General features: G+C 36.6%; 9 protein-coding genes and 1 long non-coding RNA gene across 19 annotated transcripts in view; 5 read left to right on the top strand and 5 right to left on the bottom strand.

The window, feature by feature from the left end:
* LOC111777372 (pentatricopeptide repeat-containing protein At5g27270) overlaps window positions 1-705 on the bottom strand; it is a 7,425-nt gene extending 6,720 nt beyond the window's left edge. For both annotated transcript variants that reach the window (XR_002812392.1, XM_023656929.1), the window contains exon 1: window positions 51-705. Coding sequence is in view for 1 of the 2 variants with exons in the window: in XM_023656929.1 (XP_023512697.1) it covers window positions 51-596 (546 nt within the window). In the remaining variant the exon portion in view is untranslated. The remainder of the gene's footprint in view (window positions 1-50) is intronic.
* A 2,333-nt stretch (window positions 706-3,038) lies between these two features.
* LOC111777902 (tocopherol O-methyltransferase, chloroplastic) lies at window positions 3,039-5,576 on the bottom strand. The gene is made up of 5 exons (XM_023657636.1): window positions 4,925-5,576; window positions 4,204-4,308; window positions 3,915-4,118; window positions 3,308-3,410; window positions 3,039-3,214 (listed from the first exon to the last, which is right to left on the bottom strand). Exons 1-5 carry the CDS (start codon window positions 5,456-5,458, stop codon window positions 3,111-3,113), a joined length of 1,050 nt encoding a protein of 349 aa, XP_023513404.1. The 5' UTR covers window positions 5,459-5,576; the 3' UTR covers window positions 3,039-3,110.
* Window positions 5,577-21,432: 15,856 nt separating this feature from the next.
* Window positions 21,433-25,559, top strand: LOC111776948 (growth-regulating factor 3-like). Its single transcript, XM_023656369.1, has 3 exons — window positions 21,433-22,018; window positions 22,521-22,878; window positions 24,814-25,559. The coding sequence occupies exons 1-3, from the start codon at window positions 21,784-21,786 to the stop codon at window positions 25,220-25,222; spliced, it is 1,002 nt and encodes a 333-aa protein (XP_023512137.1). The 5' UTR covers window positions 21,433-21,783; the 3' UTR covers window positions 25,223-25,559.
* A 3,846-nt stretch (window positions 25,560-29,405) lies between these two features.
* On the bottom strand, window positions 29,406-30,993 carry LOC111777778 (cytochrome P450 89A2-like). The gene has a single exon (XM_023657492.1). The coding sequence runs from the start codon at window positions 30,991-30,993 to the stop codon at window positions 29,443-29,445; it is 1,551 nt and encodes a 516-aa protein (XP_023513260.1). The 3' UTR covers window positions 29,406-29,442.
* Window positions 30,994-42,024: 11,031 nt separating this feature from the next.
* Window positions 42,025-47,322, top strand: LOC111777531. Of its 2 annotated transcripts, XM_023657175.1 has the most exons (9): window positions 42,025-42,838; window positions 43,169-43,692; window positions 43,913-43,963; window positions 44,038-44,145; window positions 45,769-45,864; window positions 46,161-46,259; window positions 46,352-46,411; window positions 46,495-46,566; window positions 47,184-47,322. In XM_023657175.1, the coding sequence occupies exons 1-8, from the start codon at window positions 42,340-42,342 to the stop codon at window positions 46,558-46,560; spliced, it is 1,503 nt and encodes a 500-aa protein (XP_023512943.1). In that variant the 5' UTR covers window positions 42,025-42,339; the 3' UTR covers window positions 46,561-46,566; window positions 47,184-47,322. The 2 variants fall into 2 exon arrangements, with proteins under 2 accessions (XP_023512943.1, XP_023512942.1); XM_023657174.1 differs by lacking the exon at window positions 47,184-47,322 and having other exon boundaries at window positions 46,495-46,888.
* A 2-nt stretch (window positions 47,323-47,324) lies between these two features.
* Window positions 47,325-47,725, top strand: LOC111777532. Its single transcript, XR_002812398.1, has 2 exons — window positions 47,325-47,383; window positions 47,467-47,725. It is a non-coding gene; the product is annotated as an uncharacterized LOC111777532 (long non-coding RNA).
* A 935-nt stretch (window positions 47,726-48,660) lies between these two features.
* Window positions 48,661-52,872, top strand: LOC111777592 (probable folate-biopterin transporter 7). Its single transcript, XM_023657259.1, has 2 exons — window positions 48,661-49,087; window positions 51,671-52,872. Exons 1-2 carry the CDS (start codon window positions 48,835-48,837, stop codon window positions 52,738-52,740), a joined length of 1,323 nt encoding a protein of 440 aa, XP_023513027.1. The 5' UTR covers window positions 48,661-48,834; the 3' UTR covers window positions 52,741-52,872.
* A 1,677-nt stretch (window positions 52,873-54,549) lies between these two features.
* LOC111777593 (maltose excess protein 1-like, chloroplastic) lies at window positions 54,550-58,351 on the bottom strand. The gene is made up of 9 exons (XM_023657260.1): window positions 57,853-58,351; window positions 57,573-57,746; window positions 57,168-57,458; window positions 56,993-57,082; window positions 56,636-56,737; window positions 55,657-55,775; window positions 55,350-55,412; window positions 55,202-55,263; window positions 54,550-54,752 (listed from the first exon to the last, which is right to left on the bottom strand). The coding sequence occupies exons 1-9, from the start codon at window positions 58,096-58,098 to the stop codon at window positions 54,673-54,675; spliced, it is 1,227 nt and encodes a 408-aa protein (XP_023513028.1). The 5' UTR covers window positions 58,099-58,351; the 3' UTR covers window positions 54,550-54,672.
* A 3,708-nt stretch (window positions 58,352-62,059) lies between these two features.
* Window positions 62,060-70,211, top strand: part of LOC111777590 (septin and tuftelin-interacting protein 1 homolog 1-like) — a 9,692-nt gene continuing 1,540 nt past the window's right edge. Inside the window, exons 1-3 of one of the 7 annotated variants that reach the window (XR_002812402.1) lie at window positions 62,061-63,359; window positions 64,509-66,404; window positions 69,950-70,034. Coding sequence is in view for 5 of the 7 variants with exons in the window: in XM_023657256.1 (XP_023513024.1) it covers window positions 62,535-63,386; window positions 64,509-66,299 (2,643 nt within the window). In the remaining 2 variants the exon portion in view is untranslated. The other 6 variants (XM_023657256.1, XM_023657255.1, XM_023657253.1 and 3 more) reach the window with 6 other exon arrangements.
* Window positions 68,296-70,211, bottom strand: part of LOC111777591 (RNA polymerase sigma factor sigA-like) — a 4,283-nt gene continuing 2,367 nt past the window's right edge. For both annotated transcript variants that reach the window (XM_023657257.1, XM_023657258.1), the window contains exons 5-10: window positions 69,917-70,045; window positions 69,194-69,247; window positions 69,021-69,098; window positions 68,859-68,921; window positions 68,624-68,736; window positions 68,296-68,537 (exon numbers count right to left, since the gene is read on the bottom strand). In XM_023657257.1, coding sequence (XP_023513025.1) covers window positions 68,429-68,537; window positions 68,624-68,736; window positions 68,859-68,921; window positions 69,021-69,098; window positions 69,194-69,247; window positions 69,917-70,045 — 546 coding nt within the window. In that variant the 3' untranslated portion in view covers window positions 68,296-68,428. The remainder of the gene's footprint in view (window positions 68,538-68,623; window positions 68,737-68,858; window positions 68,922-69,020; window positions 69,099-69,193; window positions 69,248-69,916; window positions 70,046-70,211) is intronic.

Here is a 70,211-nt window from a genome sequence, read left to right as displayed (position 1 = left end):
AACATTCTAAACAAAACACAATCAAAAGGACATAATCCCTCAAAACCCACCTGCAATTTCATCCAATCAAGCACATCTCTGACCTGCCTCCACCCCTTCTGTTCCTTAAGCACTATACACATCTCCCTAAAGGTCAATTTTCCAACAAAAGAAGCCATCTCCATTCTCATATCGTACTCTCCCTCGGCTTTCTGAGATAGACTCCGCACGTGCTTAATGGCCGCCACCACATGCTTTCCATAGAGGTGGCCATTTTTATCATCCTCAAGGTACTGCACCATCTGTTCTGGAGTTCTCTTGATCCATTTGGGCGTTTGAGCTCTCGGGCCCTGATTCCGACGCAGTACACTGAGGTACTGAGCCTTGGCCTTGATGATTCGACGGGCGTTGTCGTCGGAAAGCGGTTTTTTGGCGTTTTTGGACCTGGGTTTTGGTCTTGCGGGATTGCCATCGCTGAGAGACCAAGGATCCGGCGTTACCGACGAGCGGATGATGAAAATTTGGGGTTTTCTGGACTTCAACGGGCAGCGGCTGCTGCGATTGGAAGGGGGAGGGAGGAGGATTGGACTAAGGAATGAAGTCTTGAGGGACTCCATAAGAAGTTTTCGAAGAAACTTACCACGAAATTTGCTGTTCGTTCAGAGACATCAGGAGAGGTTAATGGATAAAGCAAGGACCGTACTGATAAGTTTCAATTTGTTTCAAATTTTCAAGTTTTAGTGGTATGGAGCTAAAAGGGGTTTATCTCTCCTAAACACTCAAAAAGTTTATAAATCATCTCTTGTATTATAAATAATTCCTCGTAATGAAATTGTTCACGTTTACGATCGTCATGTTCTCTCTCGATCAAAACTGATTTTCATATGCAACCTTACAAATTGAAGTCGATGCATATGTAGAAGCTCGATCTAAAGAAATGCACAAGAACAAGAGTTGATCGCTCAAAATAATTCATGGAAGAACGACTTTGACAAGCAACTTTTTATAGATGGTTTGGTAGACCCTCGTGTCGACCAACAAAGAAGAGGAGTTAACCAAAAATGGTTGGTCGAGGCTCCTCATAATCATATTTTGGTGGATGGTGATTGAGATCAAGCTATATGGTATTTGAAATATTTTGAGTCTATACAAGATAATACATCTATGTGTCGAAGTTAGTTCGACCGTACAATGTCTAAAGTTAACTCAAATGGTTAGCACTAGATCCCTTAGAATGCTCCCTTCATGGTTCAGAAGCGGATAGGAAATAATAAGCATATGGCCAAAAAGGCTACCTTCCAAGACTCCACACCTAGAGGCTCTTCTTGCACATCGTTATGCATTCTCTCTACGCTAGCACATTTCATGGACCAAAACAAACACTATCGAGCCTGTTCGTGACAAAGAAGTGGTCATGTAATCTAATTAACCAACATAATTAAACTAAAATTCACGTGGAAACTATTTGTCTTCGTCAATAATCATATAACATATTAAAAATTTAGCCACTGTTTTGGTGGATCGAGTTTGACTTGATTCAACAATATCACAATTCTCAGTTTTGTTCTCGTCAAGATATCAATTTTCCTTGGCTACCTCACCATTTTTTTCTTCTATAGAGCTTGTTTGAGATCAAACAATGAAGTTTGATTTTCCACCATCTCTACTTCGTGAGAACAACAATGAATAATAGATCAATTCGTACCAGAGTTAAACGAGATAATAGATATTGCAAACGTCTTTTTAAACGTCGTTACTTTCTTTGGAAAATTTAAAATCTTTGAAGAAGAGGTAAGAGGTAGAAAGTCTCACTCACATACAAATCTGTTCACATGAAGTTTCAAAAACATAAATCTGGTCGGTGGACGTGTATTTGACTCGAGACAACATATTTATTGATCTTTTTGGCCAATCTTTGGCTTGTCGATCTAATTGGATCGATCATTCACTTGTTGATCATATTTGAATTGCATATTGGCTTGTTAGTCTTTTCGGATCATCCTTGACTTGTCGAAACAAAATTTTATGTTTTAGTATACATATACATATAAAAATTTCAATCCATAGAGTAAATTTTATGTTTATTTAAAAAAAAAAATAGAACTTTTCATTATCTTTTACAAATATAACATGATTTGACTTTTCTAACGTGCTTTTTGTATATCTCATTGGATGTAATATCTATCGGTGGATAAAACTTGTAAATTAAAAACTCTATGATTCGTTCTTATTAATGCCAATCATTTTCTTTGATGAGATTTTCATTTTTATTCAAAGTTTTGCTTGTTCGATCCAAATTCTCTACTATGTTCTATTCCTTTTAACTTTTCTTCTTATGTCATTCTCTTTCACTTTTGATGTAGACTTTTTTTTTTTTTNAGTCGAAAACAATCCTCAATAATAATTAACTTCGTGTTTATCTCATATTTATTAAATATGATAAATGTTTGAAGGATTGAAAAAAAAAAGATAAGATAAGAATGAAGTTCTTAGGTTCAAGGATTTAATAATTAAATTAAAATGGACAAAATTTAATAGTGGAAAATGTAATAATAGTTTCTTTATTTTAAGAAATAATTATTGATAATGACATTTAATGTAAAACAATTATTAGTCATAATTTTGAAAATAAATTCTAATACNTAATTCAAAAGGCACATAAGATTTTAGAAACATTTATAAAAAGATAAATATGATTTTCAAATAAGTAAAAAAATGAAAAACAACCACCCTACAAGACCCAAACACAACCCAACTTAAAAATAGAAAGTTAGGTTGGATTGTAAAATATGTTCGGGTTGCTCAGATTACCAATCCAACCAACTGAAAATTTTAAGTTGGTCTAAAAGATTCCTCCAATCCCGTATAAACTCCTAAACCCCATGTGTCTAAGGTCTCCAACAATCGATATTAGAAAGGAAAAGGACAAGTTGAAGTTTGACTAACACATATAAATAACTTGGACTATTATTCCGACCATAGAGAAATTTGAACCTATTTTCAGATTTAAAAAAAAAAAAAACTAACTAACTTACCATAAACACAAAAGAAAGAAAAATGGGGGGGGGGGGGGAAGAACTTGAGTGTGACAAGTTAAATTGTATTTGGTATTATTAGGTGTAGAGGAAGCTTCATTCAGGCTTGCGGCAAGTAATAATGGCAAATTTGATGAGATCTTTCTTGAATCCTTCAATCATCAATGGCATTACTAATGCCCCTTTTATTGTTTTCCACCCTGTTTTTCACCCAACAAAGTAACAATTCTGAATACCTTTTCAAGTGGTAAAAAAAATATTTACTTTTTAGTCTCGGGAAATATTTAACTTACCACTTCGCAAGAGCGATGAGAAGCCATTCCAAGTGAATGCTGACCGAATAACTGCTGGCCAAAACGGAGCAACATTCCTAGACCAGTCTGCCGTCCTTACATCCTGTTAAACACCACAACAATGCCTTTTCACATCACGCTTTTAGCTCAAAATCCCACATGGGTTTCATCAATTCATTAACTTCTACCCACCATTCTAGATATTATGGATGATTCCTTCGTATACGTGAATATCAATACTCGTGTAATGAAAGATCGAGCTTATTCGGTTGAGTCCTTTTATTGGCATTAACTATGTCTACAATAGTTAAACCCACTACAATTAGGGCCGTTATATATCGCCGTTAGCTTTACCGTTTTAAAACGTGCCTATTCAGAAGAGGTTTCTATACTCTTACAAGGAATATTTCGTTCCTTTCTCTAATTAAGGTGAGATATCACAATTCACCTCCCTTGGGGCCCAGCGTCCTCGTTGGCATACTACCCGATGTTAAGCTCTATACAATTTGTAACACCCTTATAAGGAATGCTTCGTTTCTTTCTCCAACCAATGTAGGATAACGAATGAATAGATATGATGATGCTCAAAGTAGGAGGAATATGATACCTGGAGACCGTGGGACTCGAGTAATTTGACGTAATCAGCAGTGGAGCACCAAGCAGGGAGATAGAAGCCATCACAAATCTTCTGAAGGAGTTTGTGCTCCCATGGCTGCAAGGAGTCCTCAGAAGGCCCAAGGTCTCTATGGCACCATGTCACTATAATTATGGTGGCTCCTGGGGCTGCAACTCTAACCAGTTCACTCACAAACTGCAGAGGTTGAAAGAGGTAAGGCATACAAACAAACAGACACGAACTTCAAAGTAAAAGTCAAGAGCAAAGGAGAAAAAATAACCTTGGATTTGTCAGGCATGTGCTCCCCACTCTCCATGGACCATACCAGATCAAATTCCCCATCTGAGAATGGTTGGTTCAGAGCATCTGCCACTTCAAAACACACCTACCACTCACCAAATATCCTCTTATTATTATCAACGTGTGTCAACGTTGTTCTAACATTTCAGATTCCTTCATAGATAACCGAGCCCATCATCTCTACAACTTTTACAATATCTATTTTCATTTTTTAAAATTTTCAACCATAGTTCATAACATAGTTCAATGGGTTGATCCTCACATGTTCTTGAATTCATAATTCGATGTTCATTTCATCCTCACATGTTCTTGAATTCATAATTCGATATTCATTTCATCCTTGCATGTTCTTGAGTTCATAATTCAAGAATCATTTCATAAATTATATCATCTGGTTATTCAATTAGAGGTCAAAATAGATCTTAAAATGGACCCAAAAAAAAGTACTAAACATTTTGAGAAGTAGTGGTTGTGTGGGCACTCTTTTCACAATTTCAGCAACCAAACAAGAAAAGGACTAATGCAGCAGGTATTCATTATTTTGGTTGTATTACTTGATTCGTGACTAATTTTCAAGTTTGGTATCAAAACAAAGAAAACGGTAAAACAAAAGCGTAACGGAAATTCTTCAATGAAGAAAATACAAAACAAGATAAATGGAGAAGAACAAAAAAGAACAGAGGATTCAACGACGTCCATACCTTATCACTTAATCCAGCATCAGCAGCAATCGCTTGAGCGCGTTTGGCTTGAACAGGGCTCAAAGTTATACCTCTACATTTCGCCCCAAACTTCCTCGCCAAATACCTCGAACTTCCCCCAATCCCACACCCAACATCCACCACCGCCGTCGCCGCCTCCACACCGGCAAACCGGAGCGTCTCCTCAATCATCCGGATTTGCGCGGCACGGTGATCAGAGAGAGAAACGGAAGAATCAGGATCGTAAAAACCATGGTGCATATGCTCACCCCAAACGTTCTCCCAAAGCCCCGACGATTCATCATAGAACTCAGCGATTCCCTTCTTGAGGCTATCGACATCCATATCGATCTCAACGTCCGTCGTCGTCGCGGCAGCGGCAATCAGAGGGCAGTTGCGGCGGCGACGAAAGAAAGAAGAAAAGGAACGACGGAGAGGAATCGGAGAAAGGATTGTGGCGTTGAAGCGATTTGAATGGAGGGAGGAGAGGGAATAGGAAGGCGTAAGGATTGGAGTTGCAGTGGTGAAGCTCATTGCTGCTTACAATATATAAAGAAAGGAGCAATGGCCGACGACAAGTCGTTGGGAAAGTAAAGCCGCGCAGAGATTCTGTTAGAGAAGATACAGAAAAAACCTGTGCGATTTTTTTTTTTTTTTTCCTTAAATTTCCGTGGGGTATTAATTATAATATTATATATATATATATATATATATAAATATTAAAATTTATAATTAAATATCTCCCCCATTTTTAAGAAAATTTTAATTTCTTACCCTTAATAAGTATATATATATTTTTAATAATATAATAAAAAAAAGATCTCGGTTTACCTCTGAGGTAGACGTCGAACTTATAGATATTCATATCGACAAAAATTTAAACTCTCGAGTACAATTAAATTAATTTAGTTATAACCTCGACCGAAAATTTAGTCGGATCTATACGAGATGAACAAAAGAACACAATTTCTGTATATATCTAATATCATTAACTTTTAGGAAAATATTTATCTGCAATATATTTTTACGTTAATAACTAAAATCTTATAAAATACAAATATTAAACATTCACAAGTCACGATACATCACTAACGTCAATTACAAACAAAAAATATTTTTAATCTTCGTAATAATTTTAAAATTAGAGTAGAGTTTGGTTGGATTATAACCCTATTTTCGAGTTGGTCGAGTTGACTTAACTAAAGAAATGTCAACCAACTTTAATTAAATATTATTAATTAATTTAGTATACAAATTTAATAAATATTTTAAAAACTTATATTTACTAAATAATTGAATATTAAAAATAAATGAATTTAAGTCAGTGTAGAAGACTATTGTGGTACATGTTGAACGTGCAATCTTTCATCATTAATGATAGTGAAAATTGGAGCTACCCATTATTGCAAGTTGTTGACAACTCAATTTATCTGATAAACTACTCGGAGGTCTTATAAGAGTTCTGTGGCCTACTTACTCTAGTTGCCTGACGTTTTGGCGTAGGACATTGAAATTGAAAGGCCTTCGTATTAATCGATGAACATAATGATTCATTCATCTGTATATTTATTTGTAAGAATTTAGTGTTTAGACCGTAATTCTTCCATTAAACTGTTATCATTTTAGACTATTTATGTTTTATAAAATTAAAATTTTGACGGTACGCGTGAACTCTTTCTTTAATAAAATAAATAAAAATATAGAGATTTGAATTCTCGTCTATTCATTATAAAATAGAGACAATAAAAGATTTTTTAAAGATTTCTCCACGTGAGTTTGTTCCCTAAAGATAGAAAGGTAACTATATATATATATTAAAGTGCAAAAAAATTGAAAATAAAAAAAGAAAAACATAAATTCTTGATTGTATCGGGAATCCCAAGATCTTACTAAATTATACTATTTAATTATAAACGATGAATCAATTTGATAGTTTCGATACTGTTATTTATGATATTTTAACAGCTTTTATATCATCGAGATGCAATACATCCCATTATATTTACAAGCGAAATATTTATCATTTTTATAGAATTAAATCCCGAGTTATTGTGAATAAAAAATAAAATAATATAGTAAATGTGTGATTAATTTGAATTAATTTGTTTTTTAATACATAAATAAATAAATATGGGAGTGTTTTAATTTTAAATAGCTTTTGAAATTCAAAATGATTTAATATGTGCATTATTGGCAACAATAATAGATAGTCATTATATAGTCAACATGAACTACAATATGGGTATTATAAATGCTATTGAAAAATTAATTTACTTTTTTTTTTAAATTATTTTGATTCAATTATTTAATGTCATAATTATTTTTAATTTTATTTTTTTAATTATGCTTGTATATATTTGTTTTTATTTTTTCAAAAATAGAAGTTTTAGCCTAACTAAAAAATTTAAGACTATTTTAAAGCCACCAATTTATTTCTTTATAAATTCATCAATAAGTGAAATAATATTAATAATGGTCTAAAATAATTGTACTTTTTTTATTATAATTATGAGACGAACAATTATGAGACAGTCTAAAATGTTCAAAACGAGCCAATTGACCCAATTGAAGTCAAATTAAGTTGATGAGGCCGACAATATACAAATCATGTCTTTCATGTTGCCAAAATTCATTGCCAAAATTTTTTTTTTAATTGCTCTAAATTCACCCGGAATTAGAATAAGAATCAAATTTAAGGTTAGATGACGTTTAATAATAATCATTATTGTAGTATACGATGACAACATAGAATTGAGATATCACTAATTCAATCTGGAATAAATTAATTAATACAATTTGAACACGAAATCGGTACTAAATTGATTTGTACGATAATTTTCGACCCTTATTTCAATTAATTAACTTTTTTTTTCTCGTTTTTGAATGTTATAGTTCGAGGTTGGTTTATTTGTGTTTCATATAGGAGTGATCTACAACTTTGTAGAAGAAGTCGAGAGGAGATAAGGACACGAAACCTCAAATTGAAGATGAGGAAGCCTATAATGCCTATAATGCTTGAACCAATTCGAGTTTTAGACCAGTTGGACCATTGTCATACGAGCACGCCCGTGTCTCATGGAAAGAGACGAAGTGCCGTAGCTACAAGCTATTCACAGTTTATTTCAAAATTTTCACTATTTTCGTTCAGTTTAGACTATTTATTATCTGAGTTGACTCAATTTAGGATGTTCTTAAAAATTTTGTTGTGATTTCATCCAAAAAGTATCGTAATAATTAAGAAATGTGAAGGGCCTATAGTATTTAACAAATCGTATCAGAGTGATATTGTAATGACCCGAAATTTTCTACTTAATTTAAGTTCGCTACTGTATACATATCATAAACATTGAATGCAAAAATACTTCATTTAAACATTCATACAACATAACCGTCAGCTTAAAACACAGCCAAGGACTTACGTATTTTGAAAATACATTTAAAAACGACACAACAAAAGACTAAATAAAATAAATAAACGTTTAAATTAAAAATATCCTATTCTATCCTAAGTTTAAGAAAATAATACGATTACCCTATGCATGTGCCATTGTCTTCAGTTGCTATGTTGTTGTCAGTTGTACAAGAATGTCTTGCCTTAATTTGGAATAGAGGTAGCACGTGGCTTGAGTATTTTAAGAAATACTCAATAAGTGACCCCACTATCGGGGTTAAATGCAAGAACATGCGAATGCAATGACGAGACCTATCATATCACTTTCTTTTCCTACGACACTATCCTAATGCGCAGCTTGTATGTGTACCATATACTCTACACACAACCCATACGTGCGAGTATGGGCTCACCAGTTTGCACACCGCTGGGCCCCTTTTCTTGTTGGACGAGCCTTTTCTGGTAGGTCTTTATACCAAACACCCATTAGAATTAGTAACCGTCACGGCAACATTATGTAAAACATAATGATACTTCACCTGCCTAATAATGTACGCGTTTGTACCCTCGTGATGGAATAGAGGTATCCATGAGCACACATAATGCATGAGGTCACAATATTTTTCCGTTTTCAACATTATTAAATATAACCCCGCTATCATTTCTCATTCATATCATATCATTTCTCATATTTCAGTCTTCATATCATATCATTTCTCATATCATACATAATTCTAACGGGTTATATTTCATGTCATTTACCGTGATTTCATGTCATTCATATCATGTTGTATACACACAATTTAGGACACATAACATAATGTTTCATGCTTTTAAAATAACATTTCATTATATACATATCATACCATAAACATGTATTTATCACATGTCTCGTACCATAACATATTTCATATCATATATGACAACATATATATATATATATATATATCCGTCATTCACATGTCGTATTATAATCATATCGTATCGTAAACACTTTGTGGTCATATCGTTCCTTAACTTATCGTAGTCTTAACGTTCTTATACATATCATAATCATATCGGTACATGAACGTACTTTGGTCATATTGTTACAGGAACGTATCCTAACGCTATCGTTCTATCAATCTATCATAATCTTATCCCTTTCTACCTATAACCTAATCGTTTTATCAATCTCGTATATCTATAGCACTTCGATACGTAACCTGACATTAACGTTTCATGAACATATCTTACTCCTACCATTACATTACGTTTAGTGCATCCTTCCCATATTCTATCTCAAACATATCATTGAACACATCGTATCGTAAGTATTATCATATATATATATATATATGAGAATTCAAGAGTACAAAACAGATAGTCATGTCAGTAGAATTTAAGAGTACAAAATAGAGAAGTGGTGACAAGTCATAAAAAGGAAGAGCCTCGATGGTACTTCGGTCAAGGAACGACGGGTAGAGAAGCGATCGAAGTCCTATATTTAGCTACAAAACGGACGATTATGGATATACAAGTCAAAATAGAAGCAAAGTAGATGGAGAAGGAGATGATCTCTCATTAATGAAGTGATCAATAGTGTCCATTTTATAGAAGAATGGCAGCTCTAATAGAATAACAATAGGCCCAATAGGCCCATTTACAGCGTAACCAACAAACAATTACCAGCAACAGAAAATGGGCTGTTCCTAAAATGGGCCTACAATGTTTTTTTTTTTTTTTTTNCGCTCCTAAATATCATCACATTATTAGCGTCAATTTAAACATAACTCAACTAGTTAATGTATATACGGTCAATTTTAGGCTTTTTCATTCTCAAACGTCTTCTGGTATGAAATTTTCAAAACAAAATATTTCAATGTACACCTTTTATGTGCTTTCATGCTGCATAGGTCTTTACCCTTCCATATTGGGTTAGTATGGGGGTGTATGACCGTTCACCGAAATCATGTCTACACCTACAAGGGCTAAAATGCCCCAAAATGTACTATAGGGGATATGACTAGTTGTCAACTTCTTCCTACCTGAGAGTTATATGCAGTAAGCCATTGTTTGTCTTTTTGCTTACATTCTCATATAACACCATTTCCAATTTCTCAATTCTTGCCTTCAAAACTCTCTGCCCCCGTTTTCTAAAATTTCTTCTTGAACTGGGGCTAGAGGCTCGAGCATACATCGCTTGGCCGTAGGCTTAACTCACTTGTTGCTGGAAGTGAGTGCTGTACAATCGCAAGTCCGCTGCCATCAAGTGCGATGATGACACGGAACAATGATATTAATTGTTAATATGGATAATTTTTAAATAGTAAAAATGGAGTTTTGATGTTGGTGTGGTTTTTTTGTTTGGTTTGGTTTTTCTTTACTTTCACTATAATATGTTTGACCCTAAAACACCGTTCCTACTTTCTCTCCTTCTCTCAAATAATTCCACAAACCAAATCATTAAGTTCAAAGAATCCTTACTATTTTTTTTTTCTTTAAAAACTAATTCATTTTATTCAAATGAAATTCAATGGGTTCTTCAGTCCTATCATGATCTATCTTGACTTCCATGACTTTTCCAACATTCACGGTTATTTGTGCATAAAAGCTTAACTTTACCTGAAAAATATAAGGGTAACACGTAGTTGGAGTATTTTAAGAAATATAAGGCATCCCAGTGTTAAGGTGAGTAATGCAATCAAACATATAACATGATTTGGGACCTATCCTTTAAAACCGTAACATGGGCTTAAACTCTTTCTAGTTCTGGGCAGTGTTGGATGTGTGGTACTTCTCTGTACATGACCTACGTATGCGCACATGGAACCACTAGGTGGGCTCGTATACGTACCCCTTAGGCCAGGCTTGGTCAGGCACAACGCATTATGCATTGTCGGACATCACAAAAAAGAAAAGATCTGCATGATATCATGGCGAACAAATATTGGAGGTACACGTTTGTATTAACATAAGATAAGGAGAAAGTATCCCGATGCACAAGACATACATATATGCATGAGGTCTCCATAATTACATTCCTAGCATAACATTAATATCATTCCCTTTCTCCTTTCCTCCATTACATATTACATACNTACATGACTTACGTATGCGCACATGGAACTACCAAGCGGGCTCGTATACGTACCCCTTGAGCTAGGCTTGGTCGGGCATAATGCATTATGCATTGTCGGATGCCACAGAAAAGAAAAGATCTGCATGATATCATGGCGAACAAATATTTGAAGGTACACGTCTGTGCTAACATATGATAACGAGAAAGTATTCCGATGCACAAGACATACATACATGCATGAGGTCTCCATGATTACATTCATAGCATAACATTAATATCATTCCCTTTCTGCTTTCATCCATTACATATTACATACATGCATAATGTATACATGACAATCATCCAATTATCCATCACTTTGTCGGAAGAATTTGATTATGTAAATACTGTTAAATAAAGATCGCTTTTGGGATAGTCAGATTATTTTTAGCTATTTAGTTTAACTAATTTGTTACTTTGTATTTCTCTTGTTATTTGTAAGGCTATAAAAACGAGTTTAAAACTCTAATTGTTTATGTTTCTGGCTTAATCATTCCTCTGCCAAAATCTTACAATTGGTATCAGACCCACCACTATGCTTTGTAGAGTAGCAATTTTTAAGTGATCAAATATAGAGAGTATGAGTGAAGACAAAACTTTAACGAATATCCCTCACTTCGATGGTCACTATGATCACTGGAGTGAGCTGATGGAAAATTTGCTCAGAGCAAAGGGCCTATGGAGTGTGGTAGAGATTGGTTTCTGAGTGGAAGGAACAATGCTGACTAAGGCACAAAAGGACCACCTTGGTGATGCTAGACTCAAAGATCATTCAGTAAAGCATTACCTTTTCTAGACAATTGATCGTACTGTCTTTGACCAAATCATGAATCGTTGAACATCCAAGATTGTCTGGGACTCAATGAAGCGAAAGTTTGGTGGAAACCAAAAAGTGAAGAAATCTCTTCTTAATGCATTAAAGAGAGAATTTGAGATTCTAGAGATAAAGAAGGATGAAAGTATCACAGATTATTTTGCAAGAGTGATGAAAATCTCCAACAAGATGAGAAGCAATGGAGAAGATATGTCAGACAAGAAAATTGTAGAAAAATTATGCATACCCTAACTGAAAAATTTACTTATGTTGTAGTATCCATTGAAAAATTCAAAGATACCGATAACATGTCCATTGATGAATTACTAAGTTCATTAGTGGTGCATGAACAAAGTTTTGAAGATCCAGCATTAATAGAGAAGAGCAAGTTCTAAAAGTCGAAGGTCGAACAAAAATAAGTAACAGAGGAAGAAGAGCTTGAACAAAGTAACGGTTGAATGTTATAGGTGTCATGAAACTTTGCATGGGGTTCGTTACACTATTAATAATGTGTATTGGGTACCTGAACTAAAAAATAATCTCTTGAGCATTGGACAACTACAAGAAAACGAAGTAGCAGTGTTGTTCAAAGATGGTGTATGTAGCATTTGTCATCCACAGTAAGGAAAAATGGCAGAGTCAATTATGAGTGCAAATCAGTTGTTCATTTTGGTTGGTGAACCATGTGCAACAACCAATGAAGAAAGATGCCTCCAAGTTTCAAATACGGATCAGTCAACACTTTGACACCATCGTTATGGTTATCTTGACTACAAAGGCTTGTGCACCATGAAACACAAAAATATGGTGAAAGGCTTGCAGCAAATTGTAGCTCCAAACACCACCTGTGAGGCATGTATGAAAGGCAAACAACATCGGACTCCATTTTCAAAATTGGGTAAATGGAGAGCAATTGAAAAATTGGGTCTTGTCCATGCAGATCTATGTGGTCCAGTTTCACAAGCTTCGAGTAGCTAGAAAAAGTATTTGTTATGCTTTATAGATGAACTTTCAAGGGAGATATGAAGTTATTTTCTTGTAGAAAAACTAGAAACATTTTCGAGGAGCGACAATCGACGAACGATTTGATAGAAAAGTTAAATTATGAAATACTAACAAAAGGCGATGAACGATCCAATAGAAAATGACAACTGGCGATAACTTGGAACACTTTCAAGGAGTGGGAGCTTACATAAATTATTAGGAAGAACGCCGGCTAAGGCCAACCAAGTAAGTGGCCCTACCGTCGTTAGGTTATGAATTGAATGTTGTATGACGACACGCGCCCGTGGTTTGCATGTGTCATAAACCGTGAATGTAGAATGTTATGAAATAATACGTAAACGCTATGTGACGTGGTTGTTATGTTGTTTTCGATGTATTGTTATGCTCTATGTGTTATATTGTGATTTATTGATGACGTGTTCATAATGTATTATGTGAATGTTAGGACATATGCTATGATATATGTACGTTATGAATTGTTGTGTTTGAAAGCATGTAAACGTTATGTATGTCTTGTAAGTCACATAAATAGTATGATGTTGACATGAAAAACAAAAAATATCATGAAATACAACCCCGACATACGCATGAAAGACTACGATAAATGATATGTTAGACGTTATGAAAATGACATGAAAACGTTATGATTTTGAAATATACGTTAGTAAGGTTGTAGTAAGAATAATTAAAATGGAAAGATTTAGGGACCTCGTGCATTATTGTGTGCTCATGCATTGGGGAATACCCTTATTCTTTCACGATAGTACGGACTCGTACACTACTAGATAGGAGAACGATCATTATGTGTGACATAAAGCTGCCGTGACGGTCCCTACTTCTAACGGGTGTCTGGCATCAAGAGCTCCCAGAGTATGCTCGCCCGACCAGAAAGAAGCCCAGGAGGTGTGCGACCAACTGGTGGGTTCATACTCGCACGTNGGCCAACCAAGTAAGTGGCCCTACCGTCGTTAGGTTATGAATTGAATGTTGTATGACGACACGCGCCCGTGGTTTGCATGTGTCATAAACCGTGAATGTAGAATGTTATGAAATAATACGTAAACGCTATGTGACGTGGTTGTTATGTTGTTTTCGATGTATTGTTATGCTCTATGTGTTATATTGTGATTTATTGATGACGTGTTCATAATGTATTATGTGAATGTTAGGACATATGCTATGATATAGGTACGTTATGAACTATTAAGTCTGAAAGCATGTAAACGTTATGTATGTCTTATAAGTCACATAAATAGTATGATATGATTGACATGAAAAACGAAAAATATCATGAAATACAACCCCANGTGACGTGGTTGTTATGTTGTTTTCGATGTATTGTTATGCTCTATGTGTTATATTGTGATTTATTGATGACGTGTTCATAATGTATTATGTGAATGTTAGGACATATGCTATGATATATGTACGTTATGAATTGTTGTGTTTGAAAGCATGTAAACGTTATGTATGTCTTGTAAGTCACATAAATAGTATGATGTTGACATGAAAAACAAAAAATATCATGAAATACAACCCCGACATACGCATGAAAGACTACGATAAATGATATGTTAGACGTTATGAAAATGACATGAAAACGTTATGATTTTGAAATATACGTTAGTAAGGTTGTAGTAAGAATAATTAAAATGGAAAGATTTAGGGACCTCGTGCATTATTGTGTGCTCATGCATTGGGGAATACCCTTATTCTTTCACGATAGTACGGACTCGTACACTACTAGATAGGAGAACGATCATTATGTGTGACATAATGCTGCCGTGACGGTCGCTACTTCTAATGGGTGTCCGGCATCAAGAGCTCCCAGAGTATGCTCGCTTGACCAGAAAGGAGCCCAGGAGGTGTGCGACCGACTGGTGGGTTCATACTCACACGTGTGGGCCGTGTGTAGAAAATTAATTACACATCCAAGTTGCCTGTTAGGATAGCTGTCATAGGAAACCAGACAGTTATGATAGGTCCCATGCATGCATTTTGTATGTTATTGCATTATAGCCGAGACTCAAAATTAATTGAGTTGAGTTGTAACCCTATTTTCAAGTTGTTCAGGTCTGGTCGAGTTGACCTAACAAAAAAAAATGTTAACTCGCAAACCAGAACCAAATTTTGCTTTTGAAAATATAATTTTAATTAATTTAAAATAGTTCTCTTCTTGAAAAGTGACTTCAAACTCACCTTACTTTTTATTTTATACTTTTCGAATTTCATTTTATATAATTTAAAATTTAAATTTCCATGTCTTGGGATAGTGACGGGTGCATGTGGGTGGTGAATGGCCTATTCAATCAATTTATTTAACCTTTTATATATATATATATATATATATATATCTATACACACACGTATACATATACGACTTTCACTCTAGAAACATCTTTTTCGAAAAAGATCGTTACAGTCGAATATTAAAATCGAATATTTTGGAAGAAAAAAAAGTCGAGACAATTTATGTTGGAAAAAATGAAAGAGAAATCCGTCACATGTCCTGTTTTTTATTGTAACACCTTCCGGTATCGTATTCCAACTTTGTTGTATTCTTATACTAAAAAATAATAAAAGAAAAATGGAAACAAATCTAGTCGAATTGTTTGACTAGGGTGTTCGGGCTCAAAAAGTATAATAAAGTATGGTGCGAAATCTTTGTACATTAGTATAATAAAGTACGGGCGTTCGGGCTCAAAAACTTAAGTTGTCGTAGAAGGAATTCCGAGAATATAAAGCGGATGGAATATGAATGGGTAAGATTAAATAATGTCTTTTATTTATATCGTCTTCTTAGCAAATGTAAGCGACAAAAAGGGAGCTTGGTTGAAGTGGAATGATCTTATGATCTAGTGAGTATATCATCGCTTCCAATTTCTAGCCTTCTAAGCGTTGTTACCCCTACCGTGTAGTACGTCAAGAGAAAGGGTTGACCCGTAGGTCGAAAAAAAAAATAAAAATTTCCTTACCCTACCTTCTATTCTCTACCTTTTCGGGATCCCAAATCGGTTTAAGAAGAAAACAAAACATTCCTTATAAAGGTGTGGAAACCTCTCCCTAGCAGACGAGTTTTAAAATTATGAAACTAACGACGATACGTAACAGGCTAAAACAAACAATATCAACTAGTAGTGAGTTTGAGCTTGAAAGTTGAAGTGTTTAGACACCGTGCAAAGTTTAAGGACATTTTTTTTTTATTAATTTAGCGAATATTATATAACAAACTAACCTAAGTATAATTAAACATGTTAAAATTTATGTCATTGACAAGTAAGTTTGAGGTTTGAATCTTTCATCTTCGTGTGTTATTGAGTTGGAATCTAAAGCCTCACACCCAAGACTCGAATCACAGTTCAAAATTAAAATTTGGTATTTGTGTGTCCTCGACAGTCACATAACGTAGAATTACTTCAAGAAAAATACACTCAATTTTAGCGATCTTATGATTAAGCCATTGAAAAGAAAGGTACACATTGTTAGCATAGACAGTAACATTCAATTCTTTTAAAACTTTTTAATCATCCTATCCTCAAGATCATTCTCATTTAAATAAGATCTTAGTTCATTCGTATACTCATCTATTACTCAAGTGTCATAAAAAAAATCAATTATTTTTTTAAAAACGAATTAACATATTAATTACATCGTACAAAAATAATCCATATGATTGATTGTAATAACCCAAAAAATGAAAGTTGATGTGAAAGTTGTCTCACATCGCTTAGATCGAGACAGTGGGGAGTTAGATTCCATTATGTGAGATCCCACATCGATAGGGAAGAAAAACGAAATATTCTTTATAAAGGTGTGGAAACCTCTCCTTAGTAGACGCGTTTCAAAAATCTTGAGAGGAAGCACGAAAGGAAAAGTCAAAGAGGACAATATCTTACTGTTAGATATTTTAACTGGAAAATAAGATTGGGTATATGGATTTTTTTGGTAAAGTTGAGGATATTATAGATGGTAGTTGTGGCTACAAATTGAGCACAAATATGAGAGGATAGGAAGTTAATGTAAAAAGTAAANAAAAAAAAAAAAAAAAAAAAAAAAAAAAAAAAAAAAAAAAAAAAAAAGGAAGAAAAGTAAAAAAAGGTGAAAAAGGAATCCAAAAATGTGCTTCTTTGTAGCTTTCAAGTTTCTTTAAATTACTTTTGGGCTCCATCTAGAATTTTGGTAATTAATGTCTACAACTTGGTACTTTATACCTCCCCCACATTTTACCTCTTTTTAAATTAACTCAAAATTTCATTTTACCCCTTTCACATCAACTATTTACCCCTTTTATAAAGAAAATAAATTTCAAATATTTGTCCCTTCCAAAAAANAAAAAAAAAAAAAAAAAAAAAAAAAAAAAAAAAAAAAAAAAAAAAAAAAAAAAAAACCTATCATTTAATTTAATAATATGACCCATCTAGACTGTCTTATTAACCGTTGAGTTGGGTTACATTTTAAAAATTCGATCGATTAATTGGTTGACATTTTTTTTTGTTGGGTCAACTCGACCAACTCAAAAATAAAGTTACGATGTGTTATGACTTATGAATATTTGATATTTGAATTTTACGAGATTTTAGTTATTAATGTAACATGTATTATGAATAAATAAATTTTTTTAAATAATTAAAACTCGAAAATTGAAAAAAAAAACTTTTAAAAGCGTAAGAATCGAACTGGACCTGAATTTCTCTCGTNTTTTTATATAAAAAAGGAAATTACAAAAATACCCCTGGAATGTGCAAAAAGAGGAGGCATGGCTCATAGTAAGAACCAGATGGGACGGTTGCCTAAATTCAAGAAATTTGTGGTCCCATTAACAAAAGAAAAATATTATTTATTTATTTATTTATTTATTTATTAACATTTTGATTCTAATTAATTTCTTTCCTTCACATTTTTATTTACGAGTAAATAAACCAATAATTAAAAATGAATTTACACGTAATATTATATTTTAATAAAATTTTAAAAAAAATTATTGTGAGAGATGCCATAAATCTAAAATAGAGGGAAATGAAGGACCAAACAGCAATAATACATAAAAAAGAAAAAGACATAAATGCCCCCAAAAGTGATAAGTCTGGGGGGGGGCCTCCTTGGTAGTAGAGAAAAGAGGGGTGGGGCCCAGATTGGAATGTCACCTGCATTCCGGCAAGGAGGCGGGCCGTAGGAGGAACCGGGAATAGCAGGTAGCAGGTAACCGGTTGGGCCTAAAAAGAGGGCCCATTGTATGGACCAGCCCATCACGTGTTGTTGCTGTCAGCTAAAGAGGTAGCAGTGGGTGGGTGAGGGGACAAAGTAATTATTAAAACATAACCCTTCCACCCAAATTTTAAAATAATATTTTATTTTTATTTATTTATTTATTTATTTATTTATATCAAATATCCTCACCACACATAAATAAATAAATAAATAAATAAATAAAAGTGATAATAAAAGAGATAAAGCTCCAAAAAGTTTATAAAGAAATTAGGGTTTCTGAAAAGTCAAGTCATAGGATTGCATCTTACCTCATTTGAAATAAAATACATCCCGAGTTGGGTTTCTAGACTTTTAAGGTTCCCGTGAATAAAATATTTTAATATTTATGTTTCACAACCGTATGTTCATTTTCAGTGAATTGAAAGTTTGAGAGCTTACTGTGTTTCGATGTATACGCACAGACTAAATGGTAAAGCTTTTGGACCTGTTAGGAGTTTGTCGGTGTAAACCTATTATGGAGGTATGTTAAATGTTTCGTGGATGTGGGCAGATCGAAATTGATTCTATTGTATCCTCTCGATGTCTCGCACATTGGCCTCCTACCTACCTACTTACCTACCCAAGAGGGAGCATAAAAACACTAGGACCTCAAGACACCTACCAATCTATGTATCTTACCTACATAGACTAACAAATCAATCTAATGATAGATGGACTAAATTCAATGGGGTCGTCGTAGCTTTCTAGAATTTAAAATCTCTAGATTCGTCATGATAAGATTTCGTTACCTTATAGTAAAGATCTGTACTCATGTTCTACGTCTTTTAACTTAGGATTTTATTTGTAACGACCCATGTTCAGGATTTGAATCAAGAATTGAAATCTAGATTCGGTATTGGATGGGCCCGACATTCTCGTGCGACATGGTCACTTTATTTACTCTTTGTTTCTAAGAGTGAAGACTATTCTCACAAATCAACACGAATCCTTCTAACATGTTTTGTCTTCACTCACATGCATCTTAGGAAAATTCCTAGAAGGTCATATCCATGAAATTCTTGTAATTGAGGCGCTCGGAAAAAAAGATACACCTTGTTGGTATAGATAGTCACTTTCGAATGTGATCTCAATTCATTCATGTCCCCTCATTTACTCGGGTGTCACATTATTTTCATTGATTTTTATGTCTATTAAAAAGAAATTCCATGTCATCACTCCTAGAAAATATACAAATAGTGAAAGTTTTTGACACTCGAATTCAATGCCTCAAAAGATTGGATCATGTCTTGTTTATTATCCGTCAAAAAATATTTTTAAGTTTTTTTTAAAAAATGTCAGATGTTAAATGAGTTAGATTTAAAACGTGTCTTAAATCTAACGTCTTGATAGAAGCTGGACTCAAAATAAAGAAACGGTTCTAAATCATAGAAATTAAAGGGTCGAGACTAAAGCTACTTTTGAAACGGATCACATGTTACGATGTAGTATTCGGGAATATTAAGTTTGAGGAAGATGTTTCGAGTTTAATAGAACCTTGAAAAGCTAGGAATTGGAGAATAAATGTTTCACCACTTTGGTTTACCTTTTCTTTTCCAAAGATGAGCAAAGATTGAGAATGACTAAGTCTTGGATCTCTTCTATTTTTACAACTTCTTTATCGTTCTTGTTCAACCTTTGTTTTGAAAACTACTTTGAAAAATTAATAAAACCAACGATGAAAAATATACGTTAGATCTGGTCGAGTTTGATATGATTTTTGTTTTGAATTATGAACGATTTGTTAGATCAAACCACAAGAAATAGAATCTCGTATTTACTAAAGCTGAAGTTAAAACACTTTAATTTATTGGTTCATTTAATAAAGTTGACCTCTTTTGAACTTGATTTAGAGGACGACTTGATACACCAACAAATATGACTAGACAGATCTGTGACTTGGTGTGTCAATGAGCTCCCACTGATCGTCTAAAAGTAACCGTTCATCCTCATTTGGGTATTAACGTGTCATTTACGTTCTAATTATATCATTACCTTCGTCATCACGTATATGGAGAAGAAATGTCAAATACGCATCCACTTTGCCAACAATAAGCCATTAGAGCTGCACCAACAAGTTCATCAACGGGTATGAACAAGCACAAAGTAACTAAATTAACTATGATGAGTTACACCTCACCCACAAAAATCGCACAGAAAAATTTTCTCATTATGTTCAACATTATATCATATTTTTACTTATGAAATATTATTGAACTTATTAAGATATGTTGCATTTTTTAATAGAAATTATAACTAAAAATGAAAGTACCTAGCTAGTAGAGTAGCTAGCTAGTCCAAACGAACCATAGTGAGTAGCACGAGGAATAGAGTTGTGAAAGAGGACAGACTACCATGTGACAAATTAAAGGATTTTTCAGTCAGACATGGTTCCATAGAAGTTCCCTCGATGATTGTTTGACTGAGTTTATGTTGAATTGATACAAGCTATGACGTCAAGACACGTTGTTGAGTTGACCTTACGAGCAAGTTGATTCGGAACACAAATGAGATGATGTACTACGGTGTGTTGGGCGAAATTTGCCCAAATATAACGACGACCATTGAAAGCCATCTCTAAAAGCTACCTTTGATGGGCGTGGGTATGCACTCTATAAACATGGATGGATGACATGATAGATGAAATATGTTTATAGGATAGAAAATAATGAAAAAGAAAAAGGAAGGAGGAGGAGGAGGCAGCATTGGAGTCCAATGAATGGTGAAAAGAAACAGTGTGGGGCTGAAATAGAGGCATGAAAAACACAGCGAAGGCATGATTGGGAGCTCTTTCCTTACCCCTAAACAGCCCATATCCCAACAAAAACAAAACAATGAAATGGGTGTGTTTTAAGGGAAAAGGCCTTTGATTAATTAACCAAACACACATCAGAATCAAGATCAGCCAAAAGCAAAAAGAGGTAATCTTTTGAAGCCGAATCCCCCAATACCCAATACCCAAATTCCCAAATTCCCAAATCCCAAACACACAAAAATAAAAATGAGACCAAACTTGGCCTCCTTCGGTTCCTCCACACATACAGATACTGCCCCCCCTTTACCCACACAAACCTTCGGACACTAAAAACAAACACTACAGAGAGTGACAGAGAGAGCAATCCAGATGGTGGACACACAGGCTGATCTATGTCCCATGATTTTCTTCTCTGTCTCAGACTATGTTTGAGGTTTTCTGGGTGTTTTAGCAAAAGGGGTTTTGGTGGGTTTTGTGGATTAGTCGCTACACAACTGGTGGTCGGCGGCGGAGGTGGAGGCAGAGGCGGAGGAGGAACTCTCGTGTTATTATGAACAACAGTGGCGGTGGCGGTGAGGATGGGAGTAGGACAGTAGCAGCAACAGCAAGTGGAATGATGGGGATGAATAGGTCACCTTTCACAGTGTTACAGTGGCAGGAGCTGGAGCATCAGGCTCTGATCTTCAAGTATATGATGGCAGGTCTGCCTGTTCCACCGGATCTTGTACTCCCTATTCAGAGGAGTTTCGAGTCCATTTCTCATAGGTTCTTCCATCATCCCACCAGTAATCTTACCTCAACCCTCTCCTTTTTTTTTTATTTTTTATCTCATTTTCTCTCTCTCTTTCTGGGCTCTGTCAGTTTGATTGGTTTCTGTTTGTGTTTGATTTGATTTTGGTGATCTTGTTCATTTCTTGTTTCCCCCTTTCTTTTTCTTCATCTCATTTTTTATGTACAGTTCTTTTCCTCTAATGGGTTCATTTTGATTCATGAATGGTGCTTTTTTTTTAAGTTCCCTTGCTTCAAACACTTAACAATCTTGTATTTCCACTCCCCTTATGTCTATAAGTTCTGAATCTGCAAGTTATATAAGAAATAATGGTGTTTTTCAGCTGAATGAATGAGGGGTTTGGTGTCTAATAACCCTTCATTAGTTTCAATCTTTGTACTGTAATAAATCCCCCAATCTAAAGCCTTAGCTTCATCATTTTGGGTATGTAAAGCCAAGAATATGTTTGAGCTATCTTCGTGTTAGTTCATGTTTTGATATGTGCGAGATTTGTGCAGTGGCTTATTGTTCATTCTATGGGAAGAAGGTGGACCCAGAGCCTGGAAGATGCAGGAGAACTGATGGAAAGAAATGGAGATGCTCCAAAGATGCATATCCAAACTCCAAATACTGTGAGCGCCATATGCACCGTGGCCGAAACCGTTCAAGAAAGCCTGTGGAATCTCAAACAATGACACAATCGTCGTCCACTGCGACATCTCTTACCGCTACTGGAAGCAGTAGCACCGGAGCTGGAAGCTTCCATGGTCTTCCATTGAATGCCTTAAGCAACTCCGAGGCGACTACAACTAGAACCAGCCAGCCTGATTATCCTTTGGACTCCATTCCATATGGAATACCAAGCAAAGATTATAGGTATCGTATAAATCCTCCCTGCAACTTCGTTTTGTCGAATCATATCGCAACGCAAGAACTTATGAACATTCATATCCAATTGCCATGATGTTTGATATCAAATGGGAGGAGTTTCCATGCATTTATTTGCAAGAAAGGAAAAGTTTGCACTCTTGGGGACCATATTCAAGCTATGTGGTGGGAGCCCAAACTGTTCTCTTCTCTGCCATATGTTTTATTGAATGTTTTAAACACACCTTTTTGAATTCTTTTGGATCCAACTCTTTGGGCCCTATTCATTTCTTTTGTTCATAATTTTTTTTGTGTTATCCTAAGTATACATGCTTCACTGATCCTATGATGTCTTGCTTTTATGTTCTTTCCAATTGATGCCGGCCTGACATAGCCATAAAAAATTGTCTTGCTGTTAAAACAATTGTACTAACCCTATTGGTTATATACCTTAGCTCAATATCAAAAGATATCAAGACAGAGAAAGAAATGTCAGTTCTGCTCCAATTCTAGTGGTCTGTAAAGTTGAATTGTCTCTCTTTTTCTCTCTCTCTCTCTCTCTCTCTTTGGCTTTTCTTAGCTCATCTTTTTTACCCTTCAAATTGTCTGTGTCTATGGTAATGTTCCATATTTCGCTGACATTCTGCGATCGATGTTTGCTGAAGAGTAACCGTTCTGATGGTCGTTGGCGTTCACTTTTGTTAACTTTAACTGATAAACTTTTGCGTGATCTGGTTTGTTCTAGGTCGATTCTTGTGAATTTAGGTACGAGTTAGAAAATTCTCGTCGTTATTTGTTTTTTTTTTTCATGGTCCAACATATCGGGTCCTAATGTCGGCGGATGGCTGCCGAGTTCAGTTTTGTTGTTCATAGGGAACAACTCTGACAATCATTATGTTCTTTTGAACTCTTGCTATTTAGCTTTAATTGTTCCTAGCTGCCTCAGTTATTGTGTGAGCTGACTGAACTTATGGAGCTTAATGGGTAAACCATGCTTAAGCTTTCAATCTGTCATCGGTTTGTACCTCGGGGTTTGTACCGGTATTAGGTGGTTTGCTCTCTTCTTTTTCGCATCATAGCGAACATTTTAACTTGCTTATTGTCCTTCACCAAAGCGGCTTAAGCGTCTAGCTTTTGGCTCGACTTTGTGATCGATCTCTTCACGTCTTGAAAGAAGGCCTTTGGACATGTTTTATTTTTCGCTCTTGTCGCACGTTGCTTTACTGGAGCTATGTGAGGAAAAAGTGCCATGTTTTTTTAACTATTTTGATTGTTCTTTCATATACTTATGGACTCCTTAGTTCTGCTATAGATTTGAATCTATCTATTCCATAATTGATATTCTTTGTACTTGCAATATCCTTGATCATAGTCACAAGAAACCTGAATTTTAATAGCTTTGATCCTCCTTTGATGTCTCATCTGTCTGCTAATTTTATTTCTGCTGCTAACACGGTCTCCTTTCGAGCTACTTTCCTTCGACCTTTTCTTTTTCTGGGTCAAGTTCTGATAATCTTGGTCACGCATTGTGATATCCCACATCGGTTAAGGGTGTGGAAACCTTTCCCTAGCAAACGTGTCTTAAAAACTTTGAGGGAAAGCCCAAAGAGGACAATATCTGCTAGCAGTGNGGGGGGGGGGGGGGGGGGGGGGACCTTGTTGGACCTTTCTGGTTAAAGAATCTATGGAACGTGACAGAAGCGCACAGGCTTACAGCCTAAAATATCTCATACTGTCATGGTTCATAGACGGAAATCGAGTAACAGAGAGCCACTTTGATGTCTGGTCGTGTCCGAACCATTGTAGTATACGATTCTCATTTTGTTACTAGTGACAATGGTTGAATTAACATTGAAGCATGTGCATTGGAGGTTAAATTTGCAGTGAAGTTGAGCATATAGATGCAAATTCTCTTCCCTTATTTATGTATTAATTGGATTACAGGTATCTTCAAGGGCTTAGACCTGAGGCTGGAGTGCATAGTTTCTTTTCTGAGGCATCAGGAAGCAGCAGGGCTGTTCAAATGGATGCACCAATGGACAACACATGGCCAATAATGCCATCTCGATCACCGTCTTTCCCGGCATCAAAATCGACTGAAAACTCCATCTTCCAAAGTGGATATCTGCAGCATTCGTTCTTCGGTGGCGAATATCCATCTGGGGAAACTCTGAAACAAGAAGCTCAATCGCTTCAACCGCTCTTCGACGAATGGCCGAGAACTAGGGAGTCATGGACTGGACTCGACGAAAGATCCAATCAAACTTCCTTCTCCACAACACAGCTCTCCATATCAATTCCAATGTCTTCATCCGACTTGTCGACCACAAGCTCGAAATCTCCTCATGGTTAGTACCTGCTTCTACCACGCCTGTTCGGTTTCTTCATGCATATTCTTAGTTCATCCTCAATATCATTCTCCATATATGATTGAAAGCAGCATGATGCTTTGAGAAAATTTTCAAGTTTTATCTCTCAACTTCAATGCCTGAATTTTGAATGCTAGTCGTTTACGTTCGGTATATGTGAGCGAACGTGTCGTTGGAGAATTCTGTTGTATTCTTGTCTTGTTTTCCCTTTGCAGCTCTGTTTTTCGGGGTATCGAAAACTTGGTTATGTGTAAACAATTTGGAAGCTGAATGTTGTTATTAGGCTTGGAATAATACAAAACTATGGCTTGAAAATTTAGAGAAAAGTAAGATTATAATGAGGTTGACAACAAATGGATGTTTGTAGTAATGTTTCTTCTCTACTTTTATGTCATATGGACAACCTCAGACACTTGTGCTTGTTTCTGTGTTTGCAAATTATGAGGAACACAACCAAAGCAGAGAAGAAACATAGTCAGAACATGTTTAGTTCTTTTAATGGACAAACATAAACAATGGACAACGTTGTTGTTCTTTTAATTAGATGACACAATTGAAACATATTTGGTTCTTAAACTTTGATCTAACTAGGTATGTAGTGTATCTAGTTTAAATGTAGTAGCTATTTATGTGAGATCCTACATCGGTTGGAGAGGGGAACGAAACATTCTTTATAAGCGTGTGGAAGCCTCTCCTAGTAGGTGCGTTTTAAAATTGTGAGGCTGACGATGATGTGTAACGGGCCAAAATAGATAATATTTACTAGCGATAGACTTGGACGGTTACAAGGGGGTGGACTGTGAGATCTCACACTGGTTGAAGTGTGGAATTCTCGTACATAGCATTTTCATCCGAACAGCCCTTCTATATGTTCGCATGCTAACACGTCCTAGCGATTCCTAAGCTCAGATTGCTACTTGTCCTTCTCAAGCTTGATTATCAACCGAAAAAGTGACCAAAAATCTTGAAGTTCCTCTAGTGAGACTTTGATTCTTATAAAAATAAGGCAAGTATCAAAACTAGACCAAAAAACAGTCAAACGGGTGAGAAAAGGAAACTCATGCACTAGTCACGTATTTTCAACAAAATTATTTTCATCCTATTTAACTATACATAGAGAAAAAAGAAAAGAGTCTAACATCAGCATAAAACTAACTTCTCACTGTATTTTTGTTTATGAAAGTTGTAAAAATGCACCAAACTCCACGGTGCCAGCCTTTGTGAGCTCTCGAAGGAAATGGAAACGCACATCTATGTGCTTACTCCGACTGTGCATTATTGGGTTTTTTGAAAGTTTGATAGCAGAGCTACTATCACAGCGAATAATAGTTGACAGTTGACTTGTCTTAATTCTGACCCAACTTTTCCAACTCCTTTTTAACCATACTGCCTGACATGCACATGAAGCTGCAGATGAATTCTGACTCTGTGGAAGATAAACTTACCATTGGTTGTTTCTTTGATGACCATGATACTGCTCCAAAACTCACTAAGAACACATAGCCTGAAGTACGCTTTTTCTCATCCAAATCTCCAGCATAATCACTGTCTGTGTATGCAACAAAATCATCATCATCTCCTCCTTTCCGATAGAAAGTTCTAAACCCAGTTGTTCCCTTCAAATAACGTATTACCCTTTTTTGCTGCTCAGTGGGATTCTCCATATATCTACTAATCAGACTCACTACAAACATCATGTCTAGTCGAGTTGCTGTGAGATAATTAAGACTACCTACAACTTGCTTATAGTAGGTTTTGTTTGCGTTTATTCCATCTTCATCTTTCATAAGTTTGCATACAGGGACAATAGAATTATGAACAGAATTACTTTTGTCCATTCCAAACCATTTCAGCACCTCCAAAGCATACTTCTTCTGACTTATAAAAATACCACTGAATTTTTGTAAGACTTCAAAGCCAAGAAAATACCTCATCTTACCAAGATCTGTTATGTCAAACTCATTTTTCATGGAATTTTTAAACTCGGTCAACATTAATTCATTATTTCCAGTAAACATGAGATCATTGACATAGAGACTTACAATTAATACTTTGGCTTCTTTTCCTCTCTTGATGAACAAAGTATGCTCATAGTCACGCTTTTCAAAACCTTCCTTCATAAAATAGGGTTCTATGCGGCTGTACCAAGCACATGGAGCATGATTAAGCCCATCAAGTGCCTTCTTTAACTTGTAAACCTTCTGCTCATGTCCCTTTTGCACATATCCACACGATTGCTCCACAAAGACCTCTTCATTCAAATCACCATATAGAAATGCAAATTTTAAATCCAGCTGATAGATGGACCAACCTCTTTGAGCTGCAAGTGCTACCACCAAACGAATTGTCTCCATGCGCGCAACAAGTGAAAATACTTCAGTATAGTCTACCTCATGCTGTTGAGTATACCCCTTTGCTACAAGCCTAGCCTTGTATTTGTCGACTTCCCCATTTTCATTGAATTTCGTCTTATAAATTCATTTTACTACAACCTTCTTTCCACACTTAGCTAACTCCATCAATACCCATGTGCCATTTCTGTTTATTGCTTCCATTTCCAAATCCATGGCTTGCCTCCATTTCTCACTCTTCAATGTGCCTTCAAAGTTTACAGGATCAGTAGTGGTAGACATGGTCAAGTGAGCTTCATTATCTTCTTCTGCTGCATAGTCTCTCATCCAGACTAGTGGTCTCATATTCCTCCCCTTATTCGAGCTAGGAGAGCTTGCTTCAGCCAAAGAGTCAAAGGAAATATTTTTCTTTTGCAGCTTTTATATCAGATTCGCTCCCTTCTTCATTTTCATCACACACATCTGCTGCCTCATCTTGATCACCCCATTCCAGATCGCACATAATGAATTCTTCATAGGTCTTATCCCAGTCCCAACTCTTATCTTCCTTGAATACAACATCCCTATTTATTATAATCTTTTGTGAAGTTGGATCATAGAGTTGGTAAGCCTTTTATTTTTCACTAACTCCCACCAAAACACAACTGAAACTCTTATCATCCAACTCAGTTTTTTTTACCGTCAAGCATATGAACATGAGAGATACATCCAAAAACTCTAAAATGCTCAACTGAAGGTTTGTCTGCCTCGTCTCCTTCCTCTGCCTCTAAAACTTCCACAACCTTGACTCCTTCCTCCAGATTATTCACCATGAGTGATTTTCAAAGCGTGTTCTTCTTCAACATGAGAACACTCTTATCATCCAACTTAGTTCTTTTACTGTCAAGCACATGAACATGAGAGATACATCCAAAAACTCTGAAATGCTCAACTAAAGGTTTGTCTGCCTCGTCCTCTTCCTCTGCCTCTAAAACTTCCACGACCTTGACTCTTTCCTCCAGGTTGTTCACCATGGGTGATCTTCAAAGCGTGTTCTTCTTCAACATGAGAACTCATGCGTTGTTCATGCACAAATAGGCTACTTTGCAACTCATCAATAGTTAAGATGGTTGTATCCTTGGACTCCTCAATGGAACACACAGTATAATCAAACTTGGGAGTCATAGATCTCAAAATCTTTTGAACTACTTCAATATCTCCTTGTTCTCACCATCTAGTTTCATCTTGTTGTCTATGCTAAGGGTCCGAGCAAAATACTCATTCACATATTCTCCTACTTCATGTGAAGCATTTCAAACTCCTTTCGAAGAGCTTGCAAATGTGCACACTTTACCCGTGTCGAACCTTGGTATTTCTGCTGTCAGAATCTCATATGTTCTTTGTTGTATCCTGAGGATTGTCTTCAATATCGAACGATCTAATGCTTGAAATAGATAATTTTTTGCTTTCAAATCTTTCAACTTTTGATCTTCAATGTACGGCATCTGTGAAAACGATGTCTTTTGTTTGTTGCAAGAACCCCAGTAGTCTTTTGAATGCAAAAAGTTTTCCATGAGTATCGACCAATGATCATAGTGCCCATCAAATTTCAGAATTGCAGACCGCACAAATAAACTCTCCAAAGACTGATGCTTCTCCTTCTCGTTTTAACTTGGTTAAGTTTAGGGCATGCTTTTATACCAAATGTTAAGAATATATATAAAACAATGAATTCGAAAAAATCCAGCATTCTACGAAGAATGAGATTGGACTTATAGAATACACTGAAAACAAGAAAATCTAAATCAAATCTAAATCAATAAGCAACAAAGGCCAAAATAGTCCCTCAATGTCCTCGGAGCAATTCTCGTCTTTTAGCGAGTGGAAATGCGAGCCTGCAGCGGCGTCTTCATGACGATCGAAACCTCAAGCTTTTCCTCTAGATCAACTTCACCCTCCTCGTCCCATTTGAACACCCACACCAAATTCCCCACAAAATACTGCAAATGAAGCATCGAAATCGCAGCTCCTGGGCACATTCTTCTCCCTCCCCCATATGGCATCAACTTAGTCTCTTCTCTACCTTCCGCTTCCTCTTCCTCGTTTCTCAAGAATCTCTCCGGCCTGAACTCCATCGCCTCCTCCCATACCTCCTCGTTCCTCGCCATCTCCGCCACCGCTAGATGCACTGTCGTTTTCTCCGGCACCACGAATCTCCCGTCCAATACCACCTCCTCTGTCACTGTATGTGGTAGTGCCAAATGCCCTGGCGGATGCCTCCTCAAGGTCTCCATTATCACTGCCTTCAGGTACGGCATCTTCTTCACATCCCCCTCTCTTATGTAGTCTTTCGTTGATGCTCCATCCATCGCCTCATTCATCTCTCTATATAGTTTCTCTTGGATTTCTGGATATTTTACGATGTTTGCCATTGCCCATTCCATCACCACTACTGTGGAATGGACGATTCCGTTGAGAAATTCCACGCATAGGCTGATGATTTCACCTTCTTCGAGCTTCCGATTCTCTTCTGGGAGGTGTAGGTTTATCAATGTGTCGAGATAGGGCGAAATCTGTTCTGATTTTGTTTCTGATTCTGATTCTAATTCGTTGTTCTTTTGTTCGATTTCGCTTTGTCTTTCGTGGAATCTGGATTTAATTAGAGGAATTATTGCAGTTTCGATTTCGTTTCGAAGTGTTGAGAGTTCCTTCCAGAGATTAGGGCAGAGGAATTTCCCTAATTTTAATGGATACTGATTGAGTTTGTTTTCGCTACTGGAGTACAACAGAACGCGATGGAGGAGATCGGCTAGGGCTTTGATTCGATCCTCGTCGATCTTCAATCCAAAGCACATGAACACTGATAACTCCATCATAGTCGGCCAGAAATGGTCGACAAGGCGAACGGCAGTGGCGCCGCCCTGGGAGTGCGATTTCAGGCGAGAGACTAGCAAGTGCAGGCTCCACCGGCGGGTGTCGGAGTGGAGTTTCAGGCGAGAGGGGTGGAGGATTTCAGAGACGAGGTTACGACGGAGGAGGTTCCAGTTGGGGCCGTGGAAGGCGTTGAAGATGGTGATTTGGTTGCTGTAGAGGATCTTAGTAGTGGTGGAGGCAGGGGGGCGGCCAGCGAGTGCAGCGCCGTTGTGGTTGAGAGCTTGGTGGGCGATGGAATGGGCGGCGATGAAGATGACAGGGCGGGAGCCGAAGTGGAGTGTGAAGATGGGGCCATAGTGAGCATGGAGGGTGTGAATGAGCGATGAGAATGATGAGGAGTGTTTCCGGAGGAGGAAGATGTTGCCCAGAAATGGGAGAGGGGATGGCCCTGGTGGAAGGTTGTTGAAGGAGCGGGCATGGCGGATGAGCATGAAGATTGTGAGGATGGAGATGATGGTTATGATGAGAATTGGAAGAGATGTAGTTTCCATTTTGAACATACACAAAGGATGGCAGAAGCAGAAGACGATCCAACCCATGCACAAGTAACGAATCCTTGGCTTCCCCTTATATACTCGACTTCCTTTATTTCATTTTCTTTATTAATTTTAATATGATTTTTTAAACTTTTTCTATTATTTATGTTTTATTGATATTAGTCGGTAATAAACTCGAAAATCTAAAGTTATATTATATATAATAAAAATTAAATCAAATTTTAATAGGTTAAAATTATTTTAATAATTAACTTAATAAAAATAAATTAATTATTAGTTAATGTAATAAAATTGCTAGTAGGAGTAATTATCAAGCTAAACAATATTATTTATTGATAACATTAATATCTTAATTTATTTTGAATAAAATCAGTTAATTAATTAATTAATTGATCTTAGTTTACAAGTTTATTACCATTAGTTCTTTAATTATAATAAATCAATAATATTTTTTAAATATATATTTAATTTATTTTCATAAAAGAATGTAATAAAATTATTGAAATATTTTATTTATACGAAATTCTAATAACATTTTTCCTATAATATCAAATACAATATTCTATTTCTAGATTTTTTTTTTCTTTTTTCGGTATCATAAATAAAACCTTCAATCAAACGGCTTTTATCAATAATTAGTTTATCTCAACCATGGATGTCACATGATCTCATGCTTCTATATCTGTCTCAATATTACAATTTAATAATTAGTTAATCACAATATTTGGAGTTAATAAATCTAGTTATGTTTTATATATTTTTATCGATTTAAGTTATACTTAAATAGATGAGGCGCGACGACCTCTTGAATAATCTAACTCTGTTATACGTATATAGATGAGGCGCGACCTCTTGTATAATCTAACTCTTTGACATATACAGATATTGAGTATCAAAACATTTTACTACTAAGGAGTTGGCAACCCTTTAGTAGCTACATAACAATTAAGATGCAACCTTACAATTTGATAAATAATTATGGTGCGACCCCACACTATGATATAACAATTAAGGTGCGACTGTAACGACGCGAAATTTTCTACCTAATTTAAGGTCGTCACTGTATACATATCATGAACATTAAATATGGAAATACTTCATTTAAATTTTTATAAAACATCACCTTTATCTTAAAAAATAGTCATTGACTTACGTGTTTCGAAAATACCTTTAAAACGGCACAACAAAAGACTAAATAAAATAAATAAACGTTTAACTTAAAAACATCCTACTCTAGTCTAAGTCTAAAAAAAATAAATACGACTACCCTATGCATGTATCATGGTCTCGAATTGCGATGTTTTACTCAGCCGTACAGGAATGTCTTGCCTTAACTTGAAATAGAAGTAACACGTGGCTTGAGTGTTTAAATACTCACTAAGTGACCCCACTATTGGGGTTAAATGCAATAACATGCGAATGCAATGACGGGACCTATCATAACAGTCTATTTTCTTATGGTACTCTCCTAACAGGTAGCTTAGATGTGTACCATAAACTCTATACATGGCCTACACGTGCGAGTGTGGACCCACCAGTCGGTTCACACACTACTGGGCCCCTTTCCTTGTCGAGCGAGCATGCTCTGGTAACTCTCTGTGCCGGACACCTGTTAGAAGTAGTAGCCTTCATGGTAGCATTATGTAAAACATAATGGTCGTTCTTCTGCCTAGTAGTGAACGTATCCGTACCATCGTGAAGGAATATGGGTATCCCCCAATGCATGAGGTCTCAATATTTTTCCATTTTCATTATCTTTTAATACAACCCTGCTAGCGTTTTGTACGTATCATATCGTTTTTCATATCATTTATCATATCTTTCATCCATACGTCGGGGTTGTATTTCATGTTAGTTTGTCGTTTTGTAGGTCAATCATATCATATCATTCAGATTACATAAATATGTCACATCATAACGTTTCATGCTTCTAGACATAACAACTTTCATCATATACATATCATATCATAACATGTCAATTTATCATATATCTCGTATAATAATATATTTCATATCATTTTCATATAATAATATATTTCATATCATATATGTCATTCACATGTCGTATTATAATCATATCATTTCGTAAAATTTTCGTAGTCATATCGTTTCCTAAACTTGTCATAGTCTTATCGTCCTTATACATCTTAGAGTCATTATGTGATGAACATACCTTAAACATATCGTTTCATGAACGTATCTCAGTCTTACCATTAGGAACACATTCTAACCATATTGTTTCTTGAACGTATCCTAATCATATCGTTACAGGAACGTATCCTAACCATATCGTTCTATCAATATATCATAATTATATCCTTTTCTATCAATAACCTAACCATATCGCTATGTCAATCATTGTCTTATAAATGAAATGAAGTTAGAGTTTGGCCGTCCATTTTCTTTCCCTCTCATTTTCTTTGTTTTCTTTAACAATGTTAAGGCCACTCAATTAACCAATGGGTTTTATTCTTGGAGTTTGGCTAAAAAGGAAAATTTGTTTTACAACCCAACTGATTTTAGGGTTTCATTTAGAGTTAGTTTGACTGTGTTCAAACATTTGGTATAAGAGCCACGTCCCAAGGCCTAATGAGAAAAGAAATTGTCGTTCTTTTTCTTGAAGAGTGAGCGGGAAGAGATTCAAAATATGGCAGCTAAAACTAATTTCGTTCAACCGAAAAACCCTAAGTTTGATGGCTATTATGATCATGGTGTATGCTTATAGAAAATTTTCTTCGCTCATATTTGTTTTTGGTGGAGACTGGAATCCTTGCAGCAGCAAAAGGAGTAGAGATTACTGAATAAAAAAAAAAAAAAAAAAAAAAAAAACAATTGCAGACCAAAAGTTGAAAGACTTGAAGATCAAGAATTATTTGTTTCAACCCATTGATTGAACTATTATGGAAACGATCCTTAGTAGAGATGCTGCCAAACAAATTTGGGACACTATGAAGCAAAAGTAATGGGTTCCACAAGAGTCAAAAGAGCTCAACTCCAAGCTCTTAGCAAAGAGTTTGAAGTCTTATAAATGAAAAAGGGCGAGAGTGTTGACACATATTTTGCTCGAACCATCACCATAAGCAAATGGTGAGAGAGTTACTTTCAAATTGTTTTCAAAGCATTTTCTCACTCACGCTTTCTAAAACATTTCTCTTAAACATGACCCGAGACTCAAGTATACGCCAATATTGTCCATGAGTTTGAATCACAAACAATTAACTTGTTGTCTAGGTTAGAACAAGTGCAGCACAATCGTTGTCCTGATACTGCATAAATGCGATTGTGACAAATGGTATTAGAGCTGAGTCGACTTCTTGAATCATAGTACACAAACATGTTTTGTACAAAACCACTGGGCAAGTCCCAGACTGACCGATTGGTAGAGATCGAAGATCAATTACTCTACCTAAGTGAAGTTCTTGATCGAATGAGACTTTTGGAGTCTCGTATGAGTGAGATTGATGTTAAAGTTAACAGGATCGACGAATTGGCAGACCGCCTTGAGACAATGCCTGTTTGTGAATTAATGGTTAGGATTGAGGCCCTAGAAGACAAGGCCATAACTTCTGGTGGCTTCGAGAATGGGGATAGCTCAACGAGCACTATTGTCTTGGTGAAGAAATGCATCGAGGGCTTCGACAATGACGAACAAGTGATCGTTTAGATGATCTTATAAATATCTGAGGATTTGAGAGCAACCTTTGGAGTGGTCAAGAATGAAGTGACGGATCTGATCGCAAGACTAGACCTCACCATAATAAATGACTCAAAGCTTAAGCCCTTCTATGGGGTTCGAGATGCCAAGGCTCTAAAGAAATTTATTTTCGACCTCGAAAAGTACTTTCGAGCCACAAATATTGTGGTAGAAGAAGCGAAGGTTGCGTTGGCAACAATGCATCTAGCCAATGATGTAAGGTTGTTGTGGAGATCCAAGTACATGGACATTAAAGATGGTTGACGTATTGTGGAAACTTGGGAGAGCTTAAAATAAGAACTTCACTTGCAGTTCTTCCAAAGAATGTCGAGATAATCGCAAGAAGGAAGTTAAGGGAGTTGAAGCATATTGGGAATATCCGAGACTATGTTGGATATTTGTGACATGTCCGAGAAAGACAAGGTCTTCAATTTTGTTGAGGGGCTAAAGCTGTGAGCAAAGGCCAAACTTTATGAACAAAGGGTATAATACCTTTCCACAGCCTCCGCTACAGCCGAACGACTATTTGACCTTAGCAACGATCAATCTCAAGACGAAAGGTGGAACCAGACTTCCATAAGTGGGGGTAATAGAAATTACCGACCCAATTCCCCCCAAAAGTGGGGGAGGTGACATACTTAATGGCAGAGAAGAGGAAAACGAGTTCTCCCAACATATAGGTAGAGCTCAATGGCAGAAACCTCACGACAAGAATAGTCACAGTCAAGTCTCCTTGTCCTGTTTCATATGCAATGGAGCCATCGAGAATCTGAATGCCCACAGAAGACGACACTATATGCCTTCGAAGCAAAACTTGGAGTGAGTACAAAAGCTGAGTATGAGACGGTAGAAACTGAAACATCGTTTGTTGAGAATGTTAAACACCCTGCATGGAGGCACTAAAGTACTTGTCCACTCTCTAGAATAGAGTGGAAGAGATAGATAAGTCAGTGGAACGTGGTCTTATGTATGTCGAGGCATGGGTTAATCTCAGAACGATGAGGAACAGATTGTTGACTATGGAGCCACCCACAACTTCATGACAGAGATTAAAGCGAAACGCTTGAACATCCTTTGGCATCGAGACATAGGAAAGATGAAGGCCATCAATTCGGCAACTTTACTTGTCTTAGGAGTTGCAAAGAAAACTTCGATTAAGATGGGGACTTGGACTGGACAAACCGACTTTGTGATCGTCAAGATGGATGACTTCGACATTAGGGGTGGACTTGCTACTAGAACACAAAGTCATTACCATTCCCTTAGCAAAATGCTTAGTAGTAACTAGGTCCAACCTGAATATCATTCAAACAAACACACATCAACAAAGAGGTGAAAATGATGTCAGCACTGCAGTTGAGAAGGGATCTTAGCCATGATGAACGTGTGCTCACTGCATTGCCGTAGTTGAAGAGGGGAGCTCGAGTGAGCTAACCCTAATAGAAACCTCTCGGTTACTAAAAAACACCACGACGCAAGATTAGAAAGTTAGACAACATATTTATCTCCTCCTAGGTAGAAGATCTCAAGATTGATTTTATGTCGGGGGTGAGGTTGCCTGCCACATATGTGTGTTATACGATTCAACTTGAGTTAGGTGAATTTTATAAACAGCTAAATGATTTGTTAACATTTAGGCTCATTAGACCCGCAAAGACTCTTGTAAGTGATCACTCAAATGCTGTAGAGAGACCCCAAACCAACAACTTTATGGAAGGGAGAAGATAAACCTTCGAAGTAACTCATGTTCACTTGGAAAGACCATCCAAAGGAATGAAGAAAAGGCCTAGTTGGAAGCGTTGGTCACAAAAATTTCATAACGAAGAGAGAGTTCTAATCAAGTTGAAGTCAGATCAACTTTGACTTCAAAGCAGCAAGAACCAATGATTGATGCGGAAATGCTATGAACCAGTCGAAATTATCCACAAAGTCGGTAAGACATCATATAAAATCCAATTGCTCCCTTGGATGCGGACTAGTCAGGTTGTTCACGTCAGCAACTTAAAATGTTATTATCCCAACCAAGAAGACACCAAGCGCAAGGAGGTGGTACGACCTCATACAACAAAGAAAAATTTTACAGCAAAGAAAGTAGAAGAGACTTTAACAATGAAGACGTGAAGACTCCTCAATGCTGAGATTAGCTGGAAGTGCATCAGAGACCTGAAGTTAGCCTCATCCTACATCACTGAGTTCGTAAAGAGTCAGTTAACAGAGATGTCAACCAATTGAGTGAGAGAGGATGTCATGATCATGCTTGTCTAGGATGTGTAGTCCATGGCTGCATGCCTATTCTAAACCCCTTATTACTTGCTTTCATGTTAGATAGATCTTTACTATTTTTGTTGTGTTAATGCGGGGGTGTATGACTCGTCACCAAAATCAAGTATACACGTGTCGGGGCTAAAATGCCACAAAATGTACTATAGGAGATGTGATTAGTTGTCAATTCTTCCTACCCAGATTATATGCTATCAAAGTTGTGGTTGTTGCTCATTCATTTTTAGCTTATAACATTGATTTCTTTCAAATTATTTTCAACGCATTTCTGAGCTCACATTTTCAACCCAAGGCTCGAGCATATGCCAATATTGTCCTTGTTGGGTTTTAGGTCCTAAAACTCATAGTTTGTAAACAAAGATATATTCTTTTTTCAATAAAGTTATTATTGATGTTTTATTCAGTAAAAATTGTTATTGAATAAAGTGAATTTTATGATCATTAATCTAAATCCAATAAACTAAGAACACTCTGGCTATAGTATGATTACTTGAACTATATGTAGAGACATAAGAGTGGATCAAGTTCAAGTATATAGTCAAAATGATCTATAGTATAAGGATAAGGCTGAGTACCTTATTCTGGGGACACTATGGATGCGGCCCACTTTTGTATATGATATAAACAATGTGATCACTAAATTGTACATGTGGAGACATGTGAGTGGGGGCGTCCTATGCAATGAGTATTGCATAAGATCGGACCATGAAGAAAACCACTCTCACTTTATAAAGTCGTTTACTGTTGAGACTGATTTTCTTTTCATTCGATAACCTAGGTAACTCGGTTTTAATCCTGAGCTAACCATGAACTCCTGTTTATTCGGAATTATCCTTAGATTTGCATGGGTGAGAGTGGCTCTAGTTCGCCGACTCAATAGGCCTCCCATTTCAGGGGTAAGACTGGGTGAATGGCTGGGGACGTGGGGTGCAAGACGGAATTCACTCCTACCCACTTTTAGGGATAGAAGAAAGGTAGTTCCCTTAAGCACTGACTCCAGGTCTTGAACAAGGGGCCCCACCCTCTCATTGGCCTGAGAGGGATTCGGTTTACTGGTTGGACCACAAACCAATTGTTTATTAGAGGATCAGTGAGACATAAGGAACAAGAAGTAACTTCAGGGGTAAAACGGTAAATTGACCCAGCTCTAGTTACGAACAACCTGTGAAGGATCGACTTACTAATCATGGTTATATCAGATGGACAGAAATATATCTATAGTGAGGGGAGTGCAACTACTAGGCTATAGTGGAGTGTCCTAGTAGTTAACGAATGTTGGTTAACCAGGTTAATGAGTTTAATCGGTTAATCTTGAATCGTTGGAGCCCATGATCTATAGGTCCATTAGGTCCCTCTGCTAGCTCATATCGGACTAAACCATAGAACAGTGTGACGAGTGAGTTCGAAGTGTTCGAATTCAAATTAGGGAATATGCGTTACATATATACGATATATTTAACCGCAATTTTATTTTATTTACGAAATAAACGAAAAGAGAGAATCTGAGATATTTAAATAAGATTTAAATATCTTAATCAATTATGTGTCGGAATTGACTGGGATTGGCATTTGAATTAATATTAAATATTAATTAAATAGTTTAATTAATTATTTAATGTTACTTTAATTTGAAATTCATTATTCAAATTAATTGTTGAATTAAAATGAAGAAAGTCAAAATGTTGACTTTCATCTAATTAAAATGAAGAAAGTCAAAATGTTGACTTTCATCTAATGGAAAAATCATGTTAGTGGAATTTTGAGGTGTCAAAATTTGGTTTAACCAAACTTGCATGTTTGCCAAATAAACCCCACAAGTTTGAGTGGAATTTTGAGTGTCAAAATTTGGTTAACTCAAACATGCATGCTTGCCACATAATCCCAAACATTTGAGTGGAATTTTAAGTGTCAAGATTTGGTGATCTCAAGTTTGCATGAACATGCAAACTTGACTCTTTAAATAGAGTGATCATGATACTTGGAAGGGATTCTTCATCTTGATGAAAAACCTCTCACAAGCACTCTCTTTCACGTATACAAAATCCCTCCCAAGTTTAGTCACTCACCGGATTCCACAATCCCGTTCTAAGGCCGGAGAATAGTGGAGAAGACACTAGTGGTGGTTCGAAATCGGTTCGTGAGGCAAAAGGAGTTTGAACTACAAAAGGTTAGTATTTAAACTCATTAAGTTTTAATACTTATGAACATGCTAGTTATTTACAATAATTGATGTTCTAAAAGTGCCTAAGATCCAAATTGCTTCCGCATGTGTTATATTAACACCATCAGTCCTCGAAGTTCAAATCTTACACAACTTACTAGTCAAAGTATACTATAGGAGATACAATTAGTCGTCAATTCTTCCTACCCAGATTTATATGTTATTTAAGCAATTGTGTTGACTTTGTTGCTTGATAGCCTATAACATTACTTTCAACATTGTTTTCTACTCATTGGAAAAATCTCTCTACTCTGTTTTTTTTCAAACTTTCTTCTTAACACATTGAGTCGATATTAGGGTATTTGTTGTTCTAAGCATTCTATGCACTATTGTAAATTTCCAAAAGTTTCAATAATATCCTTCAATTTTAAAAAATGTCTCATATATGACCCGTTTTGGAGTTATTTAAGAAGTCTCTTAAATGACGGATAGGTTTGAAGTTATTAGATTTTGTTTCAAGAATACCATTAAATAGTATTTAAGAAATATCTTTAAACTTTATAAGTTTACATTTTTCAACTTTTTGTTTATGTTTTTGACGTTAGTACTATGTTTAAGAAATACCCATAAAAATTTAAAAGTAGCATTAACGCACTTTCATTAAAAAAAAAGAAAAAAAAAATTATTATTCTTAATACGTGGACGAAAATCGTCTATCGACATCTCATATATTGTCTACATGTTACGTTACTTTGAAAAGTTGAAAGAATATTTTTGAAATATGTTACAAATGGTATATATACTTTTGAATTTAAAAAAAATTTAAAATTATTTTGGGAGCTTTAAAAAAGTTTAACTATGTTTTGAAGTATTTTAAGGGTATTTTTCAAACCATGGTTTAAAGATATTATTTAAAATAAAATTTTAACGTTTCTATTAAAATAGGAGTGTACATGGTCTCGGTTGGGAGATTTTTTTTACCCAACCTAAAAGTTTGGGTTGGGTTGGATTATATATGATATATTTTCATTTGGCTCGGGTCAACCTAAAGATTTTTGTAACGAACCTAAAACCGAACCGATTCAGTTCGAGTTTAGAAAAATAAACTCAATCCTATCCGAANCGCATGTGTTATATTAACACCATCAGTCCTCGAAGTTCAAATCTTACACAACTTACTAGTCAAAGTATACTATAGGAGATACAATTAGTCGTCAATTCTTCCTACCCAGATTTATATGTTATTTAAGCAATTGTGTTGACTTTGTTGCTTGATAGCCTATAACATTACTTTCAACATTGTTTTCTACTCATTGGAAAAATCTCTCTACTCTGTTTTTTTTCAAACTTTCTTCTTAACACATTGAGTCGATATTAGGGTATTTGTTGTTCTAAGCATTCTATGCACTATTGTAAATTTCCAAAAGTTTCAATAATATCCTTCAATTTTAAAAAATGTCTCATATATGACCCGTTTTGGAGTTATTTAAGAAGTCTCTTAAATGACGGATAGGTTTGAAGTTATTAGATTTTGTTTCAAGAATACCATTAAATAGTATTTAAGAAATATCTTTAAACTTTATAAGTTTACATTTTTCAACTTTTTGTTTATGTTTTTGACGTTAGTACTATGTTTAAGAAATACCCATAAAAATTTAAAAGTAGCATTAACGCACTTTCATTAAAAAAAAAGAAAAAAAAAATTATTATTCTTAATACGTGGACGAAAATCGTCTATCGACATCTCATATATTGTCTACATGTTACGTTACTTTGAAAAGTTGAAAGAATATTTTTGAAATATGTTACAAATGGTATATATACTTTTGAATTTAAAAAAAATTTAAAATTATTTTGGGAGCTTTAAAAAAGTTTAACTATGTTTTGAAGTATTTTAAGGGTATTTTTCAAACCATGGTTTAAAGATATTATTTAAAATAAAATTTTAACGTTTCTATTAAAATAGGAGTGTACATGGTCTCGGTTGGGAGATTTTTTTTACCCAACCTAAAAGTTTGGGTTGGGTTGGATTATATATGATATATTTTCATTTGGCTCGGGTCAACCTAAAGATTTTTGTAACGAACCTAAAACCGAACCGATTCAGTTCGAGTTTAGAAAAATAAACTCAATCCTATCCGAAATGCTAATCTAACCCAACCCAACCGGGTTTCAACCCTACCCAAAAAGCTAATCCAACCCAACCCAACCGGATTGGGTTGGTCCGAATTGTCGAGTTGAATGTACACCCTAATTAAAACTAAGATAACATATTTTTTTTTATAGTATTTAAGTGTATTTTTTAGATTTTTTTTTAAAGAAAATATTTAATGTAACCTTTAAAATATTTTTAAAAAATGCAAATGAAATTTATTTTTATTAATTTATGATCGAGTTTCAACACATTTCAACGCCTAATTTGATGGAATAATATGTTGCGACACAAAATCAAATCCCCACNAAAGTTTGGGTTGGGTTGGATTATATATGATATATTTTCATTTGGCTCGGGTCAACCTAAAGATTTTTGTAACGAACCTAAAACCGAACCGATTCAGTTCGAGTTTAGAAAAATAAACTCAATCCTATCCGAAATGCTAATCTAACCCAACCCAACCGGGTTTCAACCCTACCCGAAAAGCTAATCCAACCCAACCCAATCCAACCGGATTGGGTTGGTCCGAATTGTCGAGTTGAATGTACACCCTAATTAAAACTAAGATTTATAGTATTTAAGTGTATTTTTTAGATTTTTTTTTAAAGAAAATATTTAATGTACCCTCTAAAAATTTAAAAATATTTTTAAAAAATGCAAATGAAATTTATTTTTATTAATTTATGATCGAGTTTCAACACATTTCAACGCCCATAATTTGATGGAATAATATGTTGCGACACAAAATCAAATCCCCATCGGTTTTCGTGATTTCTCCTCTCCCATCTTCGCCGCAGCCGCACACCCCATCGGTCACTTTAATCTCTCCGATCAGTATCACCGCTGCTTCCCAGCGGCGCCCATACTCATCACCCTCCGTCCCTTATTTCCTGTTTTCCTCTCTCTCACCTGCTGCCGTCGCTGGTCGCCGGCACCCCACCACACCAATAACGTAATGCCGTTTGTTTTTGGGAAAAGAATATGATTGAATTGAATGGTTTGTGCATTTGATTCAGTGTAGATGTGTGATTGAAGTTTAGACTCAAAGAAATGGTGAACAAATCGCAAGCATTTTCTTGGTCGCGTCTCCTTCTCAACCAGGTCGTGCACCAAAACCCCATCAAAACCCCTCTTCACATTTCCCGGAAAATCTCCCCTCTCCAACGCTTTCCGTTTGAGGAAACACCGAAGACTCCGGCGACGCGGTGTTACTCAACTGCTTCAGCCAGAGTAGTGCAAGATCTTCTCGCTGAAGTGGAGAAGGAGAAGCAGAGAGAAAGGGAGCAGAGGAGAAGGGCTGGTCTTGATACCAAGGATATTGACGATGAAGATAGGGAGGATTATATGGGTGTTGGGCCATTGATAGAGAAGCTCGAGAAGGAAAAGTTAAAGGACACCGGGAACTTGAACGCCTATGAAGAAGCTACTGATTCTGATAGTGATGAAGACGATGAAAGATTTAGTTCTGAATCCGTCAAAAAGAGGTTTGATGAATTTGAGAGGAAATTCAAAAGACACGAGGAATTGCTCAAGCACTTCACTGAGACTGGTATGACCATTTATTTTGGAGCATATCAACATTTCCTACTTGTTCTTGTTTTTAGTATATGGAAGGATTTTGAGAATGCATATTGATTCAAATTTTGTATACTTGTTGCAATAGACTAACATGTGGGTTTAACTTTTGATAACGTTCTCCATATGGAATGAGGCATGAACATATGTATTGAAAACGTTGCAGAATTCAGCAGCTATTAATTGATACCATTATTCGATCTTAACATCTTAACCAAAAGAAAATTCATATAACCCTTGTTTTTGTTTTTGCAACTTTTTGGACTTGTGTTAAAATCTGTCATCTCCAACTGTTTTTTTACAGACAACATCGATGACGCCTTCAAATGGATGAGTAAGATCGACAAGTTTGAGCAAAAACACTTCTGGCTTCGTCCTGAATATCGGGTAATTGGTGAATTAATGAACCGCTTGAAAGTGGCGGATGGCAAGGAGAAGTTCATTCTTCAGCAAAAGTTAAATAGGGCTATGAGACTAGTGGAGTGGAAGGAAGCTTATGACCCAAATAATCCTGCAAACTATGGAGTCATTCAACACGAACAAGTAGGTCCGTCGGTTGATCTCATGGAGCAATCAGGATTTGAAAAAGAGAAGCAAATCATACAAGGGGTTGATGATGATGATGAGGAAGAGTTTGATGACATGAAAGAAAGGGATGATATACTACTGGAGAAGCTAAATGCTATAGATAAGAAACTTGAAGAGAAGCTGGCAGAGCTGGATCATACCTTTGGAAAGAAAGGAAAGGTTCTTGAAGAAGAAATCCGAGATCTCGCAGAGGAGAGAAATTCTTTAACTGAGAAGAAACGAAGGCCTCTTTATCGAAAAGTATGTTACTCCATCATCCTTTCTATGCCTTTACTTTATTGTCTGTCTTCTTTTGGCAGTTGATAGTTTCCATCTAAATTCGTTGTTCTACACCGGGATTTGAAGAACACGCTGTGCTGTAAGCTAAGCTGTTCCCCTTGTAGACGGAAGAGATATAGAAAGTGTGGTCTAAGTTGAGGCTCTCTCTCCCTCACTTTTGCTTGTTACAAATTGATTGCAGGGTTTCGATGTGAAATTAATTGATGTGAACAGAACCTGTAAAGTTACGAAGGTACGCACCCACCCTTCTAAATATCCTATCGAAACAATTATGTACTTGATAATTGTAAACTTTGTATGATATAGGGTGGGCAAGTTGTCAAATACACTGCTCTCTTAGCTTGTGGGAACTATCATGGCATTGTTGGTTATGCAAAAGCCAAAGGACCTGCAGTACCAATTGCTCTACAAAAGGCATGTTGCTTGTCCTATTCAGTAGACTCCGTTTACTTGTTTAGTTTTATTGAAATTTGAGAATTTGATAAAATGCCTGAAGTTTGAGTTATAGAATGATAGTGAATTAATTTTTAAGGTGTACTACAATTGTGTTTTGATTGAAGAGATTGAATTTGTGGTGATCTGAAGTGAGAGATACAAAATTTATGGTAGTATTTTGTACTTTGAATGATTATTATATATAGGAAACCGAAGCCGTTCGTTGTTATGTTGAAATGGGTTATAAAAGTTCACAAAACATAGAACGGAGGAGGAAAGGAGTTTGTCGAGGGCCTTTGAGAGGCGGGAGTGTTGTGCTGAAAAGTGTATTTGAAGTCTTAATTAGGAGAGAGGACACTAGTTTGAGACAAAAGTCGAAGGTCAAGCGGGCTAAAAGGGTGGATGAAAACTCCTCTTTTAACCCATAGTATGGTGAGGGGTAGGAGAAAAAGAACTTGATTGAGTTCGTGGAGAACGAAGATGGAGTGGTCGTGGGGGTGTGTTCCTAGTCTTTTCTTGGAAGGTTTAGACTGGTTTCCCATCTTAGAAAGGGAAAGGGAAACAGAAGAGTTGGAAGCTCCTTTTTCTTTGGGAGGAAATTTGCGTGGTGGTATTTGACTTTGATAGGAATAAACCGCTTGGTGGGCCCACTGACCCATAACCTGAAGAGCTTTAGCTCGAATCGACTTGCATTAACCAAACTACCTGAGCCTGAATCCACTCTTGCTACCAACTTTCTTAACCGGTTCCCCTATGACTCCTTACGCTTCCATTAGAGGTTCAAACACATCTTCTAGGATTAATGTGGGATTCCTATTGATTTGTTCCCATGAAAGCATCTTTGGAAACCGTAATGTCTGTTTTGTCAACATTTGCTTCAATCATCATCGTTGATCCTGTTGGAGAAGATAAAAGGGCTCTTGAGGCAATATCGTTATACATCAAACGATAGCATACTCTGCAAAGTATTGCCACTTTGTGCCTAATCAAGCCTTCACCTTTTAGCTCTAGGGATAAGGTTTTAAGAATATGAGGGTCTTTGAGAGAGTCGGAAAAATCGGGGTAGCAATTAAAAATAAAGTGGTCCTTTTGCAAGGTTTGTTTGAATAATTCCCAAAAAAGAGTTTGAGCAATCTTTGTCTCTTGTCACAGAGGGCAACAAGAACTGGGGTGTTTGGGTTAAGAATATCATCGCTTTTTTTTACAGTCTGATGAATGTTGACACTTGGGCATGCGCAATCATCAGTAGAGCGCAAAGCTAGGAGAGCCAGAGACCAATACTCTTGAGTCTCCCCACTGAATTAGAGCCCCTCTTGCCACCTATCTGATAGTTTGACGTAGATTATGACGTATATTTTTCTTTTTGCAGTCGAGCGCCTTCGTGATAGTTTGACATAGATTATGCATTGATAAATTCATATTACAAAATGGACTATATATGGTGTTAGCTTAAGATCCATCAGCCACCTTATTTTTCTATGAGAGATAGCAGAAAGAAAAATATTCTATATCAAATTGCCTTGGTGCCTCAATGAGCATTTCGCCTTATAATTTTTCAGTTTACATTTATAATGTGTATATTAATTGGATGCTCTTAAGCAGGCATATGAGAAATGTTTCCAAAATCTTCATTATGTGGAACGCCATGAGGAGCACACAATTGCACATGCAGTACAGACGGAGTACAAGAAAACAAAGGTATTCGACCATTTCTAATTTTCTTCTCTGCATTGAAAGCTCCCTCTCCTTATCTCGGATCGAGGAGTCCTGGCCCTCCCGCACCTCGAAAACATCAGGGGCTAAATACCTGCGGTGGACAAGGCTGATGAGTTGCATACCAACAGGCAATATACTGGCTGCTGGACGACAACCGACAACCGTCTCTTGTCTAGTTTTGGATGATCCATATCCAGTTGATCGACTTCTGTCATTTGATAGAAACTTATGGTTCCTTTCTTTTCTTAAATCTCCTTTTTGTTGTTGTGTTTGTTAAGGTATATCTTTGGCCAGCATCAACTACCACAGGCATGAAAGCAGGGAAAACTGTTCAAACTGTTCTGAATCTGGCTGGTTTTAAAAATGTCAAATCTAAGGTAATTTCTTCATCTCCTTTGTTGTGGAGATCAACATAAAACGTATTTTCTCTTCCCTTCTCCACTGCCTCTAACTTGAGTTCAAATAACAGGTTGTTGGCTCAAGGAACCCCCACAACACTCTGAAGGCCCTCTTCAAAGCTCTGAACGCAGTTAGTAGCTATGAAATTAATATTGTTAATGTATCTTCATACAACATTCTGCTAACAATTATATTATACGTCGTGTTTTCCAGATCGAGACTCCGAAAGATATTCAAGAAAAGTTCGGACGGACTGTTGTCGAGAAGTACTTGCTATGATACGAGGTTTTGTTTTTCCTTCCTTTCCATACTTTCTCGGGTCGAGTCTGTTCTTTTTGTTGATTCTAACTCGAAAACGTATTGATATTGGTTTTGAATGAGATGTACAAAATGGAATTTTGGTATTTAACTTAAGAAATCATGGTTGTAACTTGTGTTAAACTTTGGATCATCTTTCTCTTTTTTCTTTTCCATTTTTGTAGCTTTTTTTGGTTTATCTATAAAGGAATTTGTTCTTGGTGGTTGTCTTTCTCCTTTTGGACTTCAACTTTATGGTATTCTTGGGTTACGTGAACTTAGAATTCAAATATCACTTAGATTCCTTTCTCTTCTGCCATTCCTTNCTTATCGAAAAGAAAGAAGTTCCTTTTTTTAAGATTCAAATAAAAAAAAGCCAATTATCCATTCAATATAATAGTGATTGAATGCTCGAGCACTCAGATACTTTCATGAGTCCATATATAAAGTATCTTCCTCCTTTCCGTAACTCAAAATGAAATTCGATTCCCTAATTCAAGACCCAATCAGTAGACACCACATTCGTCTTGTAATGTTCTTATTTGACACCCAACAAGCACGTAACCCGGCTCGAAAAGGGATTGTTTTGATTATGATTTTAACAGGTTTGTGTGTGTGAATGGACGGGATAAGACAAGGCGGCTAGGCTGAAGGCAAGGAACATCGGTCCAGAAGTATTGAGAGGTTGGAATTTGTGTTTTTTTTTAATTAGTATTGAGAGATAATTTTAGAAATTAATATATTTNTTGTTGGCTCAAGGAACCCCCACAACACTCTGAAGGCCCTCTTCAAAGCTCTGAACGCAGTTAGTAGCTATGAAATTAATATTGTTAATGTATCTTCATACAACATTCTGCTAACAATTATATTATACGTCGTGTTTTCCAGATCGAGACTCCGAAAGATATTCAAGAAAAGTTCGGACGGACTGTTGTCGAGAAGTACTTGCTATGATACGAGGTTTTGTTTTTCCTTCCTTTCCATACTTTCTCGGGTCGAGTCTGTTCTTTTTGTTGATTCTAACTCGAAAACGTATTGATATTGGTTTTGAATGAGATGTACAAAATGGAATTTTGGTATTTAACTTAAGAAATCATGGATGGTTGTAACTTCTGTTAAACTTTTGATCATCTTTTTCTTTTCCTTCCATTTTTGTAGCTTTTTTGGTTTATCTATAAAGGAATTTGTTCTTAGTAGTTGTCTTTCTCCTTTTGGACTTCAACTTTATGGTATGNTTTTTTTTAATGTAAATGAACATTCTACAAAATCAAATCTTTCATAAAAAGTTATATCCATAAAATTTATTTATAATATTTGATCAATTATGTTATTCATATAGTAATTGTTGCTTAGTTGTATGATCAATTATATTATTCATATAGTAATGGTTGCTTAGTTGACTATGTTGGCTATTTATTTATAATTTAGATTTACGTGCCCAAATAAAATCAAAACATGTGGACTACAATTTAGATTTATGTGCTCAAATAAATAAAATCAAAATATTTACGTACCCAAATAAAATTAAAATATAGGGACAAAATATTTACGTGCCCAAATAAAATCAAAATAGTTTAGCAAACATATTTATAAATAGTTAGAAAAAAATATCTCCAATCCTAATCCTAATATATAAATAATATTAATATATTAAGGATGGATAAAAATATATATTTCTAAATAAAAAAAATATAGCACTCTTCTATTTTATTTTAAATTAAATTTTAAACTTTAATAATTTTCTTATTCATTCAATATATTTTTTAAAAATTACAAAATTTATTAATTTAAACAATTTTATTAGATATGTAATTTACTTTATGTTTAATGAAGAAAATCTTAAAAATATAAAAGTTAGATCAGAATTTTATTAATTGAAAAATATTTTTTATTTTTATTTATTTATTGATTGTAATAAAAATCTTAAATTAAAAGGCCTTTATTTAAATTGGCTTAGTCCACAAGTAAAGGCACTAAAAAATAAAATAAAATAAAATTGTGTCTCCAAAAAAAAATAAAAGAAAAAGGAAAAAAGAAAAATAAAATTGTCACCACGTGTCTGCAAAGAATGGCATCAGCTTTATATGAAATGACACTTAAAATTCAGAACGCCACCACCACCTTCGCCGCCACTGTCTCCACCGTAGCTGCAACCTTCCTTCCTTCTCTGCAAATTCTGCATTCATTTTCTTCAATTTTTCTGCATTTATTTTCTTCAATTTTGGCATTGAATCGTCTTTTCTTTTACCCTCGATTATGTCCGAATCCAATGCTAATAATCCGATCCGGAAGGTTCTCGGATTGGGATATTGGGTTCAGGGTTTCCGTTGCTTCCCATGGATGGCGGTTAACTTCTTCCTCAAGGACGGCCTCAATGTAGATCCTTCTACTCTTCAACTTCTTCAAAACTCCGCTAATCTTCCTATGGTCGCGAAGCCTCTGTACGGGATTCTCTCTGACGCCGTTTATATTTCCGGCCAACATCGGATCCCTTACATCGCCATTGGAGGTAAACTTCCTTTGTATTGCTTCAATCTCTGTTTCATTGGATTTCGCCTTTTGTTCTGTGTTGTATTTCGATTGTGTTATTAAGTTTACTTCTTGTATTCGAAATTCTGGAATATGTTTATGAAACAAGTTCAATTCTGGTGTTCTTTTGAAATCAATTTCGGATCCCGCCTAGAATTTTAGGGAATTTTGATGAAAGAACACTGCTGAGATGGTGTACAAGTCCTGAGGCCTCTCTTCATTTNTTCAATTCTGGTGTTCTTTTGAAATCAATTTCGGATCCCGCCTTGAATTTTAGGGAATTTTGATGACAGAACACTGCTAAGATGGTGTACAGTCCTGAGGCCTCTCTTCATTCACTAATTTTTCTGTCTTTGTTCTGAACTAATGCTATGTTCTAAATTATATTCATATGACCAGATGGCATCATTCTATAATGAAACAGAAATCTTAATAAGCATTACAATCTTTGAGATTTATATTTCATTATAGGCTGGGAAATTCTGTGAGGGTGTGATATGCAAACGATGCCAACGTTATTGATTCCCTAGTTGTAAAATGTATGGTTTAATCTGTTATACAACCTGAATAAGATCCTACAAACAATTTGCATTGCTAACTGGTTTAGGCATTGACCTCGACCAAGAGACCAAGAGGTCAGAAGTTCGAATTTCCCAACCCGACATGTTGTTGAACTTGCATTAAGGTTACCATGGGAGATAACCAGTTAACCAAGTGTTTCTTGGTCAAGCATTTGAGCTAAAATCACTATGCATTTGTTTTCAAGTTCCTTGTGGTAGTTTTGACGTTTTTTCAAAGCAACTTTTATGCTAATCTCAAATGGGAGATGCCTTTTGGCGNCTGAACTAATGCTATGTTCTAAATTATATTCATATGACCAGATAGCATCATTCTATAATGAAACAGAAATCTTAATGAGCATTACCATCTTTGAGATTTATATTTCATTATAGGCTGGGAAATTCTGCGAGGGTGTGATATGCAAACGATGCCAACGTTATTGATTCCCTAATTGTAAAATTTATGGTTTAATCTGTTGTACAACCTGAATAAGATCCTACAAACAATTTGCATTGCTAACTGGTTTAGGCATATGACCTCGACCAAGAGACCAAGAGGTTAGAAGTTCGAATCTCCCAACCCGACATGTTGTTGAACTTGCATTAAGGTTAGCATGGGAGATAACCAATTAACCAAGTGTTTCTTGGTCAAGCATTTGGGCTAAAATCACTATGCATTTGTTTTCAAGTTCCTTGAGGTAGTTTTGACGTTTTTTCAAAGCACTTTTATGCTAATCTCAAATGGGAGATGCCTTTTGGCGTAGGCAAAATGATTTTGACCATGCAGAAAGCACCTTCGCCAAATTCATTTACAAAATAATATTATTAGACAAATGCTACCTTTTTTGGATAAGCAAGGTCTGGTACAGAGAGAATAGAAGGCAGCTTTCTTTCAGTATCTTGGAAAGCAGCTTGTAAGAACTGTGAACCGAAGTGGTTTTCTATAAATTGTCTGTCATCAGCTTCTCTGTANATTTACAAAATAATATTATTAGACAAATGCTACCTTTTTTGGATAAGCAAGGTCTGGTACAGAGAGAATAGAAGGCAGCTTTCTTTCAGTATCTTGGAAAGCAGCTTGTAAGAACTGTGAACTGAAGTGGTTTTCTATAAATTGTCTGTCATCAGCTTCTCTGTAAGCTTTTCTACATGATTGCTTTTGTTATTCATAAGTGTGAGATCCCACATCGGTTGGAGAGTAGAATGAAACATTTTTTATAAAGGTGTGGAAACCTTTCCTAGTAGATGCGTTGTAAAAAACTTTGAGGGGAAGTCCAAAAGGAAAATCCCTAAAAAAACAATATCTGCTAGCGGTGGACTTTGACCGTTACAAATGGTATCAGAGCCAGACATCGGGCGATGTGCCAGCGAGGAGGCTGAGCCCCAAAAGGGGGTGGACACAAGGCGGTATGCCAGCAAGGACGCTGGGCCCCGAAGGAAGATGGATTGGGGGGTCCCACATCGGTTGGAGAAGGGAACGAGTGCCAGCAAGGACGCTGGGCCCTAAAGGGGGTGGATTGTGAGATCCCACATCGGTTGGGGAGGAGAACGAAATATTCTTTATAAGGGTGTGGAAACCTCTCCCTGCAGATGCGTTGTAAAAATCCTTGAGAGGAAATCTAAAAGGAAAAGTCTAAAGAGGACAATATCTGCTAGCAGTGGCTTGGGCCGTTACAATAAGCTTCTCTGTAAGCTTTTCTACATGATAGCTGATTATGTAAGCTTTTGGACAAATGAATTGGTATTACCACTGATACATACTGAATTGGTACAGGTTTGGTAATTAAAAGATGATTGGATTGCACTTAAAACATTAGTTTATGTGCTGGAGTTTTAGGAAGCTATGCGCCAAGTATTTATCATGAGTTATAAATGTGAAATGGTCAAATCGTTTATCAATTATTTTCATCCTTTCATTTGTCTGATAATTTACTTTGAGACTCTCATTTTATCGTAAATTTTTTTTAAAAAAATTATTCCTCCTATGCTTTATGTTGATGCAGCTCTCCTACAAGCAGTATCATGGATACCCATAGCAACTATGTCACCCTCAAGTATTTCAGTTTTCACGATCAGCATATATCTTCTCCTTAGCAACCTCGGTGCTTCAATAGCGGAGGTCGCTAACGATGCTATCGTTGCAGAGGCAGGAAAGCAGCCCACTTCTTCCAAGAATTCTCGAGCATCTTCATCAGGTGAGCTACAAGCATTTGTTTGGGTAGCATCCTCTGCTGGTGGGATTCTTGGAAATCTTCTCGGAGGCATCGGTATCGATAGGTTTTCGCCTCAAGAAATGTTCCTATTCTTTGGTCTTCTTCTTTTGCTTCAGTTTTTATTAACCATCATCGTTCGTGAACGCTCTCTTAATCTCCCTCAGAGCTCAACCAGTGCTGGTATCAAGAAACAGCTCTCACAACTTTTCGTCGTGCTAAAAAGACCCGAAATTGTGTATTCCATAACATGGTTTGCTGCATCTTACAGCATAATACCTGCATTGACTGGCACCATGTTTTTTTATCAGACAGAGTATTTGAAAATTGAGTCATCTGTTTTGGGCATCTCTAAAGTTATTGGCCAAGCAGCCCTGCTATTATGGGGTGTAATTTACAATCGTCATCTGAAGTCGATCCCGTCTAGGAAACTTATATCAAGTATCCAGGTTTTGATGGCGGTGTTCATGATCTCGGACATGCTGTTCGTGAAGGGAGTGTATCGAGAAATGGGCGTGCCAGACTTCATATATGTTGTTTTGTTCTCTGGTCTTTCAGAGGTTCTGTTGTTCTTCAAGATCTTGCCATTCAGTGTTCTGATAGCTCAGCTTTGCCCACCAGGATGTGAGGGCTCTCTCATGGCTTTTGTAATGTCAGCCATCGCCCTCGCGTTCATAGTGAGCGGATGTCTCGGTGTAGCGCTTGCGTCTTACGTTGGCGTCACAGCAAATGAGTTTTCTGGGCTCCCTAATGGTCTAATAATACAGGCAGTGTGCACTGTTCTGCCATTGTCATGTTCATGGTGCATCCCTGATGATGTCAAAGCCAAAGGTAGAGATAAAGACTCCAAAAAGCAGCAGTAGCACAATGGAAGAATGGTTAGCATGGTCAGTGAATTTGAATATACATATTATATTCCATTATTTATATTCCATTTTATAACGATTTTGTTATAAATTTTTTATTTTTAAGATTAAGCTCATAAGCATTTTTCAAATCTTAGTTTTCATTATAGTTCATAAACGATGCCACGTACATTTTAAAAATAAAATCCTTAAATCAATTCAAAAAAAATGTAAGAAACAAAAATAAACAATATATTCAAAAACTAGAAAACAAAACAATCAAATGTAATTACCGAAATACCAGTTCTATGGTTTTCATGTGGCGCCTTCTTCATCTGGACAAGGATGTCTTATCTTTACTTGAAATGTAAGAGTGAATAACCCTGGTGGGCTAGGTAGTGGAAACATACGCATACATGATGAAATCTATCTTTTAAAACGACATAACATGATCTTGAGCTCTTTCTTGTTTAGAGCAAGATTGAAGTGTGGTACTTTCTCACGCACGGCCCATATAGGCCTGGCTTGATCGAGCTAAATGCGCTAATGCGTCACCGACATCGTAGGGAAAGACTCGCATGATATCATGACAAACATAAATATCAAAGTGTCTGTAATAACATAACATAATGGGAAAGTATCCCAATGCACATGACATACATAAAATACATGAGATCTCCATGGTTTAAAATCATACACATATAATAAGAATCATTTCGTTCTTTCTCTTCGTTCATGTTATAGTACACATATGAGTCATGTATGCATAGTACTCATCATGGCTTTCATCTTACATCATCATAGTGTAGTATAATCTATAACATAACTTCGCATGACTTCGCATGACATAGCATAACATTTCATATCATACATATCATGGCATAATAGGACATCACATACATACATAACATGACATCGTATGTCATCACATAGCATGACATTATGATGCATGCAGGAGTCATTGGGCATGTGTCATTATACATCATACAATTCTTTCGATCATCCAATTGTAAGTCTACTTACTTGGCTGACCTAAACTAGAGTTACTATTTATTCTTGGTAGTAGGAAAAGAGTAGTGTCAATAGATATAAAATTAACTAACTATACTTTGATTAACCAATTTTCATTCATTAAACTATTTAAATTATTTAAACTATTTAGGTCACTTTACTTAAGACACGGAGTCTACTCGTATGCACAATAGAACAAGTAGTGTCAATGGATATAACTATTACCAACAAGTTAGTGTCACTATACTTAAAAGTATGTTTTATCCTTATAATTTAGTACCATCGGTCGTGCCCTATTGGTCAAGTCCTAAAATCAACACCGAAAGAAATTACGAAGGAAATGAATTATTCATTCACGCAAAACATGGATTTTAGCTTGATTTTATTAAAAATTAAAATTAAACATAAATCTTACTTTTTGTAAAAATTGTGACCGAAAAATTTCTTGGATGTGTTCCTATGAGATGAAACTTCCTCCCCAAGATATCCCTAGCTGTGATGGAAACCCAGAATCTAAAGTTTTAGTTCGATAAAAGTAGATTGCTAAATTGTTATTACTAAAGTTTAAGAACTAGATTGATATAACTTTGAAAGTACAAACTAAGGTTAAAGAACTCGCTACGGAAGCTCGGATCAAACATGAACATATCTAAGATTTATGCTTTGAAGAGGATAAGATGACTGTTGAAAGAACAAAAACAATAGTTTATGCTTAGTGTAAAGAGTGATTCTAATAAACCACATAATTTGGCCCTTATTGTAATATACAACAAAGCTGTGTATATTTATTTCAAACCATAATATGTACCNGGAAAAAAAAAAAAAAAAAAAAAAAGTAGCTTAGATTGCTGTTTTCCCTGTTCAAAACTCTGTCTACCTTCAGAAGTTGCTACCATTTGTCGAAATCTGGCTTAAATTCGAGCTCGAATTTGGCAGTCATTACCCAAAAAGTAGCTCCTTAAGAGATGTTAGAGGTGAGCGGAATCCATACACCATAGAGTCTCTCCAGAAGAAAAAGCCTATAGGATTAAGCAACATTAGATATCTAGAAGTGTCATTAAGCAACGTGCTTAGTTTGTTTCTCTACTATAGCAAGATCAATATCTAGATGGTGTTTAATATCATTCATGTTTCTACTAGGCGTCTTTTTAGCTATGCAGTATATGTTGAGGATTATTGGGAGTGAGTCCCACGTTGGTTAATTTAGTGGAAGATTATGAGTTTAGAAGTGGGGAATACTATCTCCATTGGTATGAGGCCTTTTGGGAAAGCCCAAAGCAAAGCCACGAGAGCTTATGCTCAAAGTGGACAATATCATACCATTGTAGAGAGTCGTGATTCCTAACCGTTTAGGTTCCAGACTCTAGAGTCAACTTTCCTGTATGAGCATTCGGTACATGTAGCAGTCCGTGGACACCTGATGTGGATCTTAAGAGAACAAATAAACTAGAAAGGAAGAGAAGAGAACCTATCCAGGAGAATAGACCAGCAGTTGCAGCAATGAAGAACTCCCTGCTCACGCCATTGCAACTGTTGTAGGAACCATAAACACACTCACTTAACTACTACTAATACTACTACTAAGGTAAGACATATCAAAATTATCAGCAGCTTACCAGTACAAGCATACTATGTTACCATATCCGTAGAACAACATCGCCCAACCCGAACCCAAAAACCTGCAATTTCCGTTCAAATGATCATTATCAAGGCTGGTTGCAATGTTATATAATCTGCAATCGTCGTGGTTGCACACCATAGGGCTAAAAGATAGGAAGATTATTTGTATCGATTCGACCCGTTTTCATAATATGCAAGAAAGATGTTTACTTTTGGGAAGAGACACTATACATTTGTACTCTAAGTGAAGATCATGTTTCCCAAAACAGACGTGAAAGTTCTGATTCGGGGAAATAAGATTACCACATGAAGTCTCGAATGAATAGCGCACGTGGGAGTACAAGACCGTTTCCGATCAGGGCAAGAAACATTGTGAGAGCTGATAAGCCTTTGATGTTCTCTGGATTTAGATAATTAGTCCACTGAACAAACAGCATATATTGTCGTTAGAGATAAAGTAAAGATGTAATAGCGTATATTCTGTAACAGCCCAAGTCCATCGCTAGCAAATATTGTTCGTTTTGGCACGTTACGTATCGCCGTCAACCTCACGGTTTTAAAATGCGTCTGTTAGGGAGAGGTTTCCACACCCTTATAAGAAATGTTTTGTTTCCCTCTCTAGTCGATGTTCCCCTCTCCAACCGATGTGGGATCTCACATCGGTTGGAGATGTGGAATCTCACATCACAACCGATGTGAGATTTTGTAACCGCCAAAACCCACCACTAGCAAATATTGTTTACTTTGGCTCGTTACATATCGTCGTCAACCTCACAGTTTTAAAACGCGTTGTTAGGGAGAGGTTTTCACACCCTTATAAGGAATGTTTTGCTTCCCTCTCCAACCGATGTGGGATCTCACATCACAACCCATGTGGGATTTTATAATAACCCAAGTCCACCGCTAGCAAATATTGTCTGTTTTGGCCCGTTACGTATCGCCGTCAACCTCACGGTTTTAAAACACATCTATTAGGGAGAGGCTTCCATACCCTTATAAGGAATGCTTTTCTCTCCTCTCCAACCGATGTGGGATCTCACATCACAACCGATGTGGGATCTCACATCACAACCGATGTGGGATTTCGTAATAGCCCAAGCCCACAGCTAGCAAATATTGTTCGCTTTAGCTCATTACGCATCATCGTCAACCTCACAGTTTTAAAACGCATCTGTTAGGGAGGAGTTTCCACACCCTTATAAAGAATGCTTTGTTCACCTCTCCAACCGATGCGGGATCTCACATATTTATATCATACTAAAAGTTCAAACAGGAGAAATACCATTTGCGAAACCGGCATCCACATGAAGAGGAGTGTTGCTGTCCATCCAGATAACGCTCCAACAAATTTCACACCTTTCTCAGGAAGTTTTCCAGCTCGTGCCTGTAAATCTTACAAGAACACCTTTAAGGGATGTTGAACTAGATCGCACCAATAACATTCTATCAACATGATAAGAACAGAACAGATAGTAATCTTGGTTTCAGATCTCAACTTCACATTAAGATTTTGCCTATTTGGTGCAAGTTTTGCAACACCATTATTGACAGAGATACTCAATCCTCACAAACACGAGATTTTGAGCTGCATATTTCATTAAACAGAGTAGCAAATGCAAGCAAAAACAAAACATTCTACCGAAGCAACGGCTAGCAACGCTGCGACCAAAGCGGTGATCCCCGGCAAGATACTATTCGGTATGAACGGAACAAACGTAGACCACATAACCTACAAGGAAAAACATCTCTGAGACAAATTTTACTATAAAATGTTATCATCTCAGGAATGAAGGTGAGGCTAGAACAGAGATTACCTGAGGGAGCACAGAAAACCCACCAACAGTGATGAAATCTTCCCAAAATTTCAAGATTTGAACAGGAAGAACATTGAAGTAATTCATAAAGTTTATAAGAAGACCAGAAGACACAACAGCCGATGTAGCTACAAAGTAAGGCAGTGGCATGGCCCCAGCTATTGCAAGCTGAGCAAAAACTATAAACGTTGTAACTGATCCTAATGTTTGAATCACCATGGCCTCTTTTTCCCTCTTCTTTGCAAAGTATGATAGCAATGAAAGGTTCCCAAGCAAACCAGTTAACATCCCCTACATGTATAATAGAATGGACTCGAATTATCAAGAAAACACTAAACATTAATGCACGTAACTCAACATTTTATTGTCACTTCCTTGAATCTTTGAATTGGAAGTAGTTCTTACCAGCCATGGAACAGCCAACAGCGCTGTTGTGTTTCCTGCTAAAAGGTTTCGAGTATTAAGGATAATCTGAGGCAGTTGCAGCAACATAAAAGGAACATTTGCTGCTCCGGAGAACTTCGCTGTTAATGAACTCCACTCCTCAACCCTTTTACTGTCACTTAAAGTCTCAGATCCCTTTCACAATTTGAAAAGAGATCGTCAGTTCAACAACACAAAAGATCTGCTGGGATAACAAATGACGATGCTAAAATTGAATTAGTGAAGAAGATACGATAGCAACCTGGTGATGTGACTGAGGGACGTCAGATTCCAAGGCAGCGATCGGCGGAAGACGGCGGTGGGGCAAGGTTAATCGAGAACTGTATGGCTTCAAACAAAAGCAATTGTGGGGATTTGGGTTATTCAGAGGCAACGAGAGGGAAATGGGCTTCGAAGGAATCGAAGCCGAGAAGAACCCAAGTGGGTTTCGTGGTAAAGGAGTTCTTGCACCATTTGAAGCCAATGGGAACTTAACCGCCATTAACATCGCTCGAAGCTCGGATTTCTGACAGACCCACCTGCAAATGATTCGCTAGAAATACAGAGAGACGGTGAATTGGGGATTGGAGAAATGGGAGGTGAGGCGTGGAAAGAATCTCGATTGAAAGTGTTAATAAGACAAGGATGATCCTGTTTGGAGCGTTTATGAGATGGGTGAGAGAGATATTTAGGGACGATCAGCATTTCGTTTCAGGTAGTTGCTTGAAAAGGAAGGAGGTATGGGAAACAGAGAGAAGCAGCCGGGTTCGGCACAAGATCCAATTCGATGAGTAATTTTGTTAAGTACAAACCTCACATGCCATGGCCATTGGACGTCTCATTCAAACTTTTTTTTCTTTCCTTTTTTCTTGTTCTTCTAAAAATGATTTTCATTTCAAGTTGTAAAGGTGTTTTTTCATGTTCATGCATTTAAGGGAACATTTTTTGTTTGGTAGAAATGTTCTTTTCAAGTTAGGGAGTTTCCAAACTCAAGATCTAAGCATCTTTTGCTATATTTTCTTTCCACCATCCTAATCACGGGAGCTTTTCTAAGATCTAAGTGATCGAAGTTGTTGAAATTCACCTCCTCGAAGAAGGAAAATATCATGTCAAAGGTGAAAAGGAAGATTTGATAAAGATCATATACAGTGTTACAAATGTTTCTGATATGAACTAAGAGACATCAATCATACAATATATTTCAATGAAGATGTGAAGTAAATATTGTTGAAATTATCAAAAGATAGTTCAATTCATGCCACGTCGAAGAAAAATGAAGTTTCATGTTATAAATTTTGGGTGGATTACAATTTAGAGTAATATAAAGTTATTGTATTTCATTAATGTATTTTAAGAATTTTTAGTTACTTTAGGTTACAATTACATAATCGTTAATTATGGCTATGAATGTTACACGTCTTGGAATGTGTTTAATAGTTTCATTTTGAGACTATATAAAGCCATGTATGTTGTATTTGTAAGTAAACTTAATGTAGTAAAAAAAAACATTCGTGCTTGTTTTAACTAATGACTAAGTTTCTTTGCAATTCTACGTAGTTTAGGTTGCACGTAGAATCATTCAAGCTCGACATGATCAATATTGCTTGTGGAGTGATTCGAATCTCAAACAAGTGTTCTTACGTTGAGATGTTTGAATCATTCAAGCTAGACATGATCGATCTTGTTTGTGGAGTGATTCGAATCTCAAACAATGTTCTTGCTTTAGATATTCAATCAACAAGGTAATCCGAATCTTACTCTTCTTGTAGTGATTTCCACATATCAATTTCAACTACATTTATTATACGATTCAAAACTAAGAAGATTCAACGAGCATTCATTATTCATCTAAGAAATTGTATACGTTTAATCTTCATTTCATGTGTTACAAGAAAGATCATTTGTAGTTTACAAATGAACATTTGCAAAGTTTAGCTACTGTTTGTACAATCATGAACCAAAACGAGAGAAATGGAGAGAAGATTAATGAAGCTAGGTGGAGAGAAGCACAAGTCGAGGCCATTACTCGTGTGAGTCAAGTTATTAGTAACTTGATAGATCAGATGGAGAGAATTAATGAAGAAGTTGAAAATGAAGGGAAGTATTTTTATGGTATTTTATTAAACTTTATCTTTTATATTTTAATTCGTACTAACGATCCTTGACAGGTCGGGACCATTACTCATTTGAATTATTATTACCTTGAGATCCTTGACAAGTTGTGAAGTGTCTGCTTTAAGGTTGAATTCATCTCATGTCTTTAGAAAAATTCGCTTTCATCGGGTCGATGTTAAGTTCAACCTCTTTGTTTCATTATCTTTGTTACGGTGTAACGAAACTTTCTTTTAGAATCTCAACATCAGACTTTCAAACTTTCAAGCATTCTATGAATGGTGACTTTCTGTGTCTGGACAAGGGAACATAATGTAAGACATGAAATATAACGTTAGACATGACGATTAGATACTTTCTCGTCCTTTAAAACTTTAAATTTCATGGGACTAATACATGTCTCACTTCGGAAAGTCCTCACCTTTTGTCAGGTTGACAAAATGACATACTTCCTCCAAACGATTGTCGTGGAAGTTTCTTAGGAGGAACCCTAGTAAAGTTATTGGTCTCCAAGATCGAGGGAGATCCTTGTCTTCCTTCCTTACCGGCTTAAGTTTCCTTGTCTTCCTTTTTCCTTTCTTCTTTTGAGTGTAACTTCTTCTCTTATAATTTTGGTACGAGCGAGACTCTTCTGAATAGATTCGATTGTTTTCGTGTTATCTTTAATAGACTCATATGTTGGGATCTTCAATCGGAACCGAACAACTATAAGCTCAAAGGTTACAAATTGGATCAAACTTTCTCCTTGATTATATAATATACCAAAGGTGGTTCAACGTTAGAATTCATCATTTCTATAACACGATTCGTCTGAGTTTCCTTTTCAAGATCTAGCTCGATTTTCTTTTCACAAGTCAATCTAAAATTAACTTGTTTGTACAAAACACTTCTCCATTAGATCATCCGTGGATGTAATATTTGCAATAGTTAAGGTCATTTACTTTTTTTGACTATTTCGATTGTTTGGATTTAGAAAAGTAAATGAGTTGTTTCTTTAACAATTGCTTGAACTTGTCAGGAATGTCAAACAAGTATTTAATTTTTTTTATTCCACCCCCTTATAAAGGGGTAGTTTGTTCTCCTCTCCAACTAATGTGGGACATCACAATCCACCCTCATTCGGGCCAGCGTCCTTCGCTGACACTCTTTCCTTACTCCCTCCAATCGATGTTGGACCGCCCCCAAATCCACCTCCGTTTGGGGCCAGCGTCCTTATTGGCACACCGCCTCGTGTCTACCCCCCTTCGGGGAAGGGCGAGAAGGTTGGCACATTGTCCGGTGTCTGGCTCTGATACCACTTGTAACGACCCAGATCTACCGCTAGCAGATATTGTCCTCTTTCGTATCTACCCCCTTCGAGGAACAGCAAGAAGGCTGGCACATTGACCGGTGTCTGGCTCTAATATCACTTGTAACGGCCTAGATCCACCGCTAGCAGATATTGTCCTCTTTGGACTCTCTTTCGAGCTTCCCTTCAAGGCTTTAAAACGCGTCTGCTAGGGGAGGTTTCCACACCCTTATAAATGGTGGTTTGTTCTCCTCCCCAACCAATGTGGGACATCACATATTTATTCAAAAATTGAATCAAATAGATCTTTTTAACTCAACGGAAGAGTAACACCGTAGTAAGACGTAAATCATCAGTTCAAACTCGATAAAGCTTTTGTCATGAAACTTCCACTGGAGTATTCATATCTGATTGAAGGGAGAATTAGATGTCATATTCTTATATACTTATTTAAATTTTATACAAATATAAAAAATCTCCTAATATATATGGAACCTAATTAAATCTCATCATCAATTTTCATTTATTAACACCAAAAATTACAGAAATTCTTGATTGCATCGGGAATCCCATTTTGTTTGAATTCGGTATGGATAAAAGATCTTCCTATGTTATACTATTCAATTCTCGACGATGAATCGATTTGATAGCTCCGATATTGTTATTCATGATATTTTAATACAATTCAATATCATCGAGATGCAATGCAGGCCATTGAATTTACAAGCAAAACATTTATCATCTCTGAGATTAAATCCCGAATTATTACAAATAAAAAATGAACGTATTAAGATTATTCAACTTCGAACTTTGAGGGAGTCTGTACATACTAATTACTATTATGATTTACATATGTAATCAATAGAGTGAGTACACGCTAATTGCCACTAAACTATGATAAAATTTTGATTTTTGAGTTGAAAGTATTTAAATATTTTGGTAAAAAATATAAGTAGAACCGAATGATATATATTAAGAAGTTTATAAATATAAAAATGAGTTCTAAATATTTTTAATGTAGAATAACTTGATTAAGTTTAACCTAATTTTAATTTAAAGTAGGAGGATTCCTTGGGAAAATTTTAATTTTGAAGGCAAATTTGAGAAATCGATCGAATAAAAAGGACATTCAACCCAATTTCGCAGCAAGTGGCCATGGCTGAAGGCGGCGGTACAAAATTCCGACGTTCGTAACAAAAAACCAAATTCGAAATTCGAAATTCGAAATATTTTAGCGAAGAACAGAAGAAGAAGCAGAAGAAGAAGAAGAAGAAGAAGCGCAGCTACTGAAGTAGGTTTTCTTCTCGATCAATCATTTTTGATATTGTCAGTCATCCTAGGTTTTCAATTTCAGACGGGATCCCTTCTCCACTCTTTTGTTGTTGTTTTTTATTTTTTTTTGTTATTCTGGAGCCGCCGTAATCTGTTTTCCTGGGCGAAATTAGGAAATCAGGGCATTTTCGAGTTTCTTCTTGCTTCTGAAATTAGTGTGTAATTCGTGAGTGGTTGAGAAGGGGGAGAGAGAGAGAGAGGGAGAGGGAGCGATGGATGATTATCAAGAAATGGAGAGGTTTGGTATGGAGAATGATTACGATGATGGCCAATGGATTGGGGGCGAGTTTTATTACCGAAAGCGCAAAGAGAAGAGGTCCCAAACGAAAGATGATGTTCTTTATGGTGTGTTTGCGACTGGGTCGGATTCGGACTCTGATGGTGATGGATTTTCGTCTCGGAAGCGCCGCAAGGACCGCGACTTGTCTAGGAAACCTGACCTCACCAAGCCTGTCAATTTTGTATCCACCGGCACCGTCATGCCCAACCAGGAGATTGATAAGATTTCCAAGGATGGAGATGCTGAGAATGTGGAAGACAACCGGCCTGGCCTTGGCTTGGGCTCTAGCACGTCTGGTTCTGGCCTGGGTTTTAGTTCTTCGACTGCTGACAGGAATCTTGATGGGTTTAAGGAGAATGGTTCTACTGTTGATGGAGATGAAGGTGGTGATGACTTCTTTTTGCCCACTGCGTTTGGGAGAAAGATAAAGGAAGGAGCTGAAAGGAGGGAGAGGGAAAGAGTGAAATCACAGATAGAGAAGAAAAGTCAAGTGGTAGCCGGGGGAAGAAAAGATTCTGACTCTGGGAATGTTGGAGCCTTTGAGAAGCATACCAAGGGCATCGGTCTGAAGCTACTCGAAAAAATGGGATACAAGGGAGGTGGGCTTGGAAAAAACAAACAAGGGATTGTAGCTCCTATCGAAGCTAAAATGAGGCCTAAGCATATGGGTATGGGGTTTAATGACTTCAAAGAGGCACCTAAGGTACAAGCTTTGCAGGAACTTGAGGAGAAAACATTGCCCCAACCAACGACAAAGGCAAAGGAGAGGCTATGGTCGAAGCAAGTAAGGTCTAAAAAGAAGAAAGAAGCATATTTAACAGCTGAGGAATTACTGGCTAGCAAGCAGGACCAGGCATTGGAGGTTGTTCAAAAGGTGTTTGACATGCGTGGTCCTCAGGTGCGGGTGTTAACAAATTTAGAGAACTTGAACGCTGAAGAGAAAGCCAGAGAAAATGACATCCCTATGCCAGAGCTTCAGCATAATGTGAGGTTGATTGTAGATTTGGCTGAGTTGGATATCCAAAAAATTGATAGAGATTTGAGAAATGAGAAGGAAACTGCACTGAGCTTACAGGAAGAGAAGGAAAAGTTAGAGATTGAGCTGGCTCGTCAGAAGAAGCAGATGGATAGTATGGAAGAAATTATGAGCATGATAGAACGAATAGGAGAAGATAATTCTGCTGGAACATTGACATTAGATGGACTTGCTAAGTGTTTCAGTGGCTTGCAGAGAAAATTTGGTGACGAGTACAAGTTATGTAACTTGTCTTGCATTGCATGTTCATTTGCACTACCTTTGTTTATTAGAGTATTTCAGGGCTGGGATCCTCTTCAAAATCCTTCTCATGGGTTAGAAGTGATATTGTTGTGGAAGACTCTTCTTCAAGATGAAGACTGTGTTGACATCTGGGATGTGACATCGCCTTATACTCTCCTGGTTTCAGAAGTTGTGCTACCTGCCGTACGAATCTCTGGCATAAATACTTGGCAGGCTAGGGATCCTGAACCAATGCTTCGGTTCTTAGAGTCTTGGGAAAAATTGCTGCCTCCTTCAGTCCTTCATACCGTATTGGACAATGTTGTCATGCCTAAACTTGCAAGTGCAGTAGATTTGTGGGAACCTCAGCGAGATCCTGTTCCTATCCACATGTGGGTACATCCATGGCTGCCATTGTTAGGGCATAAGCTGGAGGGTATGTATCAGGTCATACGTACAAAGTTGAGTTTTGTTCTTGGTGCTTGGCACCCGAGTGATGCTTCTGCCTATACTATATTATCACCTTGGAAAGCTGTATTTGATTCTGCTAGTTGGGAGCAGCTTATGTGTCGATTTATTGTACCTAAATTGCAGCTTGTCTTGCAAGAATTCCAAGTAAATCCAGGAAATCAGAAACTTGATCATNAGGCAAAGGAGAGGCTATGGTCGAAGCAAGTAAGGTCTAAAAAGAAGAAAGAAGCATATTTAACAGCTGAGGAATTACTGGCTAGCAAGCAGGACCAGGCATTGGAGGTTGTTCAAAAGGTGTTTGACATGCGTGGTCCTCAGGTGCGGGTGTTAACAAATTTAGAGAACTTGAACGCTGAAGAGAAAGCCAGAGAAAATGACATCCCTATGCCAGAGCTTCAGCATAATGTGAGGTTGATTGTAGATTTGGCTGAGTTGGATATCCAAAAAATTGATAGAGATTTGAGAAATGAGAAGGAAACTGCACTGAGCTTACAGGAAGAGAAGGAAAAGTTAGAGATTGAGCTGGCTCGTCAGAAGAAGCAGATGGATAGTATGGAAGAAATTATGAGCATGATAGAACGAATAGGAGAAGATAATTCTGCTGGAACATTGACATTAGATGGACTTGCTAAGTGTTTCAGTGGCTTGCAGAGAAAATTTGGTGACGAGTACAAGTTATGTAACTTGTCTTGCATTGCATGTTCATTTGCACTACCTTTGTTTATTAGAGTATTTCAGGGCTGGGATCCTCTTCAAAATCCTTCTCATGGGTTAGAAGTGATATTGTTGTGGAAGACTCTTCTTCAAGATGAAGACTGTGTTGACATCTGGGATGTGACATCGCCTTATACTCTCCTGGTTTCAGAAGTTGTGCTACCTGCCGTACGAATCTCTGGCATAAATACTTGGCAGGCTAGGGATCCTGAACCAATGCTTCGGTTCTTAGAGTCTTGGGAAAAATTGCTGCCTCCTTCAGTCCTTCATACCGTATTGGACAATGTTGTCATGCCTAAACTTGCAAGTGCAGTAGATTTGTGGGAACCTCAGCGAGATCCTGTTCCTATCCACATGTGGGTACATCCATGGCTGCCATTGTTAGGGCATAAGCTGGAGGGTATGTATCAGGTCATACGTACAAAGTTGAGTTTTGTTCTTGGTGCTTGGCACCCGAGTGATGCTTCTGCCTATACTATATTATCACCTTGGAAAGCTGTATTTGATTCTGCTAGTTGGGAGCAGCTTATGTGTCGATTTATTGTACCTAAATTGCAGCTTGTCTTGCAAGAATTCCAAGTAAATCCAGGAAATCAGAAACTTGATCATTTTTACTGGGTTACTAGTTGGGCTTCTGCCATACCTATCCACATCATGGTTGATATGATGGAGAAATTCTTCTTCTCCAAGTGGCTACAGGTATTGTATCACTGGTTATGTTCAAATCCAAATTTTGAGGAGGTTACAAAGTGGTATATGGGCTGGAAAGAACTCTTCCCAAAGGAGCTTCTGGCTAATGAAAGTATCAGGTACCAGCTTAGTTGTGGCCTGGATATGATGAATCAAGCCGTTGAAGGGATGGAGGTAGTTCAGCCAGGTTTGAAAGAGAATATTTCTTACCTTCGGGTTCTTGAGCAACGACAGTTCGAAGCTCAGCAGAAAGCTGCTGCGCAAGCTAAACAACAAGGCTCAGCTGGATTGGGTAATGCTTCTCATTTGGACAGTATGGGTGGTACAGTTGAGATGACTCTGAAAGAAGTACTTGAGGCCCATGCCCAACAGTACGGTTTGCTCTTTAAGCTTAAACCTGGAAGAATGCACAATGGGCACCAGATATATGGCTTTGGAAATGTAAGCATAATAGTCGACGCTCTAAATCAAAAAGTGTACGCCCAAACTGAGGAATCATGGTCCCTAGTATCCCTTGAACGATTACTGGACATGCACACTAGTTCTACAGCAAAGAGACGGTAGATGTAAGCTTGGCATAACTTTTTGAAGGAATTTCTCATGTTGTGAAGCAACTTTAAGCAGTGTTTAGATTATGTAGACTGCTTGTACTATAGGAGAAACTATAAGGTTAGTATGGCTTCAATCTCTCAGTCATTGCTGGGCAAGTCTTTTTCACCATTAGATATGATCTGAAAATTCTTTTTTCATCAATATGTACTGAATTTTGTCTTTTTTATGTGAATTACTATCTTATCATGAATTAATCTCAATCTCTAGCTTTGCTGGTAAAATTCTATGATGTCTTCTTCTATCACCATCTGCGTTTTTAATAGGTACAGATAAATTACTGAAAGGTGATTCATGATGAAGATCTTTATTCTAAATTTATTGATTCCTTATTAGTTTTTGGTTCATGTCTCAATAACAATACTTGATAATTATATGGTTAAATATGGAATTGGATCTGACATGTGAATAGTGAACATGTTTTAAATAGAAACATAGGTTATTAGATTAGAGGCTAAAGATGGAGTTCAATAGGCGGTCATAAAGTGAATTTAATTAGAGTTGAGATTAAAAGTAGCTTTTCCTGATTCAAGAAGCACTATAGATGCTGATATCCAAAACGAGCACTATGTTCTTCCTAAAAACTTATGAACCTAATGCTTTGTTCTTTGCTGGAGAGGTATAGGAATGCAAGAGGTTACTTTCTGGAACTGGCTAGGAATAGCAACAATTGTTATAAGGTGTATGCAACTGGGGTGATTGCAGGGGGGTGCAAGCTCTGGTTTCATGAAGAACAGTAGAATGATTGAATACAGTTTTGAATTTGTCTTCTGTCCCTTATATGGTGTTCTGATGCAGGAGAAAAGACATCTCAAAATTAGAGACAGAAGTAGGGAATGTTTTTTTTTTGGGGGGGGAGTGTGCACTTCCACTTTAGAATTCCCAGAGAAGTTGTCAATATACTGATAGATGCATGAGAAAAATTATCTGGGAATGAGCCGATGGAAGGGATGATAACCATATCAAATAGATTGGTGTGTCAAATCGTGAGACTTTTTTTGTTTTAGATGCTTGCTATTTATTTTGTTTAACATTTAACTTTATTTTGTTGTCTGAACTGGAGAATGTTGTACTAAAAATTATAATTCTGAACTTTGTTTAAAATGAGTCTTGCAATTGGCATCAAGCTTTGTTTAGCATTGACATGTGTATTATGTTAACATGTTTCTTAGCCATCCCTGTCTTAACGTCTTTTTGCGTTCCTTCTTTCTTTCTTCTGAGATATATTGTTCTGAATCTTTGCTTCTTAGTGTGCGCAATTGTTGCAAAAATTCAAATAATATCAGACATAAAAGAAAAATGTAATGGAAATTGAAGTTTCCTAGCATTATATACATTTTATTTGTGTAGATGCTTCAATTAATAACTTGATTAGATGCTTTCTGAACTCAAATCTCTGGCTTCTTGTCATCTTGTGCCTTTATTTACAGAAAATCTATTTTGATTTATATTGGTTCATTATCCTTGTATCCTTCCTATTGAATACTTCTTCTCTGGATGATCATGGTTACAAACTTGATATATTATATATAGAAACCGCATTGAGTTTGAGAAAGTTACAGGTACTGTGTTATATAGGCTGATTAACTGGAGGTCACTTTTAACTACTGGGTGGATGGCAAATAATATTAAGTTTGTTAGTTAGCACTTCGTCAGCAACGTCGGTAGGAAATTTTGGGAAATCCCGATATTTGGGTAGATATCGAGTATTGTAGGGTTAATGAGTAGTAAGCTACCTACCTTTGTTCTTAGAAAATGGTAGCAAGGTAGTAAGATATTGAGTATTGTAACATTACTTCTGTAATGTTGGGAAACTGGTAGCAAAGTATTCCCTTGTGGATTCATTGTGTGCTGCTCAGAAAATTTGATGATCGAAGTTTTTCTAGTAGTGTTTGGAGGATACTTTTACAATAGATTGTGCAGGATGATGACACCACTAAGACAACATGGCTCAAAATCAAATTTCGCAAAAAAATTATTCACATTTAGTAGATGGCAACATCAATCAAGAGCAAAATCTCTTTCTGTATATATACACAATAGACAATGGATGGTCTCTATTGTAATTATATGTTCTTAACAAATTAATGTTTAAGCAACATGGCTTCCATCTTCCTTGTCTTGGCTGCCTTCTTTAGTTTCTCCAACGCCACTAGTCCAATTTGTCTTACTCTTTCTCTGGACAACCCTATGCTGAAAAACTCAGACCACAAAGTGCATTTTCTCAGCTAACTTAGAACATCATCGACATTTTGCTCGATTAAGTTTCTTTGGCTTACCGTTTGCTTATTTCCTCCCATGTCAGACACTCGTTATCCAGACCGTGGTAAAGGCGTATGATCTCTCTTTCTCGGTCCCCAAGTGTCGTAGTTATGAGTTTGTTAACCTCAGCCTGCCAATATTTTTCAGTGTATAAGCAAACAACTCATCATTCTTCACCTTATATTGCTGAAAATAGTATAGTTTTTCACTCTTTTAAGTCTATTTTCTTGGTTTTGTGGTCGATTATTTTACCTTCAGAATCCATATGTCTGTTCCATGCCATGGGTTGTTCTCGAGGCAGTTATCTGCAATATACTGCAAAAACAAAGGAATTCAAGCAATGCCAAACATTTAGACCAAAATTCTGAAAAACATGTTATGTTTGAAGAAACAGAGTTTCTATTCAAGTCTTACACTATGATGAGTTTCGCCTGGAAGACCATTTAATGAAGGAAATGCCTCTCGGTCTAGCGAGAACACCTTGCTTATTGCCTAAAAGAGATGATTGGTTGGCTTAATAAGGAAAATGAAAACAGAGATTCATTAGGATAAAGCACAGTGAATGGGTTATTAGAAATTTGTAGTACCTCTGTGGCGTTCTTGACTTTCTTTTTGGACATGTTTAGGGATTCTGCAATCCTCTGAGACAAATAGACAAGTGTTAAGGAAATCCCAAACTTCACAAAGTTCATGTAGGTTAGTATAGGTATCTCTGTTTTATTTTTACTCGGGTCTATTTTCATTTTTCCCTTTTGTTTCAAAGACTTTATTAAACATGCAAGTCCAATGTTCTATAAATACGTTTCAAATGATTATTTCCGCACTAACGGTGACATTATGTATATGGTAGCGACTTTAGGTTAGTAAAAAAACCTAGGGTCGTTACAGTTGGTATCAGAGTTAGTCACTAGATGGTGTACTAACGAGGATGCTGAGCCCCGAAGGGGGGTGGACACCGAGCGGTGTGCCAGTGAGGGCGCTGGGCACCAAAGGGGGTTGTGAGATCCCTTGAAGTGGGGAAAGAGCACCAGTGAGGACGCTGGGTCCTAAAGGGGGGGCGGATTGTGAGATCCCACATCGGTTGGGGAGGAGTGAAACATTATTTATAAGGGTGTGGAAATTTCTCCCTAGTAGACGCATTTTAAAAACTTTGAGGGGAAGCCCGAAAGGGAAAGTCCAAAAAGGACAATATCGGTTAGCGGTGAGCTTGAGCTGTTACCGTTCATCTTAGTCTAAGTTTGCAGTCTTTAATGTCAGTAAGCAGTGTTTTGCAATATTTTGCTGCAGTGTTATAACAGTTATCCACTTACATCAATTGATGGAGTGATTCCTTTCTCTTGCAGTCTAACTTTAGCGTTGCGAATCAATCCTAATCTTTCATGCATATGAGTCGGCAATCTTAGCATTCTTGAATTCTCAACTAATGCTCTTGAAACACCCTGCACATGGATGTAGACATTCAACTGCTGTCAGTGCGTGCTATAACATGGTATGCATTCTCCAAGTTAAGATGCTTACATTAACTGATTTAATATCTCTCCTTTTATTCTTGGCAAATCAACATGTTTGATCTCCAAGTGTTCATGATACAGAAGTGTAATTGTT

This window comes from Cucurbita pepo, chromosome LG16 (genome assembly GCF_002806865.2).
Source record: "Cucurbita pepo subsp. pepo cultivar mu-cu-16 chromosome LG16, ASM280686v2, whole genome shotgun sequence".
Lineage (NCBI taxonomy): Eukaryota > Viridiplantae > Streptophyta > Magnoliopsida > Cucurbitales > Cucurbitaceae > Cucurbita > Cucurbita pepo.
Note: the sequence above shows the minus strand (reverse complement) of the source record. Positions and strands in the feature narration are given on the sequence as shown.

Bases quoted from the DNA above. Each gene is read 5' to 3' on its own strand.
- LOC111777902 (XM_023657636.1), bottom strand. From the start codon at position 5,458: ATGAGCTTCACCACTGCAACTCCAATCCTTACGCCTTCCTATTCCCTC. The intron at 4,309-4,924 runs GTATGGACGTCG...GGTGAGTGGTAG, and splicing joins ATGCTGGATTAAGTGATAAG to GTGTGTTTTGAAGTGGCAGA. The intron at 4,119-4,203 runs GTTATTTTTTCT...CAACCTCTGCAG, and splicing joins ACATGCCTGACAAATCCAAG to TTTGTGAGTGAACTGGTTAG.
- LOC111776948 (XM_023656369.1), top strand. From the start codon at position 21,784: ATGAACAACAGTGGCGGTGGCGGTGAGGATGGGAGTAGGACAGTAGCA. The intron at 22,019-22,520 runs GTAATCTTACCT...AGATTTGTGCAG, and splicing joins GTTCTTCCATCATCCCACCA to TGGCTTATTGTTCATTCTAT. The intron at 22,879-24,813 runs GTATCGTATAAA...ATTGGATTACAG, and splicing joins ATACCAAGCAAAGATTATAG to GTATCTTCAAGGGCTTAGAC.
- LOC111777778 (XM_023657492.1), bottom strand. From the start codon at position 30,993: ATGGAAACTACATCTCTTCCAATTCTCATCATAACCATCATCTCCATC.
- LOC111777531 (XM_023657175.1), top strand. From the start codon at position 42,340: ATGGTGAACAAATCGCAAGCATTTTCTTGGTCGCGTCTCCTTCTCAAC. The intron at 42,839-43,168 runs GTATGACCATTT...GTTTTTTTACAG, and splicing joins CAAGCACTTCACTGAGACTG to ACAACATCGATGACGCCTTC. The intron at 43,693-43,912 runs GTATGTTACTCC...AATTGATTGCAG, and splicing joins GAAGGCCTCTTTATCGAAAA to GGTTTCGATGTGAAATTAAT.
- LOC111777592 (XM_023657259.1), top strand. From the start codon at position 48,835: ATGTCCGAATCCAATGCTAATAATCCGATCCGGAAGGTTCTCGGATTG. The intron at 49,088-51,670 runs GTAAACTTCCTT...ATGTTGATGCAG, and splicing joins CCCTTACATCGCCATTGGAG to CTCTCCTACAAGCAGTATCA.
- LOC111777593 (XM_023657260.1), bottom strand. From the start codon at position 58,098: ATGTTAATGGCGGTTAAGTTCCCATTGGCTTCAAATGGTGCAAGAACT. The intron at 55,413-55,656 runs GTAATCTTATTT...CGGAAATTGCAG, and splicing joins TTCATTCGAGACTTCATGTG to GTTTTTGGGTTCGGGTTGGG. The intron at 54,753-55,201 runs GTTCTCTTCTCT...TTAATCCTATAG, and splicing joins TGGTCTATTCTCCTGGATAG to GCTTTTTCTTCTGGAGAGAC.